A 72089-nucleotide genomic window follows, 5' to 3' on the forward strand; every position below is an offset into this window, starting at 1 on the left:
GGAGTGGATGTTCAGGCTGTGTCAACTACATGTGGAGTTGGCGGCAGGGGTTTGCTGCTAGAGGCTGCTTTCTGCCTGAATCTGCAGGTGGAGGCTGCAGGTTAATAGCAGAGGCTGTAGGAGGAAGATGCTGCTGTAGGTGGCTGAAGGAAGATGTAGGAGGAGATTTGGGCTAAGGCTTTCAAGCTGAATCCTTCAATGGAATCATCGGCCGGTCGGTCTGCTGGCAGAGGCTGTGGGTGGAGGAAGTGGCTGTTGTTTGCTGGTTAAGGCCCAGATCCCACCGAAACGACGTAAGTTACATTGTTTCCACAACTATTAAAACGTAAGAGATAGCAACCTATAAATGAACATAATAACCATGGATAGCGAGCTTACCGGATAGTCTATACACAAGACGCTTGCCTGTCACGGGTTATTTCAGACAGCTGCAACTCTTCCCTGTAACTTTCTAAAACAGTTGTGTTGCGTTCCTTTGGTGTGAACTTGGCTTAAAGCTGTGGGAGGAGGTTCATACTTCAGCTGTCTGCCAGAATTTGCAGATGGAGGTGAAAGCTTCATATTCTGGTCAAACTTCTAGGGCTGTTTCCATCTGTCAGAAAACTGCAGGTGGAGTCGGCTGCTGTAGGTTACTGACAGAGGCTATAAGTAGAGGAAGCTGCTGTTGGTTGCTAGCAAAGGCTTTGGGTGGAGGCTATAGATACAGCTGTCTGCCGAAAATCTGAAGATGGAGGCGTCAAATTAATGTTCTGGCAGAAGCTGTAGATGGAGGATCAGGCTGCGTCTGTTGGAACCTGTAGGTGGAGGTGTCAGCAGGAGTTTGCTGGTAGATGCTGTGGGTGGAGGTTCAGGTGGTATTTCCGGGTTTTCTACCAAATTCTTCAGATGGAGGTAGCAGCAGCAGATTCTGGTGAAAGTTGAGCGCGGATGTTCAGTCTGCGTCTGTTGATCAGTAGTCTCTGACAGCCAGACCACACTACTACTGCAGTGGTTTGTTTGCAGTTCAGGCTGTGTCTGTTTGTCAGAAACTACAGGTGGAGGCTGCAGCTGAATATCAGTCTGGAATGTCTCCAATGTCCCTGGGTAGGAGCTTGGCCCCGTCTGTTATTGGAAGCAGCACTGATTGGTTCTTGTAATCATCAACGTCAAGCTGGATCAACAACTAAGCGTGTGAGATACTGCTGGTAACACAAAGCTAGATTTAAGACTTCATGAACCAATCGAAAGCTGCCTTCCACTATAAGGAACAATCATTAGGTCTGAAAGCGGGTCCCGATTGGCTCCTCCCCACGGTGATTGGAGGAAGTCCAAACTGATCTGTGGGAGAGGAACAAATGGGAAGCCTGCAAGATCAGGCTGGTCTCGCCAGGCTAACATCTGTCTGCTTTCTGCCAGAATCTGTATTTGGAGGAGAAGGCTGCAAATCCTGGCAAAAGCTTTATATGGAGTTTCAGGCTGCTTCTTGTCCGTCATAGTCCGCAGGTGGAGTTGGCAGTAGAAGTTTAATGACAGATGCTATCAGTAGAGGAAGTTGTTGTTGGTTACTAGCCAAGAATGTGAGTAGAGGATCAAACTTCTGCCTGCCAGAATGTGCAGGTGGAGGCGGCAAAGGCATGTTCTAGAAAAATCTGTAGGCAGAGGATCAGGCGGAGTGAATCTGTTTGTCAGGATTCACAGGTGGAGGAAATCACTTAAGGTCGCTGGTAGAGGCTGCAGGTGGAGGTCTTCATGGAGGAAGTTGAAGGAGGAGGCAGTTGCTGGCGAAAGGGGTGTTCACACCAAACATGTTGTGCGTAAATTTCTCCGGGTTACGCGATAGAAGTGAATGGAGAGAAATAGTTTAAATAAACGTTGCTGAGAAGTGCCCTCCCTTCATGCGACACAAATATTTGCTTTGGTGTTAAATATGGTCCAGCGAAATATATCACTTACTTATTCAGCGCAACACTAACATTTCCGGTGAATGCAATAAGCATAACGGCCTCCAAACACATCCTGCGTCTACCTCTGGAGCGCATCGCGTTACCTTACTGCTGCGTCTCTCGCACTTTTCTCGGCCACACATGGAACGTCTCAGCAGCTGCTGCTGCTGCTGCAGCGCTGCTTCTAAAAGCCCTATCTTTCTACATAGTTTTCATAGATAATTCCCATTAAAAATGAAGTTCTTTCATGTAATTTATGATGCATATGATTTATATTGAGTCTGGACAGTAATCCGTGCGCCCCATTGCCTTTTTTTTCTTTTCTTTTTTTTTGCCACATTTTCGCTTGTTGGAAGTTTTATTTTTAAAGGGACACACCAGGAAATGGTGAAACTACAGTGAAAGCTGCCGGTATGATGTCAAAATTACTCTCAGTAGAGTATTTCTCTATCAGTTAAAGCAGAGAGACCCGAAAGAGACGCGCAGCTCTCAGAAAAAAATAGGCGAGCCTCCTGAGGTAAAGGGGAGCGTCGCTGCAGACTTGCCTCCGACACGCATCAGCAGTGCGTCTGAGGTTGGATGTGTGCTCGCTCTACGTTGATTACACGGTCAGTGACAAAAAGTCCGACGCAGACGCGCAGTAGACGCTCAGAAGAGGTAGGATGTGTGTGGAGGCCGTAAGGCTATTGGGTGATGGTTCGAACATCAGCTGTTAGCTAGAATATGTAGATGAAGGCAGCAAATGCATGTTCTGGCAAAAGCTGTAGTAGGTTCAGGTAGCGTCTTGTTTGTCAGAAACTACAGGTGGAGTTAGCGGCTACAGGTTGCTAGCAGAGGCTTTAGGTGGACGTTCAGTCGGAAGCTGTCTGTCAGAATCTGCAGGTGGAGGCTACAGGTTGCTGGTAAACTCAGCGAGTGACCGAGAATATGCAACCCCATTGACTACTTTTTAATGTATTTAATGACTGCTTAACTTGTTTGTAGACATTTAATGTGTTAAATCTTGTTGTTTTAAACCGTCTTCAGGCATTCTTTTATGTCTGGTTCAGTTGGTGAACACAAAGACAAATGTCCACTCCAGTGGACAATAGAGATTCTATTAAAGGCTGAAGGTGGAGGTTCAAGTGGCATTCTCTGCTTTCTGTAAGAATCTGTAGGTGGATGAAATGCTGTAGATTCTGTCAAAACGTATAGCTCTAGGTGTCAGAGAACGTACGCTACGGTTAGAGCTCGACTAGGCTGTTTAATTGGACTAATGTGTGAACCCAAGGAAGTGAATCAGCTAATGGGGAACTTTTTAATTAACAAATAAACAAATAAAAGGTCTATAAATCAGTTAAAAAGAACGGGAGGTAGATATTTATTGACTTAAGTGTTTCCAACTCTGCTGCGATATGTGGCAATATGCCCGCTTTCAACTTGTGAGTATTGGACTTATTTTCGGTTGACCTAACTTGGTAGTATGCAGCTAACGGTTAGCAAGTGGCAAACTAGTACCATGTCGAGTGGTGATATAGATAACTATACAGCTTTGTGCACACATTTGTGCTGTACATGGGTACGGCTTTCTTAAGCCCAGTTCAGACCAAAGATTCGCCTCGCAACGACTTGGAACGAGACGGTTTTAGAATGTCGCGGGGGAGAAGTCGCAGCAGTGTGAACTGCTTGTTGCAGCTCATTGCAAGCCGTCGCAGAAGATGTAACAGGCCAGCTCGTTGCGAGCAGTTGTAGTTGCGTCTCGTTGCGAGGTGAATCTTTGGTCTGAACTGGGCATTATTCTTCCTTTGTTGTTGCTCTTCTGTTAGCACTGAATCCTATTCAACCTACGGGTCAAAGCCCCAGGCTGGACACTGTGGAGTGTGCTGAGCCTTTGAGTAGCTTGAATTTGATTCGACTTACCTGGATGTTTTAGATTTAGAATTTGATTTAGTACAGTTTCAGTCCAACATGTTTACATGTACTTAAAAAGTGCAGTTTCGGTTGGACTCAAACAATTAATTGATTTACTGACTGTGGTCTGAGGTTTAGTTCTGCAGCTTACTACCACACTGTGCAGGTGGAGGTTTACTGGAAGAGGCTGAAGGCAGCAGATATTTCCTGTGGGCTGGAGGCAGAGGTTAGAGCCACAGCTGAGTCCAAGAGGCTGTGAGGGGTTCTTCACCTGGCAGCCAGAAGGTTGAGGTGGATGTCTGCTTTTGAAGGTGGAGGATACAGTGGCTGAAGAGGCTGAGGAGGAGATGGAACAGACCTCTTGAGCTGGATTGCAGTTTAACAGGCTAACAGTTGGAGGCTTCAATGTTACTTTTACTTGCGAGTGCCTTTTAAAGTATATCTTATCTTATCTTATCTTATCTTATCTTATCTTATCTTATCTTATCTTATCTTATCTTATCTTATCTTATCTTATCCTAACCTATCTTATCTTTGAGTTCTGTGACTTATTTACAACTACAATATTATGTACAGGTGTTCTAACTTATTGAACTATGCTATTGCTTCACTTCTATGAGCTTGGAGACTTAGCTCTTTTGGGGCTGGGCTCTGCTGAAACATCCACATCATAAGAGGGTGGACAGTCTCCAGAGAAGCCGTACGCCACGTCCACATGCACGCGCCCGTCTTCATCCACCGACTCCGTAAACACAGGACGCTGCAGTCTCTCCCACAGCTTCTGCTTGATACGACGTCCCAGATCTAAACTGTAGGGACGCGGGCGGCCACTCTTGTACCTGTGAGGAGCAGAAGAAACAGAAATTACATCATCATGATACTTGTGATTAAATAGCTTATAGAAGGACATATTGACTTATAGAGTGTAACGTGTGAAATAAGGTGCGTTTTGGCGCCAACTAGTGGTGAAAAATCTACATGTCAAAGCTCCCTTGTAAACCCCTCCCTGTGGGAAAATGTTCAGAAGCTATGGTGGCCTTTAAGGACTGGAAGCTAGTTACTAAAGAGGGCATCATCCACCACTGCCATATTAGTGATGAGTGAGTGAGGATGTGTTTTGTATTATTATGTTAGAATACATTTCTGCAAAGTCTGTTCAGAAAAACACCATTCCCTTGGGTTAGGTATAACATGCTGCACTTTGAAGTGGTGGAAAATGGGATATAAAGGCTCATGATATTTGAGCCAAACCTACTTGAGCATGTCATCTACCACGTCATGGTAGATCTTCTGGTACTCTTCTACTGAGCGGTTGTGTATTTTCAGAGGGCCGTCATCATGGTGCAGTGCAGCAGTGGAGGGCTGGGGGCCGGGGGCCACGTTTGAAGCCACCGGCAGGTCGGCAGGTGAGATGGGAGACTGAGGCCTTCGGACCAAATCCAGCGAGCCTGGAATATCAGCAGCCTCCTGGGTGGAGGCCTGAGGAGAGGGAGGGTCATCTCCAGCAGAAGAAGCTTTGGAAGGACGGGCCACGGAGGTCCGCTTCCTCTTCTGGGGACGGCTGGCAGCAACAGCAGAGGGCTGGAGCTTTGGCTTTAATATTCAGGACATGGACAAGTCAGTGACACAGGACTGGATGGCAGGCTCATTCACAACTGACTTTTACAATGTCACAAGATGTAAATCTACATCACATGTCCTGCAGGGGACTACTTAGTCAAATAAAAATACTTCTAATAGTTTGTTTTACACCTGGCTGCAGGAAGAATTTCACTTCACTTTACTACAGATACTACCTAGTGGTTCTATGCACCGCGAGGCAAACAATTTGCGACCAGGGAAAATATAGTTTAGTAGCCAACACTTTAAAGAAGGTTAAGCTCCTGACAAGCAACAATATGGTACAAGGTCACTGTGTGGCACAATATGCAAGATTACCTTTGACCTTCAAAATCTATTCAGTTCATCTTTGTGTCCTTAGATATTGCGTGCATGTAATCAGTTTATTCTCTACTTAAATTGTGAGTTTGTGCCAAAATAGTCAAGTTCTAAAGCTTGTGTATCATGTTTTAAAGCTGACTTATTCTTTCATCTTCAAAACTGTGAACATTTTGGGACATTTTTAAATGCAAAACATTAAAGTCCAAATGTCTGACCTGGACGTCTCTGCAGCATGGACACTGTCTGCAGGAGGATCCAGTCTTCCTCACAGCCTCTGCCCGGCGAGCTGACACTCTCCTTACTCTGCCATAGTCATGTTCTAGCAGATGGTTAGGTACGTCACACTGCAATACACACATACACACATGTTAGACATGTATCTGTGCCGTATGGATAGGTTTTTCCTGTGCTAAATTGATTACTGTAATTGAAATAATTCAGGAAGATGTCAATAATGAAAATTGTAAAAAAGTATATTCAGGTGCCGTATAACAATATTTAAAGGTGCAGTGTGTAATATGACATCATCAAGTAAGTTCTAGAAAATTCTGGAATGCAACACTCCCTGGGTAACCCCAACCCTTTTGAATAATAACAGAAGCTACAGTGGCCTTCAGGGACAAGAACAATTCTAAATTTTAAACAATGCACCTGATGACATTCCAACTATGACACTTTCAAGAAGGCGGCACTAGGCCTTGGTCCAAAATATACAGAAATATGGACATATATGAGACCCTTTCGAAGGGAAACATTTTTTTTTTCAGCTATTATGCACTAAATTAAATGTACTTATGGATATTATAATTACTTTCTACAAAATCTGCTAGGAAATAAAACCCAAAATTCTACACACTGCAGCTTTAACCATTGCTTGGGCTTAGTTATTTACTTATCACAGCAGAATTTCAATTAACAAAACTCTTAAAGCAAAGCAGCCAAACAGACCTTACCAAGTGTTCACCATCATGTTTGGTCAATGAAACACATTTTTTCCTCATTTGAACATCACTATACTCATGAGAAAATATATCTATTTCTTCATTTGTAATATAACAAGGATATTTTTTAAATACCTTGTTCAGTTACTTGTTTTATTTTATTTTGTATACACAGTGGTTAAAAGACCTGAACTTTTCCATGATTTAAAACATGTATCTAATATGATTTTGCCTCGTAATATGGCATTTAGCTGTTAGAATGTATAAGCATCCTTTAAAGTTCTACTATACAATTCAGTTGGAAATATTGTAATTTTTTCTTCACTACATCTATCTGATAACTGAAGGTACTAGTTACTTTACCAATTTGCACACTAAATATATAAACATTGTATGCCACCCAACAGGCCTACATACACAAATAAAACATTTGTCGATAACTTAATTGATATCAATTCATTGGCTATTGACTATTTTCATAAGTTACATTTTTAATACAAATATGCCACATTTGTAATTTTTCCAACTCCTAAAATTTGAGTATTTGCATTTCCTTTTAATAATTTAAATTTTTTTCAAGCAAACTTATGACAATTTATGAATAAAAAAATAAATACTTGAATCCGCAATGAAAATAACATTTATATGCTGTCCCATGCAAAATGAGTTCCACCTAAAACCCTGCATGAATAATCTGTTATAGTTATATAATAGTACAATAATCACATCTCCAGCCTACTTTTCCTTACTATACTTGCATACTTTTACTTAGGTAACAGCAGGCCTTTAACTTGTTAGCCTATCGGAATATTTTTAAAGTTACAATAATTTTTCCAATACTGGTGACATCTGTATTGTATGATCCATAATATTCAGCTCCACACGTGCCTAGTGTGTAATTATTAGTATTATATCAGTGAACTGTGAGGGTTGTGAAAGCCTTTCAAAGTGTTGAGAGCTCACATTGTCCATGATGGAAGTTAGTTGAGTCTTTGGTCAGTCTGTGTGAGTGTGTCGTCCTCGTCAGGGGGAAGAAGTCCTCAGCAGAAGCGTTCGTTTGGAACAAATCTCCCAGTGAAAATGACAAAACTCTTTTCTTGACCGTTTGAGGGTTTGTGTATTTTTACAATACAAATAGAATCTTCTATGAATGATGCACATGGAGACTCCATGTGAATCATTCATAGAAGATTCTTTATTAAAAATACACAAAACCTTGGAGACCAAACATAGCAACCATGGAACCCTGCACCACCATCTTGTGCATGTGTGTTTCTCCAGTCACACCTGACCTCAGTGATCTGAAGTCTCATCCAGTCAGCCTGCTAAAGGCCTGAGATCAGGTCCACATGTCACCAATCACTGTCCTCAGTCTGCTGTCACTCTCATCAGCTGCTGCTTGTGTAGTTCTCCAACCATTATAAATGAACAACTAACTGTACCCTGTTTTACTACCTGTTAGGTGTTCTTTATATTTATTTCACATATAGTTCTGTCTCATGCCGGTGAGTGGAAGCCATAAACCCACTCAATGTCCGGTATGACTGTGTGTGAATGAACAGAACCTGGATCCCTGTAAAGTTGAACAGTTTAATACGTTGCTGAAGACTCACTTTTGTTGCATTGGCCTTTAACACAAGATGAGACTTTGACACTCCTAACCGTTTTCATGTATCTTACATGTTATTTTTTTATTGTATCTTGTACAGCACTTTGGTCAACTGATGTTGTTTTTAAATGTGCTATAGAAATAATTTTGACTTTGACTTTATGACTCAAACTATAATTCAATAGGATTTTTAAAGGTTTTTCCCTGTTCCAAAGTATCTCTTCAAATATTTCACTTAGCACAAAAGTGAATTTATATGGTTTTAATTGACAGACTTGCGCGCACATAGGCTACATAGCTGTCTTCCTCCATCTTGTGGTCAGACTTTGGCATAGTGTTATTAATGCATGTAACTTTACAGTGCTCTCTAACCATGCATGGATCATATTCATCATGGCGTCCATGTCCAGAGCACTAATGACATTGTACTGCTGAGGATATACGATGCAGTTACATCTAATATGAGCCAGATAATTCATGAATGTATCAGTAAGGACTTCATCTTAGAGAAGTTTGTGCAGATTGTCTTTTCTCCATGCTGGGAAGTATGTTTTAACTTGACTTGAGTTAAAGGTCCCATATTATGCAAAAAAGGACTTTTTCAACATTTTTTAACATAAACCTTTCTGTCTGGGTTTGCTCCCTTAGCATTTGCCGAAAGAGGCTGACCCACAATGCAGTGGAGCTATATCCATAGCAAGGTGTGTGTATTCCTGGAACTTCCAGCAAAACAGCAGCTATATATATTATCTTTTATTTTGACCCTTTTATATATTACTTTGGCATCGATGGGTTAATAACCAGGAATTTCCATCATGCAATAGTCTATGATAAGCCCGCCCCGATTTCCTATACGCCCCCAGATAGTGTGAGACTTTTTAGCATTATATCAGTGAACTGAGAGGGTTGTGAAAGCCTTTCAAAGTGTTGAGAGTTCACATTGTCCATGATGGAAGTTAGTTGAGTCTTTGGTCAGTCTGTGTGAGTGTGTCGTCCTCGTCAGGGGGAAGAAGTCCTCAGCAGAAGCGTTCGTTTGGAACAAATCTCCCAGTGAAAATGATGAAACTCTTTTCTTGACCGTTTGAGGGTTTCTCCAAAATGATTGAAAACTTGTTCCCCATCTAATGAGCAACCACTGGTATGGTTTCAGATACAATACATTTTACCATGTGTGAAATCACACATGGTAAAATGTAGTGTGAGACAGTGAGACCATAAAGCACTCTTTCTGCCTTTTCTCAGGCTAGGATGAACTGATTTCTAAAATTGTTGCACATTTATACAACATAGGATCTCAGAGTACAAAACAGAAATATAAACAGCTCCGGAAAAAATTAAGAGACCAGTCTGGATTTTTCTCAAATCTTCATCTCTACATTACTTAATGAAAATGCTCTTAATGACAAAAAATGTATTGGAATTTGGTCGAAATATTGTCTGTAGTTTATATTATAAAACCAAAATGTTCATTCTACTCAAACATATGCCTATAAATAGTGAAACGAGAGACACTGAACATTTGGAGTGGTCTCTTCATTTTTTCCAGAGCTGTATATAAAAATATACAGTATATACTGTGGTATATACGTAGTGTGCTAAAACAAAAGTATAAATAAAGGCACATGGTGTTTTTTTTGGTGGTGGCCACCTGCCGGACTATTTCTTAAAGGTGAAGTAAGCGATTTATTTATGTTAATATAAGTGTTAAATCGCTCTTTATTCATACAGTGATCACTTATATAGTGTGCACGTTTCATAAAGCCAATCTCTCAGTCAGCTGCTCTGCATGTAATCGGCAAATAAACTTCTCGGGGATCCCGAAATTAATATCCAATCACAAGAGAGAACGCTACAAACCGACACCCGTCTCACTGCCGGTACACGTGCAGAGCAACAGACAGGTGAATGTGTATGCGCATACACATTTGTACCTGCTGCATATGGAGCAGGTACAAATCCTTCCCAATGTCTGTTTTGATGGATTTTATCGTGTTTTATCACACTTACTTATCTGAGATGATGCTAGATAACTCACTGTTTGAAGACCGCAGTGCATTAATGTGGGGACGAGGGAGGGGACTGCTAACTGCAGTCAGTGACAGGAAGTTAGCTAAACTGACCATTCCGCTTACTGAACCTTTAAGCCCATGGACCAAACATGTATGTAGCTATTTGAAATCAGAATCCATAGAATCCAGAAATGACCTGTCAGACCGACACTTGTAACAAGTACGCTTATGTACAGACTAAAAACAAGAGATAGGTAGTAATACACTTGGGGGTCATAGTCACATGCTAAAAGATGTTTTGGATACAATAAGTGTGACCATATACAAATCTCTGCATTTTGACTAAATATGTTTTTTCTACTTTTCTTTTCACAAAGACGGGTTGGACAAGGTTGGCGGCTGTGGGGAACTGGCTAGGGCGGTCTTCCACTCAAGTCCATGGTCGGTGGTTCGATCCCCCGTCTCCCCACCACATGTCAAAGTGTCCCTGGGCAAAACACTAAACCCTAAATTGCTCCCGATGGTTAGCTTGCACCCTGCATGGTAGCTGCTGCTATCAGTGTATGAATGTGTGTGTGATTGGGTGAATGTGTACAAAACAATGCAATGTGAAGCACTTTGGGTCTGTAAAAAAACAGGGAAAAGCCATATAAGTAAAGTCCATTTGCCATTAAGTTAAACATTTCAGGGTATGTTAAAATCTGCCTCGGATTAAACAATAATATTTTGTACAATTTTAAATGAAAATGGCCATACTTCAAATATATATATATATATATTTTAGTTTTTTTTTATTGTTTTTTTTATTTCATGCTTGTCCATTTGGTTGGTGTTTGAATGTTTTTTCTTTTTATGCGTGTGCCATCTAGGTCTTTATAAGTTGCTGTTTTTCCGCTCTCCAGCTGCTATTTAATGCGCCTGGTTACCGCAGTATCCAATGTGGGGAAAGATTCAACAGTATCCTTACAACCGCAGTGGGAATGCTCCACAACGGTATGGGGGCAGTGTCGCTCTGCGGGTGTTTCCTTTATGGAAATAGGTGGAAAATAAATTGGCTGCAAATCGTCCGTACTGTTTTCTTTGTAAGTTAGTGTCAGTCCGTCCTGTTCCAGATATTGCTTAGTAGACCGGGTTTTTTCCGTGGCAAATCTGGGCAATGAATCACCTGTATGTTTGGAGATGTAGTTTGACACCTCAGCAGTAGCATAATGGTCAAAAAGTCCTACAGGTTTCTCTCGTGAAGCCAAGAATTTTGATTTTGTAGAGCTTGGCTTGACTGTGTTGGAAATGGGTGGATGGTAGGCCAGCTGGAAATCTACCTTACCTTCCCCGTCATAGACGAGTTGCAACCTGTTGCGTTCCAAGAGTTGCCTGGTGGATCGGGTTTGATCGGTGCCGAATCTGGGCAGAGATTTCCCTGTACCTTTAGCACGGTAGTGGGACCCCTCCTCCCCAGAAGGGAACTCGAGCGCGGCTGCTCTGGGACGTGGTGGCAGAGGGCGACACTCCTTATTCATGCTAAGTTGGAGGCGGTTGCGTTCAAGATAGTTTTTCATAAAACGGGTCTGGTCGGTGGCTAATCTGGGCAATGGTTCATCAGTGTTACAGTAGTACTCGGGCTGCTCCCCATCGACAAATAAACCGTGGCCTCCTGTCTTTGTCGCTAGAAGAAGTGAAACATTTCGTTGACTGTCTGCGGCCTCTCGAAGTTCATGATACACATACTGCTGGAGTTGCTTCTGCCTCTCAGCAATCTGTTCAGAATTCTTCTTTTCGATGTCATCTTCTTCCCTTTTCAGCTGTTCCAGACGGGCGCGACTTTCGGCAATCGCAGTGAGATTGTAGTCTCGACAATTCATTTTATTGTCCTTGACCTTCTTGGTCTTTTGGTTTTCTTTTTCCAGAAATAACCTGGTGCACTCTTTTTGAGCCTGAGACCAGTCGATTTTGCCCTGTTTCTCTGCCTCCTTCATTTGCTTTTTCTGCTGTAACTTTGCCTCCGTGAAAGCAGAGATACTTTTGAGAGCTGTATCCCTCTTGTCTGCCTTGTCCTGTTGCCTCTTCTCAACGCTGGCATCTTGTGCGGCCATCGCTTTGGAGAATTTGGCCTCTTCATTCACAGTGTCAGAGGCGGTCTGCTCTTTCAGCCAGGTGTACATTTGGTCTCGCACAATTTCCTTTGGTATCTGGAGCTTTCTGAATTCATCTGCTGTCACACTTTTTCTTTGCTGCCCTTTCATTTCAAGGTCCAGCTGAACAAGCATTGTTTGTTTCTCCTCTATATTCAGCCTGTGTGCCTCTCTTTCCGTGGCCAGGCTTCTACCGGCGATTTCCTCCAGTCGAGAGTTCAAACTGCTTTTCTTTGACTCTGCTTTTTGCTCTGCCTGATGTCTTAGTTCCTGCAAATGCAAGTTGTGCAGTTCTCTGAATCTATCTCTCTCCTCCTTGTCCTGCCGTCTCTCCTCCTCTCTCAGCTTTTTGTTTTCCTCTATTCTCTTAGTGTGGTGGTCTGCCGTAGCAATGTTATTAAGCCGTCTTTGATGAGCTCTTTCCATTTCCTCTCTGCGACCATCCTCCCGTCCACACCTCATCTCGTCTCTCTGCTGTTGTTGAAGTTCTTCGGCCAGTAATTTTTTCTTTCTTTGAAACTCCATCAGGGCCTCATTTTCCTTCTGCACGTGAGTTCGTAGGACTGCAGTGTCGAATTTTCGGACGCAGCCGTTCTGGTGAAACCGCTGTTTCTTGGATCTGGCAATTGCTTTTTGCCAGTCCTCTTTCTTCAATTGCGTCTCCTCCGCGGCAAGCGTATTTAAACGATCCTCGTGCGACTGTTTCTTCAGTTCTCCCGATTGCTGCATACGAGCGTTTCGGGCTTCGCGCAGTTTCGCCTCCGCTCTGCAAAAGTGTTCCAAATTGCTGTCGACCAATTCCTGCCTCGTGTACACTTTGGCCTTGGGCTTGTTTAATAACGAGTGGACTTTTTGCCATTCAGCCCTGGACAAAGTGACCTCCTGTGGTGGAGCCATTGTAATCTACTTGAATGTAATCTGTAATTGTAGTCTGTCTAATTTAGCGTCTAACCTGTGTTGTATTCATAGGTTTCAAAGCACGGGGTCAGAGGGAGTGTTGATGTCACATTCTAAGACACTCTCCTGTGACATCACTTGCCTTTGATGTCTGGGAAAACATAAACAACATTTAAATGGTATTTGGACTTGGTTACTGTTGTTATGCAATTGACAATTGAATAGAATGCTTTGCCATTCCACAGGTTAACTTGTAGCTGCATTCCATTATTAACCCTTCTGTTCTACTGTCTGCATAGGAAAAGTGAACACACACACACACACACACACACACACACACATTTACAGAGCAAACTACAGAAATATTACAATGTTGAACGTACCCTGATGTTTTGTCAGATGATTCCTCAGTGAACATGGATAACATGGTAAGAATGTCAAATGTCCCACAGCTAACTGTTGTTGCAACAGCAACATACAACAACAGTTGTATTTGGTCCATTTGGTTGAAATGTATGGATTTATTTATGATCAATTTGACCGCTTGCTGATTTAATTAGAAGATGGTTTGTAAATGCACCAACCATGACGGATAACGGTGTCATATTTTAAACATGTAGGTTTTCTAACATTCACATCTAAGTGACAAGTGTGTAATTGACCCGTGAAAGAATGCCTGTTTTCTAAAAACTCGATTGTGCTCTTCCTTTCAGATTTCGTCAGATGAACTGGGAGAGCTGAGGTGCAGTGATTTGGATGTCCCGCTGTTCACATCAGAGACTTTCCGGGAAGTGGTCCTGTCATATCTCCATGACATAGAGTCTGAGTAAGTGCAACATTTAAAAAAAAATGTCATCAAACAAACCTGCAGCAGATATAATGTGTGTACGAGTGGTTAAAAGTCGGTTGTCCATAACCTTTCTTCATCTTTTCTCCCAGGCAGTGGATGATCCTGGCAGTTGGCAACATTGACGCTGACACAGTCATACTGCTGTCAGACCTCTGTCGTGAGATTGTAGAGATTGTCTGCAGCCTGGTCCTGGATGAGGTTACACCCCAGGTGAAAAGCAGGATTTGTGGACAGATTTTCTGGGAAGATGACAGCAGCTCCATCTCCATCTATAGTTCAGACTCAATGTAAGTCAAAGGCTCAATGTAAGTCAAAGGCTTCCACAGCCAATTACTGTGTTATTCAATTGACATCTATTCAAATTAAGACTTATTGGCATGACATATCAGAAATCAATTTTCCCAAAGCTAAACATAGATAAATCATGATTAACATAGAAAATGACTTACACTTCATTTGCGCGATCTTCAACATCTTAACTGAGTCTAGACTCACATTTTATGATTTTAGGACAAGTCTTTAGGAAAAACATTTGGATTTGGATTAGTTTTGCATCGTTTTACTAGATGTTACTGTTCTGGTCAATACTACCTTAAGTAATCAATTTTGAGACCAAACCAGTGGGATGTGTTTGAATAGCAAAGCCCAGAGCAGATTAGTCGACTAAAGTACGATTGTCTTTTTAAGGTACGGAATTGAAGGTCCACAGGGTGAGCGTAACTATTGCACAGTTACAGCAGAGGATATCCAAGCCAGCCTGGGAAATTCACTTCACCGCTGTCTGGAAAACGTGCTAGAAGTTGAAGAGGAAACATCTGAGCACTCTGAAGGGCTGCTGGAGTTAGTTGCTGAAGAGGTGGCCAGGAAGGTCAACTGCACACTGACAGTCATCACACGGTCAACAACGTCTTCCCTACGATCGGAGGAATCTGTTGAGAGTGCGAGACTGGAATCTCCAACGAAATCTATGGTTTACCATGTCGCCAGAATATTGGCTGAGGGCCTGTGTAGGAAGTACAGTCCAAGGTCCTCTGATGAAGTTAGCCAGGAAAGTGATTGTTCTGAGTCATCCATGCCAGATGTAGTAACCATCGTTGAGGAGTTCAGCCCGGACTCTGAGGAGTTCAAAGACTCTGAATCACAGGGGCAGTGGATTACAGACGTGTCCAGCTTTGAGGGCTCAGTGTCTCCCGTCAGTATCAAGGAGTTACCGCAAGAATATAAGACCTTTCTTGCTGTGTTCCTTGGTAAGCTGCTGGACCACATCATCATTGAGGCTATTAAGACGTCAGAGTTGGACTTGGACTTTGATGGTATTTTGAAAAATCTGATGAGGCATGTGGGAGAACCAAGTTTCTCCGCCCAACTGCCTGTTGGACGCCTCCACCGTACCATCTTTGACAATCTCTGTCTGGAGTTTGGATCCACCAAGAGGCTGCAGGCTGCAATCATGTACAAAGATGAGGCCTTCGAGAAGGCGATTGCCAGGCAACTAAAAATGCAGCTGCCGGAGGCTACACCAAAAAAAAACAGCTTTGTGAAGAAAGAAGAGAGACCAATTTCCAGAGGAAAAAGCAACACATTATCTCTAGCTTGTGAGGTTGACACATTGGTGTCCCAAACTGAAGTCGTCCTCCTGGAGAAAGGATCAACACCACAGGACCAGAAGAAAGAGAAGTGCAACGCCATCATCAGGATGTTCTCCACCCTGTCCCGGGTTAAACACATACTGAAATATACAGTATGTGGATCACAGGATGACTAGATGTTATGGTCCTCCTAAATTGAGCCCTTCACAAAGATCATTTCTTTGTCCATCTTGAAAAACAATCCCTGGGTTTCTCTTAATAATAAGATGGTTTGTTTTTAGAGATGAACACCTACTCTTAAAAGGGATGTGTACGTGTTAAGTAAATAATAAAATATGGACCAGATTGACAATTTGAAAAATGAGAGTTGAGTTTAATTCCTCCCCATTAAAAGCCAATCCAGAAAAGCACTGTCCGATGCAGTTATTAGTGTTTTAGGACCAGGGCTGGACTGGGACAAAAAATCGGCCCTGGCATTTTTGGCCATGGCAGCCCACCATGATTATTTATACGATATGCGGAGGCAGGGGCGTTGCACCAAATTCTGGGCCCCTATACAGGAAGTCCTGATGGGCCCTCTGAGAGGCGGTCTTACAATACAAATATGTAAAAGCTATGTTTGTCTATAGTCCAAAACGTATGAGTGACTGGTCCCTCTCTGAGCCAGATAAAAACACAATGTTTCTATTGATGAATGAAAATTTTATAATGCCCGGCCCAAAATGCCTACCGGCCCACCGGGCATTGCCCGGTACGCCCGATGGCCAGTCCAGCCCTGTTTAGGACCCATTGGCATTGACATTAATAACTGAAGAAATAATAGGAAGAACTGTAGCAACATGTCAGGCATACGAAGGCATGCATCAAACAGATCAACCCACAGAAAGAGTGGGTTCCCAATGCAGCTCTGGTGGGGCTTAACATCTTACCTGGCCCCTGTGTTCATGTGGTAAACCCATGGTGGCCCAGTATCTCCTCACATACAGATCGCTGAAGATGTAGTTTGCAGTCGTAGCCTTTTTTTGTGTGGAGTTTGCATGTTCTCCCTATGTAATAGTCCACACATCTGCAATTAATCTATATTTCAATACTGATCATTACTTTGAATGAATGGTTGTGCATCTCATTTGTCACCAATTCACTATCAGGGATAGGAAAAGGGTCCATAATAATAGATTTAATAAAGGTAGGCCTATTGTTAAAGATGGAACTACTACTACTATGGAAGTATTTGACAAATAAATTCAGTTGCAGTGTTCTTATTTTTTTTGGTTATTAAAATGTTCATTATTTTAAAGTCTCCAGAATGCAGGAAACAGTGTCTTAAAAGTTAAATTTTTTCTGTGTGGTGCGAAGCCGCAATGTGATGATTACAAGCTGGATTCCAAACTGTAAAAATTGCACTCTATTCAGTTCTGGATCAAGTTGAACCCCAAATATCAAGTCATTCTGAGATGACAAAGAGGCAAAGCCAGCTGATATGAACAGTCAATAGGGGTATTCAGTAGGTTGTTGATGCACCAACTGCACACGGCTAATCATGGGCTGTGTTCAGAAAGCCATACTAACGTCCTACATCCTACATACTCAACATCTATATACTACATACTGTCTACTCAAAGATCGATTGTGAGGTGTGTCAAAACATTTTCAGTTGAAGTATACTCAAGCAATAAAGAATTTCTTCTTCTTCTTATAAAAGTCAGTCCGTTTAGACGCTGTTTAGCGTATTGCCGCCCTCCACAGGTTAGATATAGAACTAGATTTTTACATACAGTCCTGTGTTGTGCAGGAAATGCAGAATTGTAAATAAAGAATTAAAAAAAACCCTTCCTTGTTGTTTTTTGAAAAGACGCAATGCATTGTGGGGCGGTTGAGTATGAAAAGTATCCAATCGATCCATACCCAAAATCTTCCCGGAAGTTAGTACTCATTCGGGAATTTCTCGCATACCCAACCGTCACATACTCAAATTGAAGTCAAAATGAGTATAAGTAGGACGTTAGTAATGGCTTTCCGAACACAGCCATACCCTCACTATATGCGCGGGCCAATCATGCTCTGCGGTCAAAGGTCAAAATCACACAGCATTTCTAGCCCATAAGCAAGGTCTTCTGGATAACCAGACAGACTTACCGCTCACCAGGCCATTTAAAAAGATAAACCAATGTTAGTTCCTTTTAATTTTAAGCCCAAATATTTACCTTGTCATCATCTTCAACCGCTTATCCGGAGTCCGGTTGCGGGGCAGCAGCTCAAGCTGTGTTTTATATGTAATTCACAGACTGCTGGACAGAAATCCAGAAGTCCCTTTTGGCAAACACAAGGGAAGGACAAGTGACAGACAATGTATATTTTTTATTAAAAAAAAGAAATCCGTTTAATTTCAAGTTAAATTTTTGTTTTCTATTCATTAATAAATTGTTTTTTTAATCAAATGCAAAAAAAAACTAACAAAAAAACACTGATATTGGCAATATATATATACAAGTCAACGTGCTCTTTAAATATTGGCTTTGGCCATTGAAAAACCCATATCGGCAAATGAAAAGATTAACAGTATTATTTCAGCTAGCTTACATGTTATCCTCAAAATGAATCCATTTAGATGTAGCTGTGTCTTTGAACGGAGGGCGGCGTTTTCGTTTCATTGACGTACACACAAAATCCAACCGGAGCCTCGTGATGCTCAAATAGTGTGTAGCCTAAACCGATGTAAGAATGCGTTTGAGCTCGTGAAGATGGAGGACACAAACAAGGTGATCTACAACATTCCACATAAACACAGTATGCACAACGATGAGAAGACATATAGCCAGAGTGGATGAGGTCATTACAACAGCTCTTCTGGCTCCAAAGGCACTTTTTGCGACCTTTTAAAATGTACAAAATAAAACATTGTTCCCATAGGGATATAGAAGATGTGTATCTGTCCACACAGGAGCTCTCAGTGCACTGTGTCGGTGTCTTTAAAGGTGGCTGTATTCCATTCACCACCCAGGCAGAGTTTTTTTTTCCCCATCAGTCAGTTTCGACCCACATCCAAAAGAAAGTCAATAATGCATCTGAAAGTGTCTGTGCATCCACCCTCCTTTACTCTCCCTGTCGCTCCACAACCTGGATGTTGGCTTTCTTCTTCTTGCTTTTGTCTCCAGGTAGTTTTAACCTCTGCTCCGAGACCTGGCTCTCGCCCTCCACAGAGTCTGATTCCTCCCCGGAGTCAGAAGAATCCTCCTCCTCTTCAGAGTCACATTCTGAGCCGCTGAGCTCCACCAGCGCCACGTCCTGTGGACAAAACGCAAGGAATTAGGGCCTCGACAATATGGACTTCTTGCGGCCGATGCCAATTCAAATATCAGGTAGTAAAATATTCAGATAATTGATATATCTGCTGAGTACATTTTTAAATAAATAACTCCTTTTTAAATCCCTTAAATATAGTTCCCTTGTGGAGAATATGTTACTGTTGTAGAATGCTTTTACTGTCAAACATTAGCATGAACTTTTTTTTTTTTTTTAAGATTTTTTTTTTGGCATCTTTATGCTTTATTGATAGTGCAGCGACAGAGTTGAAATGGGGCAGAGAGGGGAGTGACATGCTGAGAACGACCGCGGGCTGGAATCGAACCCGGGTCCGCTGCTGGCCGAGACCCATGGGGGGGGACGCCCTACCAACTGAGCTAAGGGCGCCCCCAGCATGAACTTTTCTTCACTGTAACGTGCATTGGCTTAACAAAATACAGTGTGTCTAAGGTTACATGGAGCATTTTCAAACTCAGACATGAAGCATTTTTCTTTCAAGGAATGTACAGTATACATGAAAATAACTTATTTTACACATAATGAATTTATTATTAACTTTATAGAACGCTGACTCCGCATAGTGTGCTATCTGTGCTCAGCTTGTTCTAGCTGTAAGTAAGAATGGAGTCTGAGCGCACTCTACTGGATAAATAGCTCAAGAGAGAGTGAGAAAGCCTCCACATAACACTCACCATCTCTATAACCTTCTCTGCGTCCTCCACACTCTCTATGTCAAAGTGTCCAGCAGGAGCGTCCTCCATCTGCTGCTTGAGCTTCTCGTTGGCCTGGGCCATCTGAGGCAGGAAGCTGTGCAGCCGCTCCAACACTGGGCCACCCACACACACACACACACACACACACACACACACACACACACACACACACACACACACACACACACACACACACACACACACACACACACACACACACACACACACACACACACACACACACTTTAACATCAAACCTCTGTTTCCTATCTTACTGACAGGTCACTTACAGTCTTACATTCAGGACTAAAGAGAGCCATGCTGAGTTTCGTGCCTACATCCATCAGACTTATGGACAGACTGATCTATTTATTTATAAAAAATGTTTTAATGTGACACCATTCTTTTTTAACTTTAACCATATGACTTATTACTGCCCTATTTATTTATTTACTTAATGTTTTCATTGCCTATTCTTCACGTGTTGTGCTTTGCAAGTACAACTGACCAATGTTGGACTGCTGCTATGTGATGTGTGTGGCATATTGTGTTGGATATGTGAACTGTACACTGTGCACTGAAGCTCTGCACAAATGAACTTGCTAACGGATGAATAAAGTTTGACTGAATTGAATTGATGGGGTTTGATTAATCATGGCAACACAGCATGTAGTGATGAGGTGACATTTGGTCTCACCGCTGCTCCTCGGGACTCTCTCCGTCTGCAGGGATCCTCCGGCCTTTGGCTTGAGGAGAAGCTTCTCACTGAGACCTAGAAGCACAACAAACAAGCTCACAGTGAGTTGTAATGGGGCCTGTTTCTATAAAGTGAAAAGGGTTGCATTAATACACTACATTCGATACAAAGTGTTGAAAACGACAGCAATGTGAACTCTGTAGCAGCTAGTTTACATGTTATGTTATCGTCCTACAAATGTATTATTAGCAGCCAGCTGTCATTAAACTCCTTTGTTTCAATTTATGTTTGACACAAGAAGTCAACTTTGTGGAATACATAACAGTGAAATACATTTCATTCATTTGAATAATCATCTATGCATTTTGGATAAGGATAATATTGTTTAATTGTATACATCCTCAATGTTACTTATGCATTCCTAAAAGCTTTATGTATCTATCAACATGTATTGAATGTAAACTGTACAGCACGTGCTGTACATTTATGTAGTGACATGTTGCAAGCCACAATAATGCCAGGCAAGGCATATTACTGTATAACACAACTTATCTCTGACATTAGCAAGATCAATGAACACTAGTCATCACAATTCTTTTTCCAGATAGTTGGCAATGTTTAGCTTGGTATTCAAATGACAAAACTTTCCCTGGAGATAACATGAGGGGAACCTCGTAATGTAGGAGACACAGTGGGCCTGCTAAAGCCATCATGACATACTGATACTGAATTAAGAGTTAGCCAGTTAACCCTTTTACGTGTATTGTAGCTAAACACAGGCGGTAAACATTCATATTGTCCGCAATTTCTAACAGTACTTCCAATAAGAGCATTCAAACCTCCGCCGTTGCCACATGACAGTAGAGCCTGTGAACTCGCTTTCTTGTTGCTTAAATCCATTTTAGACACCACACAGTAATGTTCCCTTCGACATGTGTGTAACAAGTGAGAGTAGCAACATCCGGGCGGAACGTAGCTGAAAAAATAAATGTTGAAACCAGATTTATAGCGCCGTCTACCGTTTGGGAAGACCTCAATTATTCGACTGCTGTCAAGTTGGCTGTAACAATGACACCGACGGTACATATACAACGAATGTGAACACCAATAAATAAGTTCACTGAAATTGTAAGAAAATGTAATAAAACGATGGGCTTTAATGAAATGGTCAACTATTTTACTATGAGCAAGGTGTACTATCAAAATATTTGTGTGGCACTTTTTGTTCTACCTAGAAAAGGACTGAAGTGTAGGGGGAGATCTCACTCTGACTTGCCTTTGTCACCGTTAAAGCCCTACGGACATCAATCATTTATATTTTGCCGCTTTAAAAAAAGATCTTCTGTATTATGTTTTAGCCCTCATCATCCTCTTCAAGTATAACGTGGAAGGGAAAAATCCATTATGTTCAAATTGATTTGCGTACTTTCGTCGTTGACTATGCCAGTCTACGCCGACTTTTTTCCCAAACTGCCTGGTACATCTTCAAACATAGACGAGCTTTGGTGGCACTCTTTGCTCTGACGCGTCTCTTTGGCTGGCTGGTTGGCTGTCAGAGAAGAAGACTCGCATCTCTTCTCCTGGATGAAAAATGTCTCCGTTGCTGAAAGGTAACCAATGAAAATGAAATACATTCTTATGCTACTATATCAAGTATTTTTTTTTAAACATATATTTGGTTACCAGCTAACAGTGGCCATTGTATTTTCCAGGTTAACCCATAAGAAAGTACGAGGTCTTGCTTCCTAGTGTTTTGATTCCTACACAGCTAGCTAACATAGCCCAGTGTTTGCTAACACATCCATAACTCGCCAACATTGTGGTGTTTAGCAATGGTTATCAGTAAACATGAACTTCAGTGGTTAAGGCATTAAACGAAATTTCCAACGTCACCTTAAAACAGAAAAATAGTAATGCTATGAACCGGGACTGGCAGTGGCAGGTAGTAGCCTACAATATGAAAGGCCTGAGCACTAATTATATGAAGTTCAGGTAAAAAGTGGGCAAACTGTAATCTATGGTCTTTGGACTGCATCGTCAATATTAGACATGTCGCACAGGTGTAAACAAAATGCAGGTGTGGTTTTTATCTTCAGTCGAGTCCGTTGCGTTTCCTATGCTCTCTGTCAATTCAGATACTAACAATGTATTAGGTTGTTCAGTCTACTATGAATTTCTAAACCTAAAGATTTTCGTCCCTTCACCTTAAATTAAAGTCCTGACTAACTATCTCTGCTGTTTGCCCATACAGTGCAAACATTATATGTTACAATCTCTATTTATCTGTCCTTAAAAGTTGAATTTCCTCTCTTGGGATCAATACAGGCTTATCTTATCTTATCTTATTCGTTGTATTTGGTGTTACAAGTACCTGACTCTCCACCTTCACAATAGAGGAATGCATTTTGGCGAAAACAGCACAGTGAGATGTGGTGCACTAAATCATACCCTGCGTTCCAATACCAATACTTCCATACTATTCAGTATGCCAGAAAAAGATTTAGGATGTCCCAATACATGCACGGCAATTGTAGTATGCTGAAAATAAATAAATGCCCCACTAACTCCAAAAGCATTTTGGAGTATTCGTCTTTATTCTCGACATTTCTCGACATAATGAAAAAAAAACTTCCTTTTATCTGATTTTTTTTTCTCTCCTGTGGCCCTAAAACTCTTCTGTACTTTAGTATGTAGTGTAGTAAAAAGAAAAAGTATGTGATTTGGAACGCAGGGATAGTGTGCTTATGGGCTGAGGGTTGCCAACAAGATTTCCGCCTCTAAAATCTGATCACGAGTGAGATACTCCCATCGTCAAAGTCAATGCCAAATATTTCAAGTTACTAAACAACAAGAAAAACTTGTTAGCTACTGTATTGAGGTGGTCACAGATTAAATGTGCTGTCACTTATGTCATGTTGACATGAAGCTGCATGGAGTTGGTCTGTAAATGATTAGAAAACCACTGCTGTACATTTAGAGCCTTTGGCTATCTGTTAGTTTCTGATTACAGTCTTCTAGGTCTTCCTCCACACATCCACACTCTCCCTGTCACTCTCCTCCCTCCACCAACCTGTCTTCCATTGCTCCATTTCCAAAAGAAAGTATTTTTGAGCTTTCCCTATTTACTGTATATGTTCACTAACAAGTCTAAAACAAGACACCTTCTTAGTGTTTCAGTTGAAATTGCAATCCACAGTGTTTGAAATGCACCAGAATGATTATGGGAAAGTTAAGTTGATGTAAGTGCTTCGGAAGTTGAGAAGTTGATTTTTGGTTCAGCGTATTGAAAAAAAACAACTAATGTTGACTGGCCATTAGAGGTGGTTGGATAGAAGAAATACTCAGATGCACACAGACCAGGTTAACACCTAAATGTACATGTTGGACCTTTTATTCATATTAGTATGAGAGAAGACATGTTGGAAGCAAAATAGCCCCAAATCTCTGAATGGACCAGCGATTGAACGTACAATGTTTATGACGGGAGCAGGGTCTACTCCTTAAGAAGGTTTTTGTCACTCTTCAAAATAAATGACTGGGTTGACTGTGTAACCTCATCCCTCCCTTCAGGCTGTCTTTTCCTCTGTTCTAACCTCTGCTCTCTTTTCCTTCAGACGGATAGACTCCCTGATGCCAATTTCTGACATGGGATAGTGGACCTGAGCCAGCTTCTGTTTTATGTCATTTTTCCCACACCCCTCTCTCTCTCTCTCTGGCATTTGATATTTGGGAGATGAGACGCTGGGGCCCTAGACCCATACCATGAGTATCCAGGGTCTGGGAGGAGCTATCGGGGATTCCCTGGGCTCGAGCCTGTCGGTGCGCATGAGCGGAGCCTGGAGCGGAGCCCTGAAGCCAGTTTCCTCCGGGCGGATCGCCTCTCTCTTCCACACCATGGTCCCCACCGGGTACACCAAGCTGCAGCAGGACGAGAGGCTCGCCATGGTGGACCTCTCAGCTAAACCGGAGGTGGCCTCGCTCCAGAACGGCTACAGACAAGAGGCGCAGTCCCACAGTATAGAAGGCCGTCGGCTGCTGGACCGAGCCTCCAGGTAACAAGGAATGGGACCGTAAAGCATTACTTTTCTCTATTGGGATAAAATACGTGAGGGATTAAGGGCACATTCGCACTAGGCAAACTGTACCGTGCCCAAGTACGGTTTGCCTCCTAAAGTCTAGTCGGTTTGACCAGTGTGAGTGCCCCGTTCAGTACTCAAGCGTGGTACACTTCCTTGTTCCCGGGCACAGTTGGAAGAGGTGTGCTTGGGCTAGATATCCAACACACAAGCACAAGCACACACGTTGCTTACAAAAAGGAGTGTTCTATTTGTGCAATACAAATAATTAAAAAAATACTGTAAAATGAAGTGCCATTTTCAAAGTTATTTTTAGTTAAGTATCTTGATAAAATCACAATTATTATGGCCAGGATAATAGTGACAACATTTTTTTGATATGGTTCCCATCCCTCCTCCAGGTCTTCAGTGACTCTATCAGACTGTGGAGATGGAGGGGGGGGCTACTCGGAGACAGAGCCCATGCTGGCTGAGAGGAGGCTGTCTGGGGACGAGGCAGACGGAGAGGGGGCGGAAGAGGCGGAGGAGGAGGAAGAGGAGGAGGGGGGGGTGAGAGCCAACGTGCGCCACTACCCCAAGGAGTCCCCCCTGGCCATGGCCCTGCAGATCCTGCTGCCTTTCCTACTGGCTGGGTTTGGAACCGTGTCGGCTGGAATGGTGCTGGATATTGTGCAGGTAAGAGCTTTCCCTTACAATACAGGTTCAGGTTACTTTATTCGTACCCGTAGGTAAACTTGTTTTGCTGTTTAAAAGTGAGCCTCCGTTACACAGTTCAAGACATCACATACACACAAACCCAAATGGGACAGTTACATAGGTAAAACAATTTAAGTGCTCCAGTGCTAATCCAAATTTGGACACTTAAAACTGACCAACATAATTCCGATATAGTAAAAACCAATAACACATACAAAATTAATGTTGTGCAAATGTAGCAGTCTCTACAGCCTGTTCATCAGCAACTGTTGTTTGAACAATTTAGAAGGATGCATTATGGCTTAGGTCTCAACTTGAAGAGTGATTCCTGTCTATTATATCTTGGGTCTTATTTTTTGTTGTGTGGGGTCATTTCTGTCTGTTAGGACAATATTGTACTGAGTGACGTACTTATTGAGATATGGGATGGGAACACCATGTAATGTCATCACTAGAACAAAGTCTGAAGGGGCAAAGAAAAACACATTGGGACAGACTGCATATAAGCTCTTCATTTAGAGGTCAAACTTAAAGGTACAGTGTGTAATATTGGAGTAATAATCGTCATCTAGTGGTGAAAGTTATATATTGCAAAATTCTCTGTCTACGCCTCCCGTTACTACAGTAGCCTTCAAGGACAAGAAGCAAGTTACTAAAGATGGTATCATCCACCACTAGGGATGGGTCCGATCCAGTATCGGTATCGGGTCCGATATGGCCGAAATCTGCGTATCGGATATCGGACTGACAGCTCCGATATTAAAATCCGTTTTTTTTTTTTTTTTTTTTATATAATTTTTTTTTTTTTTTTTTTTGCTATGTAAGAGCAAACATGCGCCGACGTTCGGTGGAGGGAGAGAGGACATCACTTTATAATTTGACATACAGTACATATCAGTTTGTTAGCCAGTGAGCTAACCAAAGCTAATCCAAGTCAAGGAAGTGGAGAGGCTTGTGACAAATTCTACTATGTAAAATACAGCCAGAGAGAGAAAGACTGTTTAGACAAACAGACCACCACATATTCTAGTGGGGCAGAAGTGATCATTGAGAAGGATTTCTGCCTTTAAGATAAACCTATATGCATTTGTGTATATTTATTGCTCTTTTAAATTAGAATTGCTTAAGCCTTCCTAGCCTAATACATAACATCACCACCAACGAAAAAATGTATAACAATTATGATATCGTATCGGTCAGTATCGGTATCGGCCGATATCCAAACCCCAGGTATCGGAATCGGATCGGAACTAAAAAAAGTGGATCGTCCCATCCCTATCCACCACTGCCTCAAGTCTTTCCACAATATCAAGTGATGTTGTGAAGTGGTATTTAGTTTTGTTTATATCCCTGACCGACTCAGTTCTGACTTATTTTCAGTGTTGGTTGCCTCTCTTGGAAAAAATCTTTTCAATCCCTTTTTAGATTTTCCTTGAAAACAAATTAAAGTTATGTTTATAGGTCAGGATCAAAATGTAAAAGGCGTTGTGCGCATCCCTGACATCCCCTAACAAACACACTGGTTGCATTAACTTCCTCCTTAAACATTTGCAAAGCCCATTTTTCTATAATATTATTAATCCTGCGTTGTTTATGTCCATGTTTGCGTGCTTGTAGTTTTTCTTCTTTGTTGCACATGGCGACACATTGCTGCACAACACCCCCACTGTCAGCAGAAACAGTGTAGCAAACTTATTTTTATTTATTAAACCACCCGCATGCCCCGAGCGCGTACGTGTCTGTCCTCGTGCACTGTACAAACAGAATAGGGATCCACCCCAAACAAAACACACACAACACCATAGCACCTACTTGTTACACAGGGTTTAAGAAAGGTCAGGAATCAGCTAGCACGTGGACCTTGAATATAGTTCATTTTGTCAAAAAAAAGGTTTTAACGGTTAGCGAAGGGATATTTTTAGTCTTGACTGAAATGTGACCAGTGATTGCTGCATGCTAAGCTCACCCGGAAAACTAGAATCTTCTTGCTCCATTCAGTTAAGTGTGTGTGTGTGTACACGTACTACAGTTTGAAACACTCTCACACACACATCTATTGATTCTTTACAAGACTTTGTAGATTTAATCAGGTCACTTGTTCACAAGTGCATTTTGCATGAGGTAACTTGCCTTATCTTAAATAGCATGATATTTGAATTTGAATGCCAAATGAATGTAGAGTTAATAGAAGGTTGGACATGTTGAAGGAAGGTATTCTATGACATTATTTTAAGTATATTAAATGTATTATTAGTATATGAAGTATTTTATGACATTGTTTTACCCAACAGCATTGGGAGGCGTTCCAGTACATCACAGAGATCTTCATCCTGGTCCCGGCTCTGCTAGGCCTCAAGGGAAACCTGGAGATGACTCTGGCCTCAAGGCTGTCTACAGCGGTGAGAGACACACACACACACACGCACGTACACATACACACACACGCACGCACGCACGCACGCACATACACACACACACACACGCACGCACGCACGCGTATATTGTTCTGTCATAATGCAGTTTTAGCCGGCTCCGTTTTTTTTATTTTTTTTTATTTTGTTGCAACATTTAAAAAAAATTTGCTTGAAAATTTTCCAGTCAGCCTCACGACTTGTCCTTTTAGCTGTGTTGGTTGTATGATGTCAGTGGGTGTGTGTGTGTGTTGTGTGTTGCATCATATTTTTGTGGTGCAGTCTCATCTCCACACGCTCTCTCTTTGTGTAGTTATTATTGGTCATCTACTGTATGTGCCTGTTCTGTCTAGCTGTTAGTCTGTAATTACAGCTCTAATGCGTCCACTCTGTCAGGTGAAATGGAGGAGAAAACAGTAAGGTCTGTTGCCTCCATAGAAACACTGCTGTTGCTTGTCAGGAAGGCTGCTACTGCTATCACCTGGCCCTTCTAAGTTCAAGTTATAAAATGAAAGGTTCAGTAAGCGGAATAGTCAGTTTAGCTTACTTCCTGTCCCCTCCCTCGTCCCAACGTCACCACAGTAGTGCACTGCTGTCTTCAAGCAGTGAGTTATCTAGCATCATCTCAGATCCGTAAGTGTGATAAAACATGATAAAAACCATCAAAACAGACATTGGGAAGGATTTTTACCTGCTCCGCCATTGTAGGCACATACACATTCACCAATCTGTCGCTCTGCGCGTGCACCGTCAGTGAGACGGGTGACGGTTTGTAGCGTTCTCTCTTCTGATTGGTTATCAGTAGTGGGATCCCCTAAACGCTTATTTGCCGATTACATGCAGGGCGGGTGACTGAGAGATCGGCTTTATGAAATGCGCACACTATGTAAGTGATCACTGTATGAATAAAGAGCGATTTAACACTTATATTAACATAAATAAATCGCTTACTTTCACCTTTTAAAATTTTCAAGCAAGAAACTCATTTTTGGAGTGTCTTCAATGGAGTTTAATGGGAGAGCTACGCGGATTAGGAATGAGTTGAGGAATTTGCTGATTTAGTGGAGTGACAGGGGGGGATTTCCTCTAGAAGGAGGTGGGACTGGAGACTGCCAACAGGACGGATGCACAGTCAGATGGCAGATGTATCGCTCTACTTTGACCCCAGAGCAAAGGCTGTTTTAAAAGGGAAGAGCAGTGAGGAGGGGAAAAAGGGCTGTCTGAACTCATTCTGTACGATATACCAGTACTGAAAAAGTCAAATACAAAATGCCTTGCTATAGGGGCACAACATTGTTTCATAGTTGTGGGTCATTACAGAACAAACAAACAACTTTTGGTTATAATTCAAGCATATGGGAGCTCATTTTATTTGGGTGTGATATTAGTCAAATGTATGCAATTTTTTACATAACATTTCTTTTTGTTAAATGTTAGCCTAAAATATGACAGTCTTATGAAAGGCTATACTGTACATGATCAGTCTCATCAAAATCCAGATAATGGTATCTTTCAAGCTAATTAGGGCTTCTGTACATATGACATATGTATCACTGTACTTTATCTAATAATTTTTAGTGTGAAGAACCACCCAAAAGTATTAAAATTCCTATTGATACCAGTATGCAAACAAACGGTTTGGTATCGAGACAGCACTAGTGTGAACCATGAGCACACATATTTTTTAATAAAAAAAAATAAAAAAAAAATGCTTTATTGATAGTGTAGAGACAGAGTTGAAATGGGGCAGAGAGGGGAGTGACATGCAGAGAACGACTGCGGGCTGGAATCGAACCCGGGTCCGCTGCTGGCCGAGGCCCATGGGGGGGGATGCCCTACCAACTGAGCTAAGGGCGCCCCCGAGCACACAGATTTGCAGCATATGTAGTCTCCTCAAACCGGTGTTAGTATTGTACATTGAGTGCACCGTCAGAGATGTCTCAGTGTGTCCAGGTTTGTGTGTGTTTGCCTGCGCTGCTCAAACACTGCAGAGTAAAGGAAGGCTATGAAGTGACAGAGGAGTACTGTGTCTTTGTTTGGTTCTTGGCTCTTCCTTTTGGGCCCCAACCCCCCCCCCCCCCCCACACTCCCCACTGCTCCCTGCACACAGGCGCCACATTCACAGTGTCGTGTCAACATGGACAGCAGAGCCCAGTGTGAGACCAAAAACCATTTGTCTTCATGTTACTGTTGTTCTCCGCAGGCTCAGCTAGGCGGAGTTAAGGAGTTAGGCAATATTATAACAAGTGACCGGACTTTTCTTACTTTAAGGGCCGGTTTCACCCCTGATAGTCTGGTTCTAGTTACTTGCTTGGTTTGCACCAGATGCAGGAAGGAAACATTCCCTGCGTTTCAATACCCCTACTTTTCTGCTGTTTAGTATGGTAGAAAAAATTATTTAGGATGTCCCGATTCTCAAGGCCAGATTTAGGATGGTCAGAAATACTACATCCGGACAAGATTTTTTGTATTGAAAACAGCATGTTATTTGGGTGATTTCTGACCCATAAGCCCTGAAGTGATGTCACATCGACGGAGCCTCCATATGAAAACAAACAGGGATGCGACGGATATAAAAGCAAGAGGCAAGATCAAGGCGCAATGTTATGATGAAATAAATAAGTAGAAGTATGTCCCAATAGTATGCCTACTGTATCCTAACTAGATTATTTTTATGGTCAGATGTAGTATGTACAATAGAAAAAAGAAAGAGTATGCGATTCAGAACGCAGGGTTAGCTTGATTTTTCACCAGGTTAGATTTTCTTTCTTATCTATCGTTTTCTCTGGTCTGGATCAGTTGGTGAAGTGAATCAAAATGCAGCGTCATAAGAATACACCTGAGAGTATTATTTTCATTCATTGATTGGTCAGATGTGTCTTGAGGCGGGAGCAATATAACGTACTTCCTTCACTGCTCTACAATTGGTCAGAATTTCCACGCGGGAAAACTACAGAAATAAACTACAGGAAGTAGAGGTGGAATCGAACCGGTTTGTTTTGATTTAACACGGCAGATTTGAAAGCGCCCTTATTTTGTGATATATGTTATTATTCATAATATTATTAATCAAACACTTATTGAATGAGGGAAAATTTTTGCCACTTGCCATGTCTATGTTATTTGAGATTTGTGGCTGTGGCTCAGGTGGTAGAGCGGGTCGGCCAATGATCCAAAGGTTGGCGGTTTGAGTCCCGCCCTGCCACCTGTGTCATGGTTGTTGTGTCCTTGGGCAAGACACCTCATGCACCTTGCCTCGTGTGAATGTGTATGACTGCTGTATGTTTGAGGTGGTGGTCGGAGGGGCCGTTGGCGCAGAATGGCAGCCACGCTTCACGTTCCTAGGAAATAAAGCGCTATATAAATCCAATCCATTATTATTATTATGGGCTTGATGCTCTGTAACTGGGACAAGACTGAGTGCTGTTGAAAATACTTATTCGAAAAGGCCAACACATATCCAGTTCAAAGGCATATGCGTATTTTAAAAAACACTGCCTACCTCCAGCTTAAAGGTGCTCCGAGGAACTTTCAGTTTGTGTTAATTCTTGCACCCCCTTTAGACAAAAGTGTTTTTACTATGCCAGCTGTTGTTCCTGTGGTGAGCATACCCATGACAAAGGCATTGAGAACAACTATATAAAAATAGCATTCTTTGCACTGATGGTCTTGTTTGCTGTTACATATAATTTATGATCATCAGAGGAAAAATTAGACTGTTCAGAAATAATTAAAAGTTCCTCGTGACACCTTTTAATTTATGATGTAAAGCTGTATGTATGAATTATACTTCATATTCTGTCTCACACAACTCCACCAACTTTACTTTGGATACCCATCAGTTTATGGTGATTTGCCCACTTTGTTTTTTTTACTCTGTACGATGAGGACTGCTGCCCATTCAAATTGGAAAGAAAATCTGCCATTGTTATCAGCAAATCATGAAAAAAATGCATTGAAGGTTTCTTTGCTAATCTGTCCTACCTCCCAACACAGGTGAATGTGGGCAAGATGGATTCTCCCATAGAGAAGTGGAATCTCATCATAGGCAACCTGGCACTGAAGCAGGTAAACGCATACACACACACACACACACACACACACACACACACACACACACACACACACACACACACACACACACACACACACACACACACACACACACACACACACACACACACACACACACACACACACACACACACACCCTCTTACATGTTTCTTTTTGGCGCATACAGTACGGACAAGTGGCGGATTTTCACTTACACAAACATTGATTTTGACAACAAGCATTCTCCAGAATCACTGAGTCCACCTTTTTAAATACGGGCACACCACCTCAACCTACACACTGTCATATTTATGTAACACTTTGGTTATTTTTGCACGTCATATTCTTCACACACATGGTAATTGGTTGAACCCAGGTGGGCATCCACACAGACCGTTCTATTGATCTTTGTCTGTGTGCAGTTAGACTGAGCCACAAGCTGTGCTAATCATCCACCCACACACTGATAAACACACCATTACACATGCCACGTCACTGGGTTTTGACCAGCTGAAAAGTTACGCAACAACATCTGTGAGCCGGAGGTGTTATGTAATAAAACAGTGGTTCTTGAGAAGTGGGACAAAACAGGGTGCAATGTTGAAAAAATACAAACCCTATGTTTAGGCAAATTAAATGACATGTATGTATCCAACATATACTAAGCTACTGAGCTAAGGTTTGACACAACCTCCCAGCTTTTGTCCTTTTTATCAAAATGGGCTTTTTACCTTGCTATTCCTTTTTTTGTGTCAACACCGTCAGACACCAAAAACACAAATACATGTTCCCTCAATTTATGCCAGACCCATGAGATGTATAGTGATCACAAATATTCACCAAGACTGACAGAGGCCACAACAAATATTTTCAAAATGTATATGAAAATACTTTTTTTATATCGATTTTCCTCTATGTTCTTCAGTTGAACTGTGTAATAGAATTTTTTAATTTAAAATGAACAGCAATCAAGATGTGTTTAAAATTTCAAAACACATTCTCATGTTAGGTGACTGGTTAGATTGTCACATACTGTACAGTATGACCAAGCATTCCTCAACAACTATGAAATATTATTATGCAATATATGTGTGTTAGTGTGTCACAATCATGTCTATGTAGTACATTACCTCCCTTAAGTAGTTTATACTTATCCTGTATGCGCTGTTGGCTTATTTTTTTTTACACACACCATAGTGCTTGTTTTTGTCTAATCATTTACCATTGGCTGTCCCCCAGGTTCAGGCCACAGTGGTGGGCTTCCTGGCTGCTGTAGCTGCAGTGATTCTGGGCTGGATACCAGAGGGGAAGTTCCAGATGAGCCACGCCGTGTTGCTCTGCTCCAGCAGTGTGGCCACGGCCTTCATAGCCTCCCTGCTGCAGGGTAAATACACACAGGCAATACACACACGCACACACACACACACACACACACACACACACACACACACACACACACACACACACACACACACACACACACACACACACACACACACACACACACACACACACACACACACACAGGCTGTATGTGTGTCAAGACCCCCCTTCCCCTGGCTCCAACCAGGCTTGTTATTGTGGTGAGTATATCAAATGAGACAGTGCCACACACACACACACACACTGACAGCTGAGAACCACAGTGTAAAGTCAACTGTTAAACATGTCGCTTTGGAGAAGCTGGTAAACTTCTCCCCTCTTTTCCTTTTTTTTATTTGCACAGCTTAAAATGTATAGAGTAACAAAGATAACAAAATAATACAGTGCAAGGAGAGGCAAAACCCCAGTGGACTTATTATCCCACCCAAATAAATACATTTTTTTATAATGATTCAGAAGATTGAAAACAAAGAAAGAAAGTAATGTCACAACTTACATTTTTTGGAAACAAATAAAAAAAAGATATACAAAAAACAACAATAATCACACAAGTAGTATAGAATTAAAGATAAAACATGTGTGTGTCTATTTGGTTGAGCTTTTAAAAAAAAACATTTCTTTGCAGTGCCAAGCAATTTATATTGCTACTCTATTGTATCTACTTTTTACTATTATTGTCACGTCTATGTTTATTTTTTTTAAAGGTGCTTTTCAAATGAAGTTTATTATTTTTGTATATCTTTTTTTGAATGTGTGCATGTTTTCTCCCCTCTTCGTTACAAATGTAATTAATCTCACCTGCATATACTGTAAAAATGTGTTGCTGACTGTGTGTATGATAATGAAAAGACCGTCAGCTAATGTGAATACCTCTAATCAACCGCTCCACCCTACCTGTGTCATGCTCAGGTTTCATCATGGTGGGTGTCATTGTGGGTTCCAAGAAGACGGGCATCAACCCGGACAACGTGGCCACGCCCATTGCTGCCAGCTTTGGTGACCTCATAACTTTGGCCATCCTGGCCTGGATAAGCCAGGGCCTCTACAAGTGCCTGGGTAGGTGGACAGTTTCTACCTTCAGTTATCCCCCCTCAGCCTACATATAGCCTACATAAAAACAGAAGTGAAACAGATGGGACAGGAAGGGAAAATCCGCCAAAATGATTGCTTCTGTGATTTATGTTGTGTTTGTGTTCCACTGCTGTGAAAACAGTTTCCCTTCAGAGACAAAACACACTCAAATGAAATGAAAAAATATAAATTGGAAATACAAACACTCAAATATGATAAAGGAAAATGCTTTTTTCTGCTTCAGCCCACTATAAGCACAAGTTATTATTTTAATTATTTACATATAAACTGATGTTGAATCATCAGTGCATCCCACCTTTACATTGAAGGGGGAAATCCTAAAATCTTTCAGTAAAATTCCAGCTTGATTGGTACAGCTTTTGAAATAAGACTTCATAATAAGTGACTGAGTGTTTTTTGTGCTGGTGAAATGTGTTGTGACCATCAGATGTTTGCCTGTTGGGACTGTAGTTAGGCACTTCCATCAGTCAGCCAGTAGAGGTCCTTCCTGCCTCACTCTGTGTACTCCAGTTACAGTCTCTCTTCCTCCCACCACACATTCCTCATGTTCAATTCATTTCACAGCCAGACCTGTGTTGCACCACCTTGTATCACTAAATACAGTATACTACACTGGAAGCTGTTTTGCTCTGGAAAGCCTGTCACACTAACTAATCCTGTCAGCGCTAATTGTAGGACACAGACATTTACCACTCATGGAAGGAACAAGTTAGCGCTGTGAGCTAAATGTATTAAAACACTCTTCAGATTTTCATATTTCCATGGCAGGGCAGTGCAAGTGAGGCTTGTCTGGCTGTGTCACTCTCAGGACAGTGGTGCTGTTGTTCTCCAGCCCAGCCCTGCCACACCAACACTTTCCCTACTAGATGGGAACTAATGGTCACTTCACTCTCAGCTAAACAGACATTTAAATCGCATGATAACCTATGCAGATAAGAACATAATGCCTCTAATGCTACTAATTTAGAGGCAAACCAGCCTAGCAGAGATGATACATTGCCGGAGTAGCTGCCAAATGGAGTCCACTCTGATTTATTTATAAAGTGCTTTTAACAAACAGGATTAGTATTAGTGCCTTTAGTGAGAGGGTTTAACAATAGATACAGACAGGATTCAGGAATAATGAGAGCATGAGATGGAGCACAAACACCAATAATTAGGGCCAGAGATTGTAAGCATGCACAGTATGTGTGACAGTAAATGGCTGCTATTGAGGGTTATATAAATAACTCCAGTTGGGTCTAGACTCGAATAAAATTAAAATTTCATAGAGACGACAATATCTCGGATATATTTGATATTTTCGATTGAGAATGTCATTACCTGCAGCAATAAAACCGGCAGAATGCTCTACGTGAAGTGCCAGGAACAATTCCATTCATAAATGTCTGGATTAAATAATGTGATCATTTATTAAACAAGACAACTTCAACTAGAATTTTTGAACAAAAAATATCCCAAGGAGTTGCAAAGTTGGAGTGGTTTCCCATTACGGGTTGTTGCTTTAAATTATTTCCTCAATTTTCCTCAACACAGAAGCATCATGCTTTTTTTTCCATCAGCTTTGCTTGGCTGTTTGCTCCAGGTGCTTGAATACCCATGAGCCTCAGCCATCTTTGCTATGGAGAAAAAGTTGGCCACAGGCATGAACCAGAGCTGTAGCTAACTCAAAATGCTGCAAATTTAAAACCATACCTTTTGCTATCATGTTTTTTCCACATTAATATGGGTCCCTGGTGTGGCTAGAGACTCCCAAAGTATAAGAAAAAACAACCCCCTCTCGTTTACTCCACCCCCTACCTTTCTGAAAACCAGATTTCTGTCAAGCCCCCGCTCCCCCCCCATTACAAACCTACTTAGCACTATCTCCACTTGTGTGAGATAGTGCTAACACCCTCAGATACCCCTCGATTGAACTGGCTGTTCGATTCATAAAGGCAGTTAGATTTGGGGCCAATCAGAGCAGACTGGGCTTTTTGGAAGGCGGGGCTTAAAGAGGCTGAAAAGAGGAGATTCATCAATGACCATGTGGTATAAACAGATGTGTATATACAGCTCCGGAAAAAATGAAGAGACCAGTCTGGATTTTTTTTTAAATCTTCATCTCTACATAACTTATTGAAATAGCTCCTAATGTCAAAACATTTATTGGAATTTGGTAGACATGTCAGTAGTTTATAGAATAAAACCAAAATGTTCATTCTACTCAAACATAAGTCTATAAATAGTCAAACGAGAGACACTGAATATTTGAAGTGGTCTCTTCATTTTTTCCAGTGCTGTTTATATGAACAAATTTCACTATGAAGATATGAGATATGAAGTAGCCTACTAATAAAGTGGTTGTGTGATCCTGCGTGGATGCATGGTTAACTCCCATCTCGTTGGCTGAGGCCCTGTTCTCACGGTGAAAATGTGACAGTTTTCCCGTTTTTGGTTTAAAAAAAAAACCCGTTCAGACACAATTTATCTGACATCTTCACTCGTACACATGTTTTCAGAGGAAACGGGACGAAATCGCTGTAGTAAGCATGCCAGGCCAGCAGTGGGCGGTACAAGGTAGTAGTAGATAGCTTTTCCGGTACAATTTGATGCATAAAACCTTACTGTAACCGAAAATTAATGCCACTAACGTTCATAAAGCGGTTGGTGTAAGCTTGGGGTTACAAGTATTGTAAATGACAAGCTTTCTGTCCTCTTATTTCACCCAAAACCGAAACCAAGCACCGTTGTGTTTTCCAAAAAATCCTCCCTGGGAGTAGATCTCAAAAACTTACGGTTTCATGCCTGCGTTTGCTGTTTTCATGTACATGATATAGTGCAACCGCGGGAATTTTTCCGCGTTTGCACCGTTTCGTGTTGCCGTGAGAACAGGGCCTGAGACACATCGTATTCCTCTCTCTTGTAGTTTTTTTACAAAAATAACATATAGGGGAAGGTGGGGTGATTTGTGCATTTTGGAAGTTGCAAAACCCCTTGTTTCTAGAAAACCGTGGAAGAAATTGGAAATGTGACCACATATTTAAGAAGAGCCATCCATTTGACTCATCCTGTAAAGAAGGGAGACACAAGGAATAAGATATAAGCACATTTAAGCTCAAAAAACTGTGTTTTGCCTTTCAAAGTAAAATTTCCATGATCAAGGTTTTTTGATTATTGTGTCTGAACAATTATAGACACGTTTGAAAACATTTGACACATGTTTTAGTGCTTTGGTATGCTATACTTTGAGTCTATATAGTTAGCACAATGTCAACCCTAAATTGCTGCATCATGCCTATTATCCAAAATTCTGGGGATGGGGTGATTTGTGCGCAAGGGCCTGGGTGAGTTATAAGTAAGTAAGTAAGTAAAATGTATTTATAAAAGCACATTTATGACAGTTTGCACTGTCCAAAGTGCTGTACATAGTGCATTCAGTAGGTAAACAATGAAGGTAAAATAACAATAACCAAAATAAAAGACGTAAAGCCCATACATCCACATAAACACAGATAGTAGTGCAGAGGTAAGTAAGTAGTGCAGAGGTTAATGGGGAGGAAACACCAGGGTGTACATATGGGTTTTGAGCCTTGATTTAAAGGCAGAAATGTAGGGGGAATCACATTTGTCAGGTGGCAGTTGGTTCCACAAGCACGGAGCAACTAGTGCAAAGTACATTTCTGAGAGTTGTGCCAGTGGCATGGCTGTATACGCTGGTCACCAAAAGAAAGTGATTGTCTACAGTAGCTCAGAAGAGGGTGACATCTCAATTCCACTTAACGACACCACTGATGAGAGTTCAGATGGCCAGAAAGATGATGATGGTGACTTTGTGACACAAGACAACAAGACAACTTTTTTTCCGAAAGCTATATTTCTTAAACAGTTTATTCCAGATCCAAAGTTTTTATTGCCAGGGATGCACAACATCCTGAAATATATGTACATATTTGAGTTGGAGACATAACTGTCAAGGCCTCACTTTAAAATCACTTTGAGTAAAAAGTTGCACAAATCACCCCACCTTCCCCTATACCTATATTTTTTAACGTATTCAATGTTTGATGCACTTGTGTCACCATAACGCATACTAGCTGTTTGCAGTCATCACTTTGGGGGATCATCATTTCTTTTCTTGTGCATTAGAAGCATCTTGTCATTTCTCAGCTGAAGGAGACACTTGGCATGCCGCACCGTTCCTTTTTCCTGGCAGAGCGTTTGAGCTAAATGTATTTCCACCAGAGAGATGGACAGGAATACCAATTGTTTGTTCATTGGTTTATTCACGACAACAGGGGCCAAGTCAGTGGCATGGTGTCAGAGGGCTCATGTAAACAGTTTAACCTGTAGAAGACCTCAATGGGAGCTTACTCTATATGCATGTAAACTCAGAGGAACTAGGGTCGATGTGGGACAAGGCTCCCCCTCTCAAAATGTGTGCCACAGTATATTTGCGTCAGCTTTTATATTTTAGGACTGAAGGTCTGCCGGAGCCTATTATACCGTGAACCGAACACTGGTTCCCTTTCTGTTTCTACGAGACCAATGGAGATAATACATCTGGGACTGCTTGTTAATGACAATTATTTAGTGCTTGGAGCAATAATCCTGTTGCAAACAGCTGGTGGCGACTGTAAGCAGGTGCTTTGGCCTAATTACTCTGTCAAAATAGTTGTGTTGTGCTATATATTGTAGTTTGAAGAAAGAGGTTTTAGATGTAGAGTGAAAGTGAGAGAAATATTGTCTGTGCTGTTGTTTTTCTCCTTGCCAACTACTTTTTTTTTAACCCTGAATGGAAAACATCTTTTTAAGGGAAGCTGAGAGGGAGAATTTTGTCGGATATGGCAATTTGGTAGCATCTACTGTTAACTGGTAAATGGACTCCACTTATATAGCGCTTTTCACGTTGTTTTTTTTGACATTGTTTTATACACATTCACCCAATCACATACACATTCATAGACCGATAGCAGGGGATTCGGGAGCAATTCAGGGTTCACTGTCTTGCCCAAGGACACTTCGGCATACTGTTAAGGTTTATGGAGCAGATGTTCCTTGGAATGCAAATCTTGTTTTATTTAGTTTGTTTGGTGAACTCCAGGTTGAGGTATTAGGAAAGAAAGTCAAGCAGGATTTTACAAGCTGGGAAGGGCCTTTTGTATGGCAGTGTTGGTCATAGGTTCTTGCAGCACTTTATTCCAGAGTACCATATTACAGTATCTCACAAAAGTGAGTACACCCCTAACATTTCTTCAAATATTTCATTATATCTTTCCATGCGACAACACTGAATAAATGACACTTTGATACAATGTCAAGTAGTCAGTGTACAGCTTGTATAACAGTGTAAATTTACTGTCCCCGCAAAATAACTCGACACACAGCCATTAATGTCTAAACTGCTGGCAACAAAAGTGAGTACACCCATAAGAAAAAATGTCCAAATTGGGCCCAAAGTGTCAATATTTTGTTTTACCATCATTATTTTCTAGCACTGCCTTAACCCTCTTGGGCATGTAGTTCACTAGAGCTTCACAGGTTGCAACTGGAACCCTCTTCTACCCATTCATGACGACATCAAGGAGCTGGTGGATATTAGAGTCCTTGCGCTCCTCCATCTCCCGTTTTAGGATGCCCCAAAGATGCTCAATAGGGTTTAAGACTGGAGACGTGCTTGGCCAGTCCATAACCTTTACCCTCAGCTTCTTTAGCAAACCAGTGGTCGTTCGGAGGGGTGTTTGGGGTCGTTATCATGTTGCAGTACTGCCCTGCTGCCCAGTTTATGAAGGGAGGGGATCATGCTCTGCTTCAGTATGTCACAGTACATGTTAGAATTCAATGAACTGTAGATCCCCAGTGCTGGCAGCACTCATGCAGCCCCAGACCATGACACTCCAACCACCATGCTTGACTCTAGGCAAGACACACTTGTCTTTGTACTCCTCACCTGGTTGCCGCTCCACACTCTTAACACCATCTGAACCAAATGAATGTATTTTGGTCTCATCAGACCACAGGACATGGTTGCAGTAATCCATGTCCGTAGTCTGTTTGTCTTCAGCAAACTTTTTGTGGGGTTTCTTGTGCATCATCTTTAGAATAGGCTTCCTTCTGGGATGACAGCCATGCAGACCAGTATGATGCAGAGTGCGGCGTATGGTCTGAGCACTGACAGGTTGACCCCCCACCCCTTCAAGCCCTTCAGCAATGCTGGCAGCACTCATACGTCTATTTTCCAAAGCCAACCTCTGTGTACGACGCTGACCATGTGCACTCAACCTTCGTAAACTGGGCCGCAGGGTGGTATTGCAACATGATAACGACCCCAAACACACCTCCAAGATGACCAGTGGCTTGCTAAAAAAGCTGAGGGTAAAGGTTATGGCCTGGCCAAGCATGTCTCCAGACCTAAACCCTATTGAGCATCTTTGGGGCATCCTCAAACGGAAGGTGGAGGAGCGCAAGGTCTTTAATATCCACCAGCTCTGTGATGCTGTCATAAATGGGTGGAAGAGGGTTCCAGTTGCAACCTGTGAAGCTCTAGTGAACTACATGCCCAAGAGGGTTAAGGCAGTGCTGGAAAATAATGGTGGCCACACAAAATATTTACACTTTGGGCCCAATTTGTAAATTCTTTCTAAGGGGTGTACTCACTTTTGTTGGCAGCAGTTTAGACATTAATGGCTGTGTGTCGAGTTATTTTGATGGGACAGTAAATTTACACTGTTATACAAGCTGTACACTGACTACTTTACATTGTATCAAAGTGTCATTTATTCAGTGTTGTCCCATGGAAAGATATAAAGAAAAATGTGAAGAAATGTGAGGGGTGTACTCACTTTTGTGAGATACTGTATATCTCAAAAGGTATTGTCATGGATTTCTCTTCAGGCACTGATTAAGCCTTACCTTGCCTTTGGTGATTATCTGACTTTTTATCTAGAGTGAGCATGGTGTGTTGACATGCCACACATATTTTTACAGACAATCATGGTTCAATGAAAAGTATTCAAATGTCTTTTCTTTGGCGTGATTATAATTTAGCTATCCAATTTTGTCTTTTTTTTTCTGTTGAATTTTTAATTGTCATATTTTTTTGTAAAATAATTGTATTCATTGTTCCATGTATGCCTCCAAAAAGGATATTAAGAATGCATCATTTAATACTGCTGTCTTTTCTTATTTTCATTTGAATATATTTCTGTTTGATATTTTATCTTGTACTCAGGTCTCACTTGCAAATGAGATGTTGATCTCAATGTGAATTCCTTAATAATTAAAGCACATTTATATGATGCATGTGCAGTAAATGCAGACAAAAATCGATCAAGTAACAGAACAATAGGGGCAAGTTCATTCTGGGTTTGTGTTTCGTTGACATGAAACATTTGATGTATCGTCCAAAAGTTTTTATTCCTCAAACTAAGTGACTGAAAAAAAGTAATTTTGGCATTGTTACTGAAAGCCAGGTATCATATTGGCTCTGGTAGCAACACATGTCTAACAGTACCCAGACAGTTTGTAGTTTACACTAGTGCATGCTGGGATATAGAGTCCAACCCAAACCTCCAATAATGAAGCATGAGAACTGATGCATCTCTTCCTCTCTCCCAGATTCCTATCCGTATGTGTCATCGCTGGTCTGCGCCTTCTTCATGTGTCTGACTCCGCTGTGGATCATCATCTCCTCCAAACACCCGGCCAGCCGCACCCTGCTCTACTCCGGGTGGGAGCCAGTCATCACTGCCATGGTCATCAGCAGGTGTGTGTGTGTGTGTGTGTGTGTGTGTTTTTTTAATGAAACTGTGTGTGTGTGTGTGTGTGTGTGTGTGTGTGTGTAACTTTGTGTGTGTGTGTTTGTGTATGGAACTTTGGATGTGTAATTGTGTGTATAACTGTGTTTGTGTGTGTGTGTGTGTGTGTGTGTGTATAACTGTGGTTGTGTATGTGTGTGTGTGTGTTTTTGAATGAAACTGTGTGTGTGTGTGTGTGTGTGTGTGTGTGTGTGTAACTTTGTGTGTGTGTGTTTGTGTATGGAACTTTGTGTGTGTAATTGTGTGTATAACTGTGTTTGTGTGTGTGTGTATAACTGTGGTTGTGTGTGTGTGTGTGTGTGTGTGTGTGTGTGTGTGTGTGTGTGTGTGTGTGTGTGAATAACTGTGTTTGTGTGTGCATAACTGCTTGTGTGTGTGTGTATATTACTGCTTGTATGTGTGTGTGTTTAGTCTTCAAAGGGGATATAACCGCTAGTCTGAGTCTGCAACTCTCCCAGTGTCTGGTTTGCTTGATGACTCACCCTCTCAACAAATTGCAGCACCCAGGCACACGCACCCTCGGGTCCCCTTGAGCCTGGCAGCCTTTACTCATACAGCCAGTAGGAAGGCATTGATTGGCTCGCTCCCTCTCCCTCTCACTCAATCTCTCTTACGCTCGCCCCTCAACTTTCGTGATACCACATTTTGTCAGGCTTTTAGGGAGGATTTAGGTAAAAATACAAATATAAATTCTCGACACCATTAGCTGAAATTGAAAAAAAACCTTTGTTTTCTATTATGTAATGTGTTCTCTCTCTGAAGCACCACTCAGTACTTCATCTTCCTTTTGTGGCATTTATTGATAAACACTAACATTCATTGTGGACAAAATGTAGATGAAGACAATGCTCTCTCTCTCTCTCTCTCTCTTTCCATGCCCCTTTTTGTCCTTCTCTCTCTCTCCGTCTTCCACACACTAGTAACACTAGTTAATGATGGTATTATTGTGTTTTTTTTCCTCTACCCAGTATCGGAGGGCTCATCCTGGACAAAACCGTGTCTGACCCGAATTTGGCTGGCATCGTAGTGTACACCCCGGTTATCAATGGTGAGTCACACAGTCTTGGCAACGGCTTCTTCCTTCACTCTAAATGGCCTCAAGGTCTCAAGCCCCCCCCCCCCCCCCACACACACACCCACGAACAGACAAAGAGAATTCTGTCAAAGACTTACTCCAAAGGTTTTAATGTAATAACTTCCTAAATCTTTCAGGGATTTAGAAAAGATATATACATATGTAAAGGACACCTCGAAGCTCCTGAGGTTCCATTGCTCTAATCCAACATCTTGTAGTATTTCTGCTCTGTGAAGGCAGGATCCCCTAGTGCGTATATATTTGACCTGTTTACTGCAATCCTTATCTTTGACAGACTTTACCTGGTTAACTGGACGACAAATGATGCCTCAGGAATCACAACCCCTTGACTCTAGAATGGGTTTTAGTTGGTGAGCTGGTGATCCTGCATTTTCCAGAATGACTTTCACACTCAAATCTGTCAATAAGGTGCCTTGATCCTAGGGCCCGACCGATATTGATTTTGGAGTGCCGATGCCGATTATTTTCAGAGAAAAATTATGATTACGATTAAATCGGCCGAAAAAAAAAAAAAAAAATCCCCCAAATATTTAATTTTAATATTAATTAAAAAAAAATGTTGAACCCTTAAATATATATATATACCTTTTACTGTTGAAAATATGTACAGGAACTTTTTCTTTATTGCAATACGCATTGTCTAAAAAAATAAAGTGTAACAAATATGTCTAAATTCAGACATTATGCATTTTATCTTATTGCACCAACCCTCTGGAACTGGAACTCCCTCCCCCCAAACATCAGCATCTCAGACTCAATAAACTCATTCAAAAGTCAACTCAAACCCGACCTCTTTAAGGAAGTATAATGACACCTGACTCCAATTCAAACCTTATTTAAATTTGTTCTGTATTTTGTTTTCTTTTTCTACATGTATGATTCTCTATGATGTAAAGTGTCTTTGAATGACCTCCAAAAAAGCACCATATAAATTCTATCAATTATTATTATTATTAACTGTCAAGCGATGACCAATGCCTCTGCTATTGGTTGCAGGGGGAACTGCCAATGTATTACAACACACCTGCTGTTGCTGTAAATAGGCTATAGCATTAATGCTATTCAATTAGGCTACCTCCAGGGCAGAAATACATTTCACACATGATTGCTTGAAAAAAAAAAAAAAATCGGCAAAAAACGGCCGATGCCGATAATTCCGAAATATGCGAAAATCGTCCGATAAATCGGTCGGGCCCTACTTGTTTCTACCTGTTTGCTGCTGTTGTCCATTGCTGCTTTGACTCATGGATAATTAAGACTTCATTTTCCCAGAAATAAAACTTCAATATTTGCTATCACCAGAGGACCCTGGCATAACTTTAAATGAAAGTCTCTTCATTCACCTTGTGTCGAGGAACATTAGAGGCATCACATCAGTAAAGGCAAATGTACTTATGCAAACTTCAGAAATTTTGAATGTGTATGTTGACTTAAATCTGTGCCAGGAAATATGTGTGGTGAGAGGTAGAACATGTGGACTCTACAGTGGTTAGTTAAATGCTTTTCTTAATAAGATTCAGTCTCATCTGCACTGCGCTCTGGTGTCTATTTTAAACAAGCTGTTTTTAACTTGGAAGTGTTGGTCTGAAAGCAACTCTCTCTCTGTCTGTTGTTTGTCTGTCTATCCTACTCAGTTTTTTTTTTTTGCAATTAATGAGGAGTGTGGCCTTTGGAGCGGAGATATAGACAAAGTGTTTCTATACACAAGATGGATGACCCGCTGTAGAGTCTATTTGTCTTGTTGCTCTGCCATTCTCTGGTGGATGTGAATGAATGGGAGAACAGAAGGGAGAAGTGTGTTCAGGCCACAGTGCTTCAAGAGATGAAGGTTACTAAAAAAAATGAGATTCGAAAATGCTCATCAACACACAGCTCCGGAAAAAATTAAGAGACCAGTCTGGATTTTTCTTAAATCTTCATCTCTACTTAACTTAAAGGCAATGCTCTTAATGTCAAAACAAGTATTGGAATTTGGTAGAAATGTTGTCAGTAGTTTATAGTATAAAACCAAAATGTTCATTCTACTCAAATGGAAAAAAAAAGTGTTTTTCCTCGGTTAAATCTAAATTCCAATCATTTACAGTCCAACAACAATCCTCTTTAACGAGAGAGTTAAATTCCAACTATAAAGTAACGCAACATTTATTGGATTGCGAGCGACAGAATTCATAACGATCAATTATCGATTATTGATCAATCATGCCACACCATTAACACAACTGGTCCCCTTGCCTCTTATCTTCCACTGTTAATTAATTAGCTTGGGCCCTGGCACCTCCACAATAACAGATAAGCTTTTTCATTTAAAAATGGCATTAATGAGACACATTGAAGATGCAGTGTGATTCTTGTCTCTAATTGGATTTCTGTCAAGGCGCAAAAAAACCAACCGGAGCGTGAGTCTTGTTTGTGAGGAGCGAGGATGATTTATTTGATTTTATTTTGTGTGTGTGTGTGTGTGTGTAAAATATTCAGTGTCTGGAAAAAATTCTCCAGATCTCGGCAAACTTCTTTTCACTATCTCTGATTTTACAACAATTTGTATTCATGGCTGAGGTAAAACGACGAGGTGTTTCACTCGTTTGCCCCCCCCCCCCCTCTCCCCAGCTGATTTTAAAATGCACCACGGGCCTCCTGTTCTAATAAAGAAATACAATTGAACAAAGGGGCGTACAGGAACTGAAGAGTGTGGAACGGGGCTCTGGCGTAATGGATGGATGTTGGGTGGTGATTTAGAAAAAGAAGCAGGGGGAAAAGAGATGTGTGGAGCCAGATTAAGAAGAGATGGGTTAGATGAAAGAGAGCCTCCATTATCAAACTCTGACCTCCATTATTACCATTGAATATATCAGGGGACATTTTATGCAGTTTCGCTCCAGCACCATATAATATATGCCTTTTGGCTGCTTAAATTACATTAATATATATATTTTTTTTCCTAAAGGTATTCTGTTGTGTTTTAATACAGGTATGGAGGAAGTCTCTGCCAGTTCATTTCATGCTGCACTTGTTCCCTTGCTGTACCCATTCCATTAGCACAACATTGGCCTGTCCTACGTTTTCAATTCAAATTCAGCTGCGGGTATCATTACAAACATCTTTTTAAAATACCTTTGATGTGGCTTTTCCAGCCATGCAAATATCACATTAATGTTGTGCTTCTCATACTGCAGCTTTTTTCCACTAGACAGCACTCGGATACAGTAGATTCTTTAATCTTTGCCTGTCATCTTGGCATATTAGCTTCTTTTTTTCATCACTTCCCTTCGTTTGTTTGTATTGAGATAAGGTGTGTCTGTCTGCTTAACATCTCACTTCCAGCAATAAGACATTCTCCCCCCTCTTCTTTTCATGTATTTGATCTTGCGTTTGTGTTTTCAAGTCACATCCTAGGTGTCAGAGAAGTTGAAATAAACCTAAATTAATTAAATATGGAGGAGACAGCTATAGACAGGCAGACAGCACCTCGGGGTAGAGCGGTCCAGTTGAGAAGAGCCTGGACCCCCTGTAGTTCCCCAAACCCCCTCCTCTTGTCAGACCCACTGACCTGAATAAGTCAGATAATTACTCCAAAATCTGACTCTCCCTATGCCCGCCCCCCCACCCCCCGTTGAGAGCTCGTAAGAACGCCCTCAAGGACAATAAAAAGCCAGAAAGTTCCAAATCCAATCCAAGAGCGCCATTATTTTAATTTAAACCAAGGTTCGACCAGAGAATGGGAGCGCAAAGTATTTTTCAAATTGCAAACTAATATTTCTCAGATATTTGGTGTGATATACAGCAGGTTGGCACAAACACCTGCTGTTTGCTAACAAAAAGTTAGTCGTGGCTCACCCTGAGGGCACACATCCTGCGTCTACTGCGCGTCTGACTTTGTTAATACACTACAGCGCCACACATTCAACCTCGGACGCGCTGCCGACGGCCGTTGGAGGCGCTTCTGCAGCGACGCACCACGTCACCTCAGCAGACATAGCCTATTTTTTTCCGGAGAGACCCGCGTCACTCTCAAGTCTTTCTGCTTTAACTGATAGAGAAATACTTTGTTGACAGTCATATTGACTTCTTCCATTGTAGTATGTAGTTTCACAATTTCCTGGTGTGTCCCTTTCAAAATTAAACTTACCACAAGTGAAAAAAGAAGGGGGAAAAAAGGCAATGAGGCACACGGATAACTGTCAAAACTCAATATTAATCATATGCATCATAATATGACATGAAATAATTTCATAATAATGGGAATTATCTATGAAAACTCTGTCTGTCCTGTCTTGTCTACACAGTAGAAAGACAGGGCTTTTAGAAGAAGCGCTGTAGCAGCAGCAGCCGAGATGTTGCATTTGTGACCGAAAACAGCCAGCGAGACGACACATTAACAGACGCGCTCCTTAGGTAGACGCAGGATGTGTGTCCCAGGCCTTAGATTCAGAATGTAAATTAATAATGAAGAAATATGAATTAAATTAACTAAAGAAAACAAAAGAAACTCTTAGATCTTTGGAAAAACACTTGAGGATACATTGTTTGATTTTTCACCAGGTTCTATTCTCTTTTCTCACCTATCGTTTCCTCTGGTCTGAATCAGTTATTGAAGATCCAAAATGCAGCGGCATAAGCCACGTGAGGACGTTCTATTTCATCTTTCATCGGTTAGATGTGCGCCTTAACAAATATAATACACTTCTTCTAAATGAAAGTAATCATTGCTTTCATGAGTTGTGACCAATTTACATCGACGGGATTCGCCGAATGTGTATTGTCTTTCTTTCTTTGTTATCTTAACTGTATATGCCAACCGCTCCCTGACTACAGCTATATTTGTAACATGCGGAAATTGAGATTGACCACCAATCTTCTCACTTGTCGCTTTTGTCAAGAGAACAATCGGGTGCATTGAACTTTTGCTTTTAGTGTGTTCACATTGCGGGGGGGCAGAGCTAGTGTGAACGCTCATTGTGAGGTTATGTCTGTTTACAATGCCCAGTGGGGGAGCGGCCAATAAAATGTCACCAGGCTGGACAAAGAGCACACAATAGATCCAATTAAGTGGACATCACCCCCTCAGGTGGTGGCACTGTCTCATTTGATATACTCACCACAATAACAAGCCTGGTTGGAGCCAGGGGAAGGGGGGTCTTGACACACATACAGCCTATCGTTGTGTGTGTGTGTGTGTGTGTGTGTGTGTGTGTGTGTGTGTGTGTGTGTGTGTGTGTGTGTGTGTGTGTGTGTGTGTGTGTGTGTGTGTGTGTGTGTGTGTGTGTGTGTGTGTGTGTGTGTGTGTGTGTGTGTGTGTGTGTGTGTGTGTGTTACACGACCACTTCAGTGACTGAAAGCAAAACTGCAAGCGCTCAGATGACACAATTTTCTATGATTCTGAATAAAGAAATGTCGCTTTTTTTCTCAGCTCTACTCTTTTTTTTTTTAAATATATTTTTTTGTCATTTTGACGAACGGACCCTTTTTTTTAAAGATATTTTTTGGCATTTTCCATGCTTTATTGACAGTGTAGAGACAGAGTTGAAATGGGGCAGAGAGGGGAGTGACATGCAGAGAACGACCGCGGGCTGGAATCGAACCCGGGTCCGCTGCTGGCCGAGGCCCATGGGGGGGATGCCCTACCAACTGAGCTAAGGGCGCCCCCCCCCCCCCTTCTCAGCTCTACTCTGAACACTTTTGTACAGGAACAAAAGCACACTGAACAGAAAGCCTTTTTTTATTGTTGTTTGATATCTGTATGTTTGAATGCTAGCTCTCATGCAGGGCTTAGTCACCAGCCTGTGTCTACTGGGATGAAAGGCTCAGTAAAAGTTAGTGTGTGTGCTACTTACTAAACAGAAGGTGTGATAGCTGCACTATGTGAATGTAAAGTGCTCCTGTATTTTGTTAGCACAGATGGCGCTCCACGTTTCTAATGGCATCTGACTGATATGAATTGAAACGAGGATATTGGAACTGAATGCATGACACAAAAACTAAACAGTAGACAGTAACTAAATATGTACTATCAATACTGGTACCAACCTCAGAAATGCAAATGTTTTGGTTGTTGTGAATGAACAGCCATCTTGACCTTCCCTTTTCTCTTCATTGACTACCCAACCCATATCTAAATGCTCTGCTCCACACATTCACTGTAACCTCTTGTGTTTGTGTGCAGGGATCGGGGGTAACCTGGTGGCCATCCAGTCCAGCAGGTTCTCCACACACCTGCATCTCCACTGTGCTCCCGGAGAGGTCCCAGACGAGGCCAAGGGCTGCTATTACCCCTGCCGCACGTTCTATGGCACAGGTCAGTACCGTTCAGGCACAGGGCATTGTGGCCATTCAGTAAAAGTAATTGAAAACTGGCCTTTCAATCAAAGGGTTCGGGGTTAGGCCAACACAATCCCTGCGTTCCAAATCACATACTCTTTCTTTTTCCTACACTACACACTAAAGTACAGAAGAGTTTTAGGGCCACAGGAGAGAAAAAAAAATCAGATAAGGAAGTTTTTTAATTTTTCATTATGTCGAGAAATGTCAAGAATAAAGAAGAAATACTCCAAAATGCTATTGGAGTTAGTGGGGCATTTATGTATTTTCTCCATACTACAATTGACTTGCATGTATTGGAATGTATCCTAAATCTTTTTTCAATGAACAATGTAAAACAGTAATCTTGTGCAATGTAGGTTTCGGGTAGCACAGTGAAAAAGCTGTCAGGAAGCAGCAAGTTCACAGGTTCAGCACTGTTCCCGGTGAGTGCTGTGCTGCTGCAGCTAATTGCCAGCTGCAGCTGTCTCCGGTGTGAATTCATTCCTTGTTAAAAGTAAAGAATTAAAAAACCAGCAGGACTCTGAATCATGGGGACAATTGGGTGGGCTGATCCCCAATCAGCACAACTTGTCAACAAACTATTACATCATCATCAAAGAGTACATGCACAATTGTATTCATTCCTTTAAACAAAGTAAGGAAGGATATCCTAAACACTCTCCCTTTTCTGGCTTATATTTTTGATTCCGTCAGGCAAAAAAAAAAATTTCTATATAGAGAAACATTTCCATCAGTATGTCATTTTGTTAAGGCTTTACAGAAGTAAAGCAAAACCCACCTCTGACATAAAGCAGAATGCCCAACTCCAGAATGCACTTTCTGTGTTCGAAAAGCCCTACTAATGTCCTCCCTCCTACATACTCACATGTATATTCTACATACTGTCTACATAACGATCGATTGTGTATGCGAGGTTGGTCGGACCGTTTACAGTTACGTATACAGAAGCAATAAAGAATTAAAGAAAAACATTCTGTGTTGTTTGAAAAGACGCAATGCATTGTGGGGGCGGTTGAGTAGGAAAAGTAACCTATCGATCCATACACAAAATCCTCCAGGGAAGTAGGTACTCATCCGGGCATTTCATACACAAACTCGCATACACAAACCACAACATACTCAAATTGACATCTACATTAGTATGAGTAGGATGTTAGTATGGCTTTTTCGAACACAGCCAATGATTATCTCGCATTCACCTTTTTGATTTTCCTCAGGAGCCAATCACCGCTCGGCTCAGGTGCTCCTCCTCCTGGTGATCCCCGGTCACCTGATCTTCCTCTGGACCATCCACCTGATGAAGAGCGGACACACCACACTCACCCCCATCTTCATGTCTGTCTACCTGGCTGCTGCCATGCTGCAGGTGAGCACATGGCCACTCTAATGAGCTTTAATATCGTTAGCCTAATAGCATAATTACCTAGATCATATTTACTCTACTTTTACTCTACATCTACTCTATTCTACAGCTACATCTACTTTTCGTTAGCCTAATAGCATAATTGCCTAAGTCATATTTTAAGGGTTATAGAGTAGGGTAAAGTAGATGTAGAATAGAGTAGATGTATTCTCAAGATGATTATTTCCCCCACAGCAAAACATAGTAGGAAAAAGTTGACACATATACTGTAGTAAAAGCTTAGAAAAACGTTAAGCTTCTGTGTACGCACAGACAGAATTATGCTAATGTTTTTCTTTGTCAGAGTTAAAAATGGCTATAGAAGACAGCACAGGCACAAGCACCAATCCCACCACCAGTATTAGCCACACATAGATGCAGAAAAGACTTTAAGAAGTTGTTTGCATACTGGTACTTGTGCTCCAACACTCATTACACACGTCAATGAGAAGAACAGCAAAGTAAAAATGAACAAGTGACATTTTTTACTGATTCTGTTGCATCGTTGAGGTTTTCCAAAAATGGTCAGAACATCCCTGCATTCCAAATCACATACTCTTTCTTTTTACTACACTACATACTAAAGTACAGAAGAGTTTTAGGGCCACAGGAGAGTAAAGACAAATCAGATAAGGATGTTTTTTTTTCATTATGTCGAGAAATGTCAAGAATAAAGACGAATACTCCAAATTGCAGTTGGAGTTAATGGGGCATCTAGGTATTTTCAGCATACTACAATTGACGTGCATGTATTGGGACATCCTATATCTTTTTCTGGCTCACTAAATGGTAGGGAAGTATGGGGATTGGAACGCAGGACATCTGTCATTAGACATTGCCATGACGCATGGCTGTGACTTTTAATAGCACCTGTATAACTCATTCATCACAGGCACAAACCATAATTGCAGTAATATTTGATCATCATTGTAAAACCTCATCATTGATTCATCTGCTCAAGCTCATCTTACCTGCACTGTTGATTTCCATTATTATTCACAGGCGTCGTCGGTGGGAATGGGCATTATAATGAAAGTCAAATGCGTGGATGTGTGTTTCCAGTTGGAGTGAAGGAGGAGAAGCAGCTCTTTGTATCCTCTGAATCCTTATAGTGTGGTGGTTTTGAGTGATGCCTGAAAGAATCTCACCTTTGTGCTGTTTGAGCAGCAGTTAAGTTAATTATGAAGGAATAATTTAAAGACCTACTTCACCGGTGGGAATATGAAGGTGTATTGAACTCTGAGATCCTATGTAGTATAAATGGGGCAACAATTTTTGAAATCAGTTAATCCTAGCCTGAGAAAAGGCAAGAAAGAGCGTTTTATGGTCTCACTGTCTAGTCCTACATTTTACCATGTGTGACATCACATATGGTAAAATGTATGGTTAGGATTAACAGGACAGCTGGGCAAAGGGAAGACTGAGGGAAGGAAAAACCTCATTCATTATATTATAATAGCGATTTTATAATAATAGAACGCCGGTTCCGTTTGGGTGAAGCATTCCTTTAAATTATGAATAACTACTTTCATTTCTTCAGGTGCACCGCGATCTGTTTTAAAATATTCAGCTGGCGTTGTGTTGTTGTGTATGCATCGAAGGGTTGCTTCGGTCAATAGCTTTTTATTAAGACTCTGGCCTTATCTTAAATGCAGACATGGAACGGTAGGGTAATCCTGGCCACTGCGAAAGTTGGACACTTTCCAAATCAATTAAGTGTGTAGCCAGTAGAGCTGCTTTAAGGGGGACTTTAGTCCCTTGTTAGAACATCAAATGACAAAGACGGGCCCTGTGGGGTTGTGAGGGCACAAAGTTTGGATCCAGGATTTTTCAGTCACTGAAAAGAGGAACACTGATCAATTTATCGATTGGATTGGAGGGCCTTAGACACTGCTTTGCTTTTTTTTAATCTTTAAAGACCTACTTCACCGGTGGGAATATGAAGGTGTATTGAACTCTGAGGTCCTATGTAGCATAAATGTGCAAACATTTTAGAAATCGGTTCATCCTAGTCTGAGAAAAGGCAGAAAGAGTATTTTATGGTCCCACTGTCTAACCCTACATTTTACTAGTGTGACATCACACATGGTAAAATGTTGGGTTAGGATTAACAGGACAACTGGGTCAAGGGAAGAAAAACCTCATTCATTATATTATAATAGCGATTTTTATAATGATAGAACACCTGTTCCGTATGGGAATTCCTGGTATTCCTTTAAATATGGGACAGGATTTACAAGCTAGCTCAGGCTAAAAGGCAGGTACAACACTGCATGTGAATAATGCATATTTTGTACATCTGTCTATGGGACATCTATTGGGGGTAAATTGTCTGAATTGTGCATTGAATGATGGTTTCTGCACGGCGTCACAGCAGCAAGGTTATTATTGTTTATTGGAGCATGTCCCAGAAATTACCCACCCAGAATTTTTCCTCTTCTTTGTCATCTGTGTGTTTTTAACAGAGACAGGCAGACGAGCAGACACTAATTATTTGGCTGACTGCTGCATTTAATATGGAAGCTCAATACTAACAGTAGTTTTTTTTTTCAATGACATATTCAATCCAACCTTTTTTTTTTAATACTGCCACATGGAGAAGTGCCAGACCCTGTGTTAAGAAAATAAAATGTTTTTTCGTCAGATTAAAATCCATCACAATGAAGAATTCATGTGTTTCACTATTTAGTTTTTCTCACAGATGGTCTTTTCTGTCCCAAAACAGTACATTTTCAAGCCTGCACATCTCATCATTAAAACATATACACACAAAACAAAAGGAGGACGCATATTAACACGTTCACATTCATGTCCTACTACTTATAAGCTTGTAGTATACATGTGGCGTTCAATTTTACAATGTTTTTTTTGTCACATTTCGACCTTCCCTATCACTCTGAAAATATCCAATAGTCTGTACCTCTACCCTCTGCTTCATCTAGCTAGTTAAGATAAGATATGATATGATAAGCCTCCATCACAGGGTACATTTGGTTGTTTTTTACAGATAAATAGAAATAAAAATAGCTATACACAACAATAGTAGTGTCTTAAATAATGATATTGCATGGTCTGCTTCTGTGTTACTAATATAACAATAATACTGGACATACCTATTAGGATATATACCCATTTAGTTACATGTCACTCTGTATATCTCCAAACTAAAATCTTTTGGTCCATTTAAGATTTTATGTAATATCCTGTATCCTTAAGTAAAACGTTCTTTCTGTGGGCCCAGATAAAGTTTGGCAAAGATGCCGGTAGCATGGCGGAATTTGATAATGTCATTTAGTTTGAGTGAAAAAAAATGACTTTTAGCAGTCTGCTTCTTTTTAATAGCAATGATAAGCAGCAATTGCACATGCCGGTCTTTAAATAATATTCTATTTAAAGTGAAAATTAGGGCTAGAAATAGTAGCTTGACTAATTGCGAAATCTCCGCAAGCCTCCCGGTCCAGTCTCTTTGAGTGGAAAATAAGAAGAAATGTAGTTGAATTGAGAGTTCTTTATAATTTGGCATACAGTGTTTGAGGGTTTTACACAAATCCATAGAGAAAAAAAAATTAAAAAACATGGACATACCAAACAAGTGTTGGAACATAAAACTAACTCAATACACAAGTCGTGATTTTAGAAAAAATTCTCTATTAGCCCACAGTATATTCACACAGATAAACAGGCGTTGTCATAAAAAAAGTACAATAAAAAAGTACAATAAGCGACGGAGGTGTCACATAAAGGACAGAGAATAGCAGTTCAGCTCATCAAAACATCTCTTAACTCTAAAATAGGCCTCACAAAGTGCACCTGTAATAAATATGTGTGACTATGGTAATGTGACGTTCAATGGCAATTATGATGCTGGGACATTTGATAATACTGAAAATGAGTGGGTCAAATACAGCATAGGTTGAACATCTCTTGCTCTGAAACCCAAACCTCAATATTTCAGACAAGCCCGGATGTCTGATGGTATCAGTGTTGTTCTGATAGATCCGATATCCTGAAGAGCTGCTTGATCTCTTATCCTGTCAGCTGAGGTTGTTGGTGTGTGTGTGTGTGTCTGTGTGTGTGTCTGTCTGTGTGTGTGTGTGTGTGTCTGTCTGTCTGTCTGGCTATGTGTTTGTGTCAAAAGTAAGGCAAAAAAACACAAGCCAACCAAGATTTCTGAGGTTGGACATATCCTGTATTATAAATATCTGAACACTTACTTGATAGATCCCTGTTTTTCTGCACAGCGAATTTACAGTTTCTCTTCTGCTACCACCAAGATGTATAGTGCATATGTTTTGCAATATTTCTGAATGTCAGTGTCCAGCGCATAATGATGAATTTCTAGGAAGACCCTGGCTGTGTTCGAAAAGCCATAATAATGTCCTACTCATACCGAAAGCCATACTAACGTCCTACTCCTACTAATGTTGACGTCAATTTGAGTATGTTGTGGTTCTGTATGCGAGTTTGTGTAGGCGAGAAATGCCCGGACGAGTACTTACTTCCGGGAAGATTTTGTGTATGGATCGATAGGTTACTTTTCTTTCTCAACCGCCCCACAATGCATTGCGTCTTTTTAAACGACACAGAAGTTTTTTTTTTTTTAATTCTTTATTGCTTCTGTATACTTCAGTTTAAGTAGACAGTATGTAGTATATACTTGTTGAGTATGTTGGAGGGAGGACGTTAGTAGGGCTTTTTGAACACAGCTCTTGTGTCCTTGCAGTACTAGCCAGTCTCTTAACAGCGGGAGAGATATGGAGAGATGCCTTGTGTTACTGTTATTGAGCAGAACTGGGGTTTGTATGATGTCCTGCTGATGGACTGTTATATAGGCATGACACAACATGCCGTGGGTAGTTTGGTTTCCTTTATAACGTGGTGGATTCAACTGAAACAGAATAAACCCATTAATTTTGTGTTTAACAGAAAGTGCCAAGATGAAAAAATGTATATATATTTTGCCAAGAGGAATGTTTAGATACATGGGGATCCAGGAGTGACAGCAGATGGTACAGGATATGAGAGCTAAACTGAGTTGGAAGGTTGCTTTTCGAAGAAGCTAACAGGCAGAAGAGAGCTGTTGCTGACTAATATAAAGGACCATAGCAAGAGTTTTCTCCAAAATAGACCCTGCGTTCGTAATCGCACACTTTCTACTATTTAGTATGGTAGAAAAAATATTTAGCATGTCCCTATTCTTGTGGCCAGATTTAGGATGGTTAGTAAGACCCGGATGTCTACTACACCCGGCCAAGATTTTTAGTGTTGAAAACAGCATCCTATTTGGGCGATTCTGACCCACAATCCAGTGTGAACCTGAAGTGACGTCACATCAACGAAGCCTCCATATGAAAACAATGCGACGGATATAAAAGCAAGAGACAAGATCAAGGCGCAATGTTATGATAAGTCATATTGTAAGGGTTATAGAGTAGGGTAAAGTAGATGTAGAGTAGATGTAGGCAATTATGCTATGAGGCTGATGATATGTTACCTTTAAATCACTCACACGGGCCGGATAAAAGCATTGTTGCTGTTTTTGTTGTGTGTGAGAATAGCTCCATGGAGGCCCATTTTAAAACACTTGAAGGAGAATTTCAAAGATGAAGCCATAATAAAACTTCTAGAGTCTGTGTATATTCAAGTACCTTGAGCGTGATTACATTCAAGTCATGCACCAGAAACAAGTTATTTTACAATATCGGATTAACGATGCGAAGCCGCCCCGTAATGGTCTGCAAATCAAGCATTTCCGTGAGCGCGTATTTTTTTTTTTTAAGAGTAACAGCGGAAAACCAATTATGCTTGCCAAGATGATAAAATACCTGCAGTGTTCTGAAGTAGCTAAATAGAGTGACATTAAGTGATGCAGTGTGTGTGTCCCCGTAGGCAGGATTTGCGGGTCTGTGTGTGTGTGTGTGTGTGTGTGTGTGTGTGTGTGTGTGTGTGTGTGTGTGTGTGTTCACTTGCATACTTAAGTGATGCACAGAGGTGGATCTGAGCAAACACAAGAAGGAACTGTGTGCCAGAGAGAATTGCTTAAACCAGACCAATTGAACACATATAACACCCATTATACTTATGATTTTAACATCATTTAAGTCAGTAATTCCATATACTAAGGCCACGGATAGACTTTAACACAGACATTTCTGCTGGGTACTATTTAAGCTGAAGTGCATACACTCCGCAAACTCCACTCTACAGTGTTTTGCGTGTCTGAAAAGCTTCAAACGTGTGAATGCATTGAAGTTGACTCACTGATTCTCGTTTTAATTTTCTGACCATTGACTCAACATTCCAATTCAGCCTTTTTGTGTTCTTTTTCTATTGCCATTTTCTGTCATTACACTTGTCTATGTCCCTAAGACAATTTACAGGAATGACAGTTCTGAGTGTCTGTTGTTGCTTATATTAGTTTGGCCCCCAGTTCTTATCCATGTCCTTTTTTAAAGTTATGGTGCGTAACTTCTGTCTCCCCCCCCATGAGTCATTTTGAGTAATGACAACAACACTGTCGGGCGCGTCTACTTCAGGTAAGCCTTTCGGTGATCGCGCACAAAATTTGATTCCTTCTGCTAGAGGAGCCACGGGGATCACAGTCGAAGCTATCCTCCTACAACAAACAGAACAGTATTCACACCCTCATTTCCAGCTCTACATTTCCAGTCTACCACCAGGCGTAAAGTGCTTTGTAATTGGAGAGAAGATGATACATAGGCAGATGCAAGGCAAACAACGGGCCGTCTCGGGAAATCACACAGCTTTATCTCGGAGACACTTTGTTTCTCTCGTGATTAAAGAAAAACACGCGGAGAGACGGAGAAGGGAGTCTGCATGATGGATCGGCACTCTGTCGTTTTTGTCATTTGTTTTTGAGAAAATGTGAAAATTGGATGCGTCTTAATCCTCGGGAACAACTGACAGCCTGCAACTTTGCACACAAGTCTCTTCCCTGCCCTGTCTTTTGATTGTTTGAGAAAAAAAAATATATGAAAATCTCCCTATGGGAAGCTGTGTACTGTAAATGATGGATTGGTGTTGCCAGTTTTTGAAGCAGGCTATGCTAGGAAAGCAACAATATCCCAACTGTGCCCCCCCCCCCGCCCCTGTCATCATGAGTAAAAAGACAAAGCAATGACACCTTTACCTTTGGGATGGGGATTGAGAGCCTGTAGTTCACCTGTGAGGACGCGTTCACAGTGTCATAACAGGACATTATTGGATTCAGAAAGCAGGAGGCCATTGTTGTTTTAACAGGATTACACTTTCCCATCACAAAAAACACACCACACTTTCAAAGACAAGTTGGCCTGTCGTCGGCAGGTTATCGGAACTCATACGTTTGTGTTGTTTTTCTACAATTACATATCTAGCTCTTGACGCCTCTGATATATCCCTTAGCATGTCAATGTCTTCCAATTGACTTTTTGTTTTGTCTTTAGAATGTTTGCGCTGCCAGCTAACCGGACAGCTCATTTTCCCCCTTAAATGATGGACCCCTCCTTATCTTTTAATAGACGCGTCCTTTTTTCTCAGGGCAGCGTTCCCCTTCCCGTGTGTGGAATAGCCGAATTATGAATAACACTCTTAACTGGTCTCTCGCTTCGGCTGCTCTGGTCATTACTCCTCCTCCTCTGTTCCCACTGCAGTTTAAGTGTTTACGCCGCGCTGCACAGCATTATCAAGCACTTATTTCCTCCCGCCGTCGATAACACAAGCCCTTTTTTAATGTTTCCATCTGGCGTCTCATTCTGCTGTAAGGTCAAAAGCTACACTTATTTTGATTAAAAAATACTCTTTATTTATTGTTTTATGAAAAACAAGATTATAAAATAACAGCCAATAGTTGCCAGATTCAGTCCCATCTCTACAACATATCAGTGAAATGCTTACTTGCTCAAAGTTATGGCGTATTAGGGCTGTCACTTTTTAAAAAAAAACGTAAGTTTCGAATATATTTTGAAGGGAAACTTCTTCAAATTGTCTGAGCCTACATTCTGAGCAGGTCATCACAGTTTGAATATGAACTTTTCAACCCACTTTTCCAACGAATATTTGTAGAGTTTTTACATTTTTACTGACGTTTGCCACCAACCTTACGTCTGTACTGTAAATGTTGAGAAGGATCCAGCAGACGGTTATGTTAGCTTAGCATTTATAAATGGAAACAATGGGAAACAGCTAGCCTGGCTGTTATGTGTTTGTTAATTCACATTTAAAGGGCCTAAATGGATCATTCAATTCCTTCCATGTAAGCATATATACACTTCCTGCAGTGTCTTCATATCATGAAGTCCCAGTCCAACCCTCCCTTTCAAATCACTATTAGCTTTATTGGCATTGGAACGAAACAGAAACAATATACTTCCAAAGCATCACGCAGAAATTCATAACATAAAGAATTCAACAACACTACCAATAATCAAAACCAAAAGCAACAATAATAATCATTTCCATTTGTTCTCTTCCCTTGCAGGTGTTGCTGCTGTTGTGTATATCAGACTGGATGGTTCACTCCATGTGGCGAAGCGGGAAAGACCCGGACAGCTTCTCCATCCCTTACCTGACCGCCCTGGGGGACCTGCTGGGCACAGCGCTGCTGGCCCTCAGCTTCCACTTCCTCTGGGTCATAGGGGACCGAGACAGTGACGTGGGCGACTGAGGAGGAGGTAAAGGCCTTTTGACAGTGAGGCGTTTGGGCTGAGACGGGGGGGGGGGGGGGGGGGGGAAGACTTTGCCGCCTTGACATCTCACCATGTGGGAATGTGGGGGGGGGGGGCGCTCTCTTATCGCTGGCCGGCACATTCCTTCTTGCTTCACCTCACTGTAAAAACCACACCATGGGTTTTTGAGAACTATTTTCTGCTCCTCCTGGCTTGGTTTTTATACACACAAAAATACATACATTTAGACTGTTTCCCTGGTACAGCTTTTTTTTGATCTGCACACAAACTTGCATATCATCTTGTTAAGAGGAAGCAAGAGGAACATACCAGCCCTACCGCCCCAGAATGCTGAGGGAACCTTGTTGCTGTTGGCAAGGTGTTGTACTCTTTGACAGCTGAGCATCAGTCTTGGCTCTTCTACCTATGTCTCTTTTGCAGGTGGATATTTTGGGGTTTCACCAGCCTTGTTGTAACTACATATTTTTTTTTGCCTGCCTTGTGTATTTTCATGAATCCAGTGGAGAGACACAGACAGCTGGGCTGGAGGCAAGAATGTCAAGTTTGCACCAGAGTTAAAGGTGTACTCAGCGATTCTGGAGAACGCTTGTTGTCAAAATCTGTGAATATCTTCTCTGATTTGAATACAATCTGGTGTTAATTCACAGCCTTGGCTCTGTGAATGGATATGTTAACAAAGTGGCTCCGACCGACCCATCGTAGCTAGCAACATGTCTGTTTACAGAGCATAGGCTTTGTATTAACACCATATTTATTTTCAGCACTCTCCAGAATTGCTGAGTCCACCTTTTAAAACGGGAATGACATCATTTTTTTATTAATGGTACGATACATCTGCAATCTCTTCCTGTGTTTACCTGTTTATTAGGGCCCGAGCACCGACCGGTGCGAAGCCCTATTGAAACCGCTAGGATTTTTATTCTTTTTATTATTATTATTATTCTTATTTGTAGTCATTTTTGGCACTTTTCACCCCCTTCCATTCATGCATAACTTGAAAAACTTTGCGTACCCATCAGACCTGCAAAAAATTGCAATGTATCAGTGGTTCAGGATTTGATCTCAAAAATTGCGCCCCCTATGGCCAAAAACAGTTTTTCAGGAAATGCATGCTCAAAAATTGGGCTAGAAGCCTGAAATTTTAGGACAACATGTAATGGCCCAAGGCGCACATAAATGCAATTTATATGTCATTAGCCAAAATCAACAGGAAGTCGGCCATGTTGGATTTAGTGCCTAAAACCGCCACTTTACATCTTTTCGCATTTCGACGAAAGGCTCCTAGAGTTTTGACGGCAGGGACGTCGAACCACTTCTCAAATACTCAAAACGCTTGCCCGATGGTAAATTGCGAAAAGATTTCCAGAAGTCCATAGTACCAGGGAGCTATTGGGGGTCAAAGTTCGCGTAAATACGCACCTCATGAAACTTTAATTCATCATAACTCAGGCTGTGTTATACCTAGCTGCACCAAATTTCAAACCCAAATATATCTTTGCAGGCCCCACAAAAAAGCCTCTTGAAGCCCCGCCCCAAAATCAACAGGAATTTTTTAAAAGTGAAATATGTGAATAGGGGCGGGGCTTAATAACACGTTGGCCATAACTCCTTAATCGTAGGTCCTATCAACATCAAACTTGCTGGGTATGTGCAGAAGTCATGTGGTAGCAGATTAACCCATAGGGGGCGCCACAGGGGCGGGGCTTAATAACACGTTGGCCCTAACTCCTTAACCATAGGTCCTATCATCATCAAACTTGCTGGGTATGTGCAGAAGTCATGTGGTAGCATGTCCCTCGAAGCCTATCGCGATTAACCCATAGGGGGCGCCACAGGGGCGGGCCTTTCCACAAATTGGCCATAACTCCTTAACCGTAGCTCCTATCATCATCAAACTTGCTGGGTATGTGCAGAAGTCATGTGGTAGCATGTCCCTCGAAGCTTATCGCGATTAACCCATAGGGGGCGCCACAGGGGCGGGGCCTATCCACAAATTGGCCATAACTCCTTAACCGTAGGTCCTATCATCATCAAACTTGCTGGGTATGTGCAGAAGTTATGTGGTAGCATGTCCCTCGAAGCTTATCGCGATTAACCCATAGGGGGCGCCACAGGGGCGGGCCTATCCACAAATTGGCCATAACTCCTTAACCGTAGGTCCTATCATCATCAAACTTGCTGGGTATGTGCAGAAGTCATGTGGTAGCATGTCCCTCGAGGCTTATCGCGATTAATCCATAGGGGGCGCCACAAAAATCACCCGACTCTGATTGACTTGAAATTGATTACACATGTACAGCTCATGGTGCTCTACAATATAGCCTCATGGTCCTCTACAATATAGCGGCAACTTCCGCGCTTCCGGCGACAACTATCGCTGTGCCGCGCACCCCGAAGAGGAGGAGACCGCGGCGCGTTCTCTCACGCGGTCGCCCGGAGCGCCGAGGACGGCCAGCACGGCGTGCAGCACGGAGGTGCGAGGGCCCGGTCATCACTGCTCGCAGTTTTAATTTCTATTTGTTTTTGTGTTTTGCCAGTGTCCCAATGTGTTCTCTGTGATACAGTTGTTATGTTCCTATTTCAATATGTTTAGTTATCCTCACACTGTTCTCTGCAAGGAGTAGAACACAATTCTTTTTTTCCCCCGCCTGCACGTAAGCAAACTTGCACTGTTGCCTTTTGGCCAGAAAATGTGCATGTGTGTTTTACTTTTTATACGTACAAATGTGCGCTTATTTTCTTTCAGTTAAATGTTCTAACCTGCCTCCTGACAGGACATTAGATCAGGGGTTCAAGTCCAGTGTAACTGTTTTTAATCTGAATTGAGAAGTTGAATGATTTTGCTTAACCCCTCCCCCTAAACAGTGTCTGTCCAATCATACGCTAGGCGACAAGGGGCAGGTCTATACAGAAAGTTATGGGATTTCCCCACATGTTAAGGGTGGTATGGACAGCGCTGTATTTCGAAGCAATATTGTCATGTAAAAATATGTCGGATCGGGCTGTCCTTTATTATCATTCCAAAACTACAAAAATGGAATCCACTGTGTAGTTCTTCCTTGTGTGGATTTTTCTTTATCATACTAATACAGTAGGGCTAGTTGTGCCTCAGTCATCAAGCATTAAACCATGTATGAAGCCATCAAGTGCATATTTCAAAACCTATATTTAAAACCCTGTCAGCTGGAAATGTTTTCAATCAAGCTAATGCTAGCTTAATGAGCTAGCTAGCGACAGTTTTCATCTAAAGCAAAAACCACATAGACGTATCCTTTATGTGTGTCCTTCATCTTTTACAGCCTTCGTCTCTTGTTTATATTGTGTACATGTTAACAGCACTTCCCTGACACTCATGTAAACCAAACCATGGGGAAAGCATTTATATATTTTGATAACCCGTGGCCCCTTCTAAATTAATTTCCTGTTTGTCCTATATATGTTATCCTCGACAGGGGGTCCGGGCCAGTGGATATTTGCACAGGAATCACACGCTGTTTACAGTGCCTATATGCATGGTCTCTACTAGTACATGCATGCACACAGTTAATCAACAGTTATTTTTTTCTGTCAACTTATCAGACCAATATCATATTCAGTGAAACATACCCCTGATGACATCATTTCTGCTCAATTTAATTTCCCTGTTCAGAATGTGTTCGAAAAAGGTCAGAGAATATTATCATACTAAAAAAAATAACCTCCTAAACCAAACCACTTCCTTAATCCAGATATTCCGCAGCATATTGTGTGGCTCTCTCCTATTCCAATACGTGCCTCTTGAGATTTCAATTGTTAAAAACAAGGTATTTTTTAATATGTCATACCGCCATGAATGCAATTTTTTTCTTTCTACAGCATTATAATAACTGTGCAATGATTCCCTTTTTGTACTCACTTGTACAAATTGTATTATTTTTTTCAAGAGATTTATCCCAAAACAAAATATCCAACATGTTATTCAGTCATGAAACTAACTACTTCTATCGAGGTTTTCAGAAACAAGAGGGTGAAATCAATTTGGGTTCAAAGTGGATTTTTGTTTTTGGTATGAGAACCTTTTTTATTTGCTGATGTGGCTCATAAAGGGGCTAAAAAAATGTTTAAAATAAATAAATTGTCTTTCAACTGAAAAAGCCTCTCATTTCTGGTTATTTCTGGCTGCCAAATAGCCTTCCTCTTATCCACGTGGGCATACAGCACTACTCATTACCACACTGGAAGGCCAAGACAAGCTGTCAAAGGAGCTCTGAATACAGCAGATGAAAGCTATTGAGCCAGACCTGTGATTCAAAATGAACAGTAAAGAAATCCTCAGTCCTCTGCCTGAAGTAAGCCCCTAGATATAATCTACCTTCTCAGATGGTCTCCATGACAACACGGCCCGGCAATGCTCCCCCCCCCCCCTCTTTCTCTTGACCTTATGCGTTTGGGAATACATGCATTTCTGCACAGATGTCACACACACGCCCACGTCCAACACATGCACTAGCTGTTACTCTTTAGTGGGAATTTAAAAGGATTTTTACCAAGAACAACATAACCTCATGGAAGATTTCAATGTCAATTTAACAAGCTTTATTGTATCCCAAAATACATAGTGAGAATCCTGTCTTATTGGTATGCTCACCAAACTATGCAGGTGAAATGGGATAATTGTGTATCTGCTCCCTTTCAGGTCGGTAATGGAGTCAGACAGGGGAGCATTTTATCTCCTATTTTATTTAATTTTTATATGAATAGTCTGTCAAAAGAGTTAAAAATGTGTAAAACCGGCTGTATGTTTGGCAGTACAGTGGTGAACCATCTCATGTACGCGGATGACTGTGTGCTACTTAGTCCAAGTTCAGCTGGTCTGCAGCAGCTCCTTGATGTATGTTCCTTGTATGGAGAGCAACATGACATCAAATATAATGATGTAAAGAGTGTTATTATGATCTCCAGAACAAATGAGGATAAACATATGGTTTTCCCTGACTTTAAGCTGTCGGGTCATGTTTTAAAAACCTGCAGTCAGGTGAAATATCTTGGTCATGTGATCACTGACACACTGAGTGACGATGAGGACATTCTGTGTCAGTCTCGCATGTTATATGTGCAAGCAAATGTACTGATACGTAAGTTTGGCTGCTGCTCTGATGATGTGAAGCTGACTCTATTTAAAGCTTATTGCACACCGTTATACACTGCACATCTGTGGTCAAATTATAAAAAAGCGAGCTTTCGGAGGTTGCAAGTGGCATACAATGACTCTCTGAGAATTTTGTTAAAACGGCCCAGATGGACCAGCGCCACCGAAATGTTTGTGACTGCTCGAGTTAACACTCTCCAATCTGTCTTAAGAAAAATCATGTTTAAGTTCATCTGCCGTCTGAATAACTCAGAAAATCTGATTGTTTTGGAACTGACCAACATTGCATTTAGTGCCACACGTTACACATCACTGCTCTGGAAACACTGGTATAAGTGTCTTTTAATAGGGGGTTGCTAGACAACCTTGTATGTTGTTGTTGTTGTTGTTGTTGTTGTTGTCGTCGTCGTCGTCGCTGTTTGTATTGTTTTATGTTCTTTTGTATTATCTGGACTTAGAGTCTGTAATAAAAATTATCTATCCATCTATCTATTGGCATGAATGTAATAACACAATTGTTCACTTGAACATACAGTATTCGATTGGCCAGTTCGTTGTGTTCCCAGATGGCACTGTGATGTCAAATGACCACTTTGGTTCCTTTTTTTTATTTTATTTTTGGGCCGAATGACAAACTTTTAAAACTGGTTAGCCAACCAAGCCTTCCATACCAGCTTAAAATAAATCTCACTTTTCAAAACTCGATGCCACAAACATATTGGTCGGTACTGAGGTTCTTAGAAATTCCAAAGCCATAAATCTTTATACTTTCACATGCTCACAAGATATTAAATGGATCGTTTGAGAGAAAAGAAGACATCCGTCATGACTTTGAAGCAGTAGCATATCCAGAAGTATTGGGGATGGGTGGGCGTCGCGTATAATTGGGTGGCAATGGAATAATTTAAAACTATCTCTCTATCTTAGTCTGAGATACACCATGAAGAATGTCAGCCCTGAGTTCTGTTCTATTCAATAATATATGAAATAGCTCTTTTAAGATTACATTACGTCTTGACAGTGTTTCCAGTTACAGGGAGAGCCTGATTTTATAGCACCTTAGCTTGTGAAATGCTAAAAAAGAAATGCTTGATTTTTCTCAGAGAAATGTAATGATAAAAGAAAATAGAGAAAAATATGCATATTACAAAGGAACACCAGTACAGTAGCATATTGACCAATGGGAATGGGCTAAAGGGAAGTTTTTAAAAGCAGAAAATAACGAGCTCGACTCACAATGAAATAAAGTGGGTGCTGTATCCTTCACACTGGCTCCAAACGTCCGTGTTACAACTAAATAAAGTAGCAAATTTGGAGTGCTGTCATCATCTTTATTTCAACTTAAGGGATGTGTCAAATATAGAAACATAAGTTTTTTTGCTGCCTTATCAACAACTATTTGTACACACATGGGAATGGAGTTAGTTTGGGCTGACAGGCTGTCTTATACTTATAATAATAATAATAATAATAATAATATCTTTTTTTTAAAGGTGCCTTTCATGACACTCAAGGACACCGTACAATGAGACAAATACAATCAGTACAATCAATTAAATTAAAAACAAAAAAGGGATGGGAAGATTAGGAGGGGTAAGCAAATTTAAAAAGGTGAGTTTTGAGTATGGGTCTGTCTATGACCTGGATCAGACCCTGCCTTAGAGTATTGGGGGTGGGGGGGGGGGGGGGGGGGGCTTTGAGATGATGTTCCCCATGGTCTTTATTGCACATTCTGTTGAGAAGAAATTTAACTAAGAGCTGTTTTTTGGTCAGGTTCTACAGTTTCTCTCCACACTGGCAGATGGCAGTGAAGTGTGGCAATGGCCCTAAGGAGTCTATTTATGTTTTGGAAAATAACTTGGGGGGTCAGGTACATTCATTATGGAGGAACATTTCTCAGAATTCAGCATCTGCCACTGATACGTGCAATATCCCAGTGTGAGGCATCATGTATTCTTTTGGTTGGAGGGTAGGCTATGCTCTGGTTTTCTTGAATTGAATCCACCAAAATAGTGTATACTGAAGTGTATTCTGATCTGAGTGTGCCCAAACTGCATCAATACATATTGCTGTTGGCGTCATGCTGTGGTATTTAATGTGCCGCAGTGCACACATTGCAAATGTGTTTTGTATCTGGCTGTTTGTGTGTGTTAATGTGTAGCCTATTCTTTGCCAGCTGTGTGCGTCTTAAGGCCATGCTGATGTGTATGCACTGCTGTGGACTGTCGCAATTGAGTTTTTTGTAGGCTACACACCTGTCTGTCATAATATTTATGCGGGCCCTCCCACAAAATCTACATGCCCCCTGTATAGATTTGCTCCTGCGCCGGTCCCTTGAACTTGCCTCCACTATGGATATGATATGCCCAAACTACACTCAACAAAAATATAAACGCAACACTTTTGTTTTTGCTCCCATTTTTCATGAGATGGACTTAAAGATCTAAAATTCATTCCAGATACACAATATTACCATTTCTCTCAAACATTGTTCACAAATCTGTCTAAATGTGTGATAGTGAGCACTTCTGCTTTGCTGAGATAATCCATCCCACCTCACAGGTGTGCCACATCAAGATGCTGATCTGACATCATGATTAGTGCACAGGTGTGCCTTAGACTGTCCACAATAAAAGGCCACCCTGAAATGTGCAGTTTTGTCTCACAGCAAAATGCCACAGATGCCACAAGCATTGAGGGAGCGTGCAATTGGCATGCTGACAGCAGGAATGTCAACCAGATCTGTTGCTCGTGCATTGAATGTTCATTTCTCCACCATAAGCCATCTCCAAAGGCGTTTCAGAGAATATGGCAGTACATCCAACCGGCCTCACAACCGCAGACCACGTGTAACCACACCAGCCCAGGACCTCCACATCCAGCAGGTTCACCTCCAAGATCGTCTGAGACCAGCCACTGAGACAGCTGCTGAAACAATTGGTTTGCATAACCAAACAATTTCTGCACAAACTGTCAGAAACCGTCTCAGGGAAGCTCAACTGCATGCTCGTCGTCCTCATCGGGGTCTTGACCTGACTCCAGCTCGTCGCCGTAACAGACTTGAGTGGGCAAATGCTCACATTCGATGGCGTCTGGCACATTGGAGAGGTGTTCTCTTCACGGATGAATCTCGGTTTACATTGTTCAGGGCAGATGGCAGACAGCGTGTGTGGCGTCGTGTGGGTGAACGCTTTGCTGATGTCAATGTTGTGGATCGAGTGGCCCATGGTGGTGGTGGGGTTATGGTATGGGCAGGCATCTGTTATGGACGAAGAACACAGGTGCATTTTATTGATGGCATTTTGAATGCACAGAGATACCGTGATGAGATCCTGAGGCCTATTGTTGTGCCATACATCCATGAACATCACCTCACGTTTCAGCAAGATAATGCACGGCCCCATGTTGCAAGGATCTGTACACAATTCTTGGAAGCTGAAAATGTCCCAGTTCTTGCATGGCCAGCATACTCACCGGACATGTCACCCATTGAGCATGTTTGGGATGTGCTTGACCGGCGTATACGACAGCGTGCACCACTTCCCACTAATATCCAGGAACTTCGCACAGCCATTGAAGAGGAGTGGACCAACATTCCACAGGCCACAATTGACAATCTGATAAACTCTATGCGAAGAAGATGTGTTGCACTGCATGAGGCAAACGGTGGTCACACCAGATACTGACTGTTTCTGAGTACCAAGACCCCCAATAAAGCAAAAAAATGCACATTTCAGAGTGGCCTTTTATTGTGGACAGTCTAAGGCACACCTGTGCACTAATCATGATGTCAGATCAGCATCTTGATGTGGCACACCTGTGAGGTGGGATGGATTATCTCAGCAAAGCAGAAGTGCTCACTATCACACATTTAGACAGATTTGTGAACAATGTTTGAGAGAAATGGTAATATTGTGTATCTGGAATGAATTTTAGATCTTTAAGTCCATTTCATGAAAAATGGGAGCAAAAACAAAAGTGTTGCGTTTATATTTTTGTTGAGTGTATTAAGGCTTTTCACCTATCCTTGGCTTAGTGTGAATGTGCCTGAAGTGAGCCTTACTGGGACTTATAGTGACTTTAAAAGCACCTTGCAATCACCTGGAGTCTAATGATTAGTAACTGAGATATCCCCTTAATACTAAAACATTATTTGATTGATAGGCTCGTGGTCAATGTAACTACTGTATGTCTGGCCCTATTACCCATTATCACCCGTAGCTATGCACCTGCACTGTATAGAATAATTTTGTTTGCCTATACTTCATTCAGCCATGCATATGAATCATCTCTATATCTTTCATACTAATATGTCTAGCACTTGCACGAGCCCACCTATCCCAATTAAGACTTCAGGTTAAATGTTTAGCACTATAAAGGAGTCTATATAGGAGTATTTCACCACTGGTATATTGCATTCCCGGCAGCTTGGAGACGGCTTTGAAAGACACTTTTTGTAACTTTTCTAAAAAAAAAAAAATCTTTGATGATGAGAATACAAACAGAAAATATAACTTTAAGAACGGCTAACTGAAGAACTAAAATATGAAAAATCCAAATAAGACGTGCAAGTAAAATTGACGTGATTGTATCAGAGTGACGTTGGCTCATGACCCATAGTATTTCTAAAATCCTGCTGAATCCTTCTTTTACTCCTTTTTTTCCATCTTTTTTAAAATTGATTTTCACATATTTCATTTCATTTAACTTTTATTTATCCTCGAGAGACCAATTGAGGGGTGACCCTCATTTACAATGACGTCGAGTTCAAACAAATTCAAAGGAAGAGCAACAATACATAAACAATATTCAATGCAAATACATCAAATACACAACAACAGGTGAAGAGAAAAACAATTGAAACATTTACACAGTGGTGAAGAGTGGCAGCAATTCAAATTAAATGGGTGAAAGTACAATATAGCCTAATTAAAACAGTTACATGTAGAGTTTGGCAGATTTAAGATAATTTGTTTAAATTGGTTAAAGGATATGAAGATATTTAGTTTAATTCCAGGAGTCAGGGGCACTGAAGTTAAAAGCTGTCTTTCCCAGCTCAGACCGGGCTTGTGGGACATAAAGCATAAGCATGTCAGTGGAGCGGGTCTGATAAAGCCCATCTGAAATTTGCAGCATTTTTGTTAAATAACGAGGAAGCTTCCCGGCCAAGGCTTTGTAAATAAAAATGTGCCAATGTGCCAATGTGCATCACGTCTCTCTTTAAGGGAGGACCACCCAACCTTTTCATATAAAAGACAATGGTGTGTGTCATAAGCATCTCCTGTGATGGACAGACATGAAAACTGTCTCAATAATCCTTTTCCTACTAAATAAAGGGAAGGTGGTTTTGTTCCTATAAAAATAGCCAATTTTGTGTCGTAAGGTCTTACAAACATTCATCCAGAAATGTCACCCTCCCCCCATTCAAGAGTAAAGAGTAAGTGCAGAAGTACAAAATACAATAGAACATAATAAATAAAAATATATAAACTAAATAAAGACCTACTGTGTATCGTCCGCGATGGGTTATTATCATGACAGCTGCCATTTTCAGTGGAGAACTGGTGGGTATGTACGCTAATTTGGCAGCGTGAAGCATCTCTCCCTTTGTGGCTCCATTGAACATCAAAGTGTCCTCAGAAGTAGCCTAGCCTGCCAATCCATTCACTGCAGCTAGATAAGGAGACGGCCACGAGCTGATAAAAGCACTGACTCTGTCTCTGCGATTGTAACAGTATGGCTTCCCATGTTAAAAAGCTAGAGTTAACATGTCAAGCGTGAAAATAAGATACGACATCAAAGTAGTAAGTACTGTATGTCACCATGTGTGTCTATCCTTGGAAACAAGAAAGAGGCATTCACAGGATCAAAAGAAAAAGGGGTGGGGGAGGGGAGGGGAGGGGGGGGGACTCACCTAACTGACCTTGCGCATTGGCTAAATCCACACGTTCTAGCCATGTATTACCAATGGATTGCTCATATCTCTTTGAACTACGGTGAGAAACTTTCCAATTTTCAACATGGATTTTCTGACTTTCTCATGTGATCAAAGCTAATGCCAGCAGCAGCAGATATAGATATGGATTATTCATGTTTATGGATTGTCTTAACTTGGCTGATAAGTAAGACAATCCAATGTAACTAAATTCTATAAGTTACATTATAGAATTGGCTGTGTTTTTTTTTCTAGATTGGCCTTTGATGGTTAATGAACTTTGTATGGAATAACAGCAACGGGACATCTCGTTATCAGAGTGCCGTACAGCTCATTGCTGGCAGGCATAAATGATTTCATTATTAAACGAGCCAAGCTACTACGATCGATATATATTTCTGGTTGAGTGTGAGCACGGCTTCTGTTTAACAATGCACCTCTGTTTTGTGTCTAGACAGTTTAGTTTGTTAACAAGGTATAGGCAGGATGCGGTGCTAGCATGATAGATGGAGCTGTGAAGGTTTTTGGGGGTAACTTATACGCTCTCCTATAGCAGTCTGCCGGCTACAGCAGAAGTGACCCAGACAGGAGCAGAGGGCCTGTGAAACCTAACCCTTTCTCCGTCCATCACCCAAACACCACTGGGGCTAATAGCAGTATGTTAATGGGAAGCCTCTGGGGGGTGGGGTGAGGGTGTTAGGCTGTACACTATAAAAATGAAAAAGGTACGAAAAAACTCACAATATCTAGGCAATTGTCTAGATTTTTGAGTTTTTCAGGCGAATTAAAACTCTTCAGTTTTAAAGCTGTAATGCGTAACTTTTTCAGCTCCACGGGGGCGCCCTTAGCTCAGTTGGTAAGGCGTCCCCCCCCCCCCCCCCCCCCCCCCCCGGGCCGGGCCCAGCAGCAGACCCGGGTTCGATTCCCGCCCGCGGTCGTTCTCTGCATGTCACTCCCCTCTCTGCCCCATTTCAACTCTGTCTCTACACTATCAATAAAGCATGAAAAATCTTAAAAAAAAAATTAAAAAATGATATCAGCTCCACAAAACGCTCTCTGTATGTGTCTCTATGGCAGCGTTTACAAACTGGTGTCGCCCCCCCGGACACTGGTGCAGGAGCTCAGAAATAATGGAATACTATTATGCAGTTTTGAAACTGTCTAAAAAAAAGTTCTGAAGATAATAAGTTGGTTTCACTTTTATTTTTGATTTAAGTTGCATTACATATAACTGATAAATGATCTCAACATAAGATAATTAATTGGCTCAAAAGTAGGCAGCTTCCCTTAAAACTTAAGTAATTTTAGTTTTAGCTGCAAACCTCTAGTCAGAACCTATGGTCAGAACAGTTACCTTGAAATTTTGAAGTTTTCCCTAACTTTTTACAGTGTAACTCAAGGCCAGCTCGTGAATCCCCCTAGCAGCTCCCTAGGTGCTGTGGAAAACAATAGAGGTTTCATGCGCAGTGTAATTGGAAACAGATTTCTCCTGAGGCCTGGTGGGTCTTGCCAGTCAAGCCGATGT

The 72089-nt window shown here is 41.4% G+C and overlaps 2 protein-coding genes across 2 annotated transcripts; one reads left to right on the forward strand and one right to left on the reverse strand.

The window, feature by feature from the left end:
• Window positions 1-18120: 18120 nt before the first annotated feature.
• nopchap1 (NOP protein chaperone 1) lies at window positions 18121-21422 on the reverse strand. The gene is made up of 4 exons (XM_080051429.1): window positions 21330-21422; window positions 20491-20565; window positions 19773-19906; window positions 18121-19062 (listed from the first exon to the last, which is right to left on the reverse strand). Exons 1-4 carry the CDS (start codon window positions 21388-21390, stop codon window positions 18871-18873), a joined length of 462 nt encoding a protein of 153 aa, XP_079907555.1. The 5' UTR covers window positions 21391-21422; the 3' UTR covers window positions 18121-18870.
• A 609-nt stretch (window positions 21423-22031) lies between these two features.
• Window positions 22032-59503, forward strand: slc41a2b (solute carrier family 41 member 2b). The gene is made up of 12 exons (XM_080050763.1): window positions 22032-22100; window positions 24105-24542; window positions 24968-25241; window positions 27554-27661; window positions 31670-31741; window positions 32967-33111; window positions 34020-34166; window positions 41799-41946; window positions 42967-43046; window positions 49255-49386; window positions 50630-50778; window positions 59294-59503. The coding sequence occupies exons 2-12, from the start codon at window positions 24253-24255 to the stop codon at window positions 59477-59479; spliced, it is 1731 nt and encodes a 576-aa protein (XP_079906889.1). The 5' UTR covers window positions 22032-22100; window positions 24105-24252; the 3' UTR covers window positions 59480-59503.
• The last annotated feature ends 12586 nt before the right edge of the window (window positions 59504-72089 follow it).

Source organism: Ammodytes marinus, assembly GCF_949987685.1.
Source record: "Ammodytes marinus genome assembly, chromosome: 22".
NCBI classification, from domain to species: domain Eukaryota; kingdom Metazoa; phylum Chordata; class Actinopteri; order Uranoscopiformes; family Ammodytidae; genus Ammodytes; species Ammodytes marinus.

Excerpts from the sequence above, each read along its gene's own strand:
- nopchap1 (XM_080051429.1), bottom strand. The coding sequence starts at position 21,390 with ATGGATTTAAGCAACAAGAAAGCGAGTTCACAGGCTCTACTGTCATGT. Across the intron at positions 19,907-20,490 it reads GAGAGTCCCGAGGAGCAGCG|TGTTGGAGCGGCTGCACAGC; the intron begins GTGAGACCAAAT and ends TGGGTGGCCCAG. Across the intron at positions 19,063-19,772 it reads CAGAGAAGGTTATAGAGATG|GACGTGGCGCTGGTGGAGCT; the intron begins GTGAGTGTTATG and ends TTTTGTCCACAG.
- slc41a2b (XM_080050763.1), top strand. The coding sequence starts at position 24,253 with ATGAGTATCCAGGGTCTGGGAGGAGCTATCGGGGATTCCCTGGGCTCG. Across the intron at positions 25,242-27,553 it reads TGGTGCTGGATATTGTGCAG|CATTGGGAGGCGTTCCAGTA; the intron begins GTAAGAGCTTTC and ends TTTACCCAACAG. Across the intron at positions 43,047-49,254 it reads GTACACCCCGGTTATCAATG|GGATCGGGGGTAACCTGGTG; the intron begins GTGAGTCACACA and ends GTTTGTGTGCAG.